Source organism: Notamacropus eugenii, chromosome 6, assembly GCF_028372415.1.
Source record: "Notamacropus eugenii isolate mMacEug1 chromosome 6, mMacEug1.pri_v2, whole genome shotgun sequence".
NCBI classification, from domain to species: domain Eukaryota; kingdom Metazoa; phylum Chordata; class Mammalia; order Diprotodontia; family Macropodidae; genus Notamacropus; species Notamacropus eugenii.
In genome coordinates this window covers 361,907,287-361,979,375 of record NC_092877.1, presented here as the reverse complement: position 1 = coordinate 361,979,375, position 72,089 = coordinate 361,907,287, and the positions used below count along the sequence as shown (strand labels likewise).

Here is a 72,089-nt window from a genome sequence, read left to right as displayed (position 1 = left end):
TTTGGGAGTAGACTTTGGAAGAATAAATCTATTATTTAGCATTTTAGCACATGGATCAGAACTCAGATTTTATATAAGCTGATTGGGAGCCAAGATTACCAAGGTAATATTCTCACTAAAGTATTTGGGAACCAACAAGGATCAGATAATCAAACCTTAAGGGAATTAAGAAAAAAAAAAAAAGTACCTTCTTCCTCTAAAGAAGTGGAAGACAAAAGGTATGTGAAGAAAATCCCAATGGCTTCGTTAGGATGGAAGTAGAACACTGGACAAAAATAGAAGAATAAGAAAAGGTAAAAATAGACCCAAAGTCCAGTTAATATGTCATATTGAAGTTTAAGCAAAGAGGCTGCTGACCACTTGGGGTATATCATACTGGGGATTCCTTTCATATATGGGCTGGACTAGATAGCACTTGAGTTTCCTTCTAACAAAGTTCTGTGAATTCAAAATAGCTTCTTGATGAAAGTTGGTGCTCCTTATTAGTTAGAGTAATAGGAGATATACACCCTAGTTTGTAATGTATTCTCACACCTCTAAGCTTGAAGTCTCATTTAAAAAACTGTGGGACAAATTATAGACTGACTGATTGGATCATATTCCCCCCACCCCTTATTACATTTACTTGAATATGGTTTCTATTATCTCCAGCTTGGCTTACAAACTGGCTTGCATCCCAGGGTGAGACCTTTTTGTTTCTTTTTTTTCGCTTTTTTCTCCCCCTCCATTCTTAATCAGCTAACAGCCCTCCAGGCTGGCTCTATTTGTTGCTTAATAGAGGAAAAAAAATAAAATCTCAGTTCTCTACTTTTTTTTTCCCAATTGTCATTTAGTACTTACTCTCTCTGAAGATTTTCTGGAGTCTGAATTTTAATTTTTATACGAAGTATGCCTTTCTCCTATAAATTTCCCTCCCAAAAGTGAAATCAAGATACGCTGCTATTTATACTCAATATCACATCAAGTCAAATCAAGTTGACAAACATTTATTAAGCACCTGCTATGTGCTAGGCAGTGTGCTGAGCACTGAGGATACCGGAAAAAAAAAAAAGAAAGACAAAATCAATTCCTGCCCTCATCATAATTTACTGCCAGAATTAGCTGGTAGAAGTTCCCATTCTAATTGAATCAATGTACATTTACAGTGAAACAGCTTATAAAAGCCATAATATCCTACTTATTCTTGAAACTGAAACTAAAATATTTAACCTTAATATCATTCCTTATGATTAAGCAAGAAGTCATACACTCGAGAAAGTTTCTCCCAGCCAACCATACCAACAGAAGCAATCTACTCTTCTGTTTTCAAAGTTCTGAGTCATTTTTCTTCATTTTTCTTCCCTGAAAATACAGGACTTTAATTATAAATCTTTAACAGATTTTAGCATTACTTCTTTGCTTTCCTGGTTGTTCCATGAAAATAGTCATTCTCTTCCACCAGCTGGAGCCATACTAACAAGTATTGCACACCTATGATTTGCCCCTCATCTGCCTTGAGACAACCCTTGTAAAAAAGCAGATAAGGGCACTGAGAGTCATCATTTGCCCAGGATCATATAGCAGTGTTTTTATAAGGTAGGATTTGAAACCAAAGCACAACTAGTATTAGTAGTGAGAATACATGTCAGCATGCTAATCCATTTACTGCCACCCAGATATCAATCTTAACTCTCTGAGAAATGGAGAAACTTATTTAATTTGTCCCAGGAAGTCAGACCTACTAGGAACTGTAAGTTTATTGTTAGTGGCCCCAAATAATCGCGATTATATCTAGAAGGCAAAGGGAGCTGGTTATACCAATCCAGAATGAGCAGGTACCTTTGGATACACTAATAATGAGTTAAGCTAAATACTAGGGGTCTGAAGCATGCCCATGTACAGAGTGCCTCTGCTGTCTGTTTTCTAAGCAGAGAGATTGTTTCCAGGAGAAGTGTGATGGTATAATATATAAGAGCGCTGGAGGGACTATGGAGGATGTGTAGTCATTCTGTAACTGGTCCTCATGAGCTAACCACAAGCCAAATAGGAGGCTAGTTGATTGCCTGCAGAAGTGTAAAAAAGACTTTTGTTTCCATATATCTTTTGTCTTATTTTGGCTGTTGAGCAGCCATGTCGTCCCTGAGGGGAGATGGCTCCAACAAAATGAGAAACACTCCGTTATCTCTCACCAGATTCTGTAAGCAAGGACACCGCAAGAATTGAGGCAAGAGTCCTGGTTGAAAGCAATAAAGGCCGATGAAAGGGCTACCCATTCCCCATTTGTTTAGCCTACTAGAACCAGGTACAGGATGTCTAGACATGTTTAACCTTCTCTACAAGTCATTTTCCTTTCGTGTCATCCCAGCTTCTTCATCTGAAGAGGCCACTTTGAGGCACTTGTGTGTGGGCCAGATCTCCATTGGATGTGAACATCAGGTTGGTAAAATGCCTATTACCTGACAATCATTCTTGCTGTTTCTGAATATTCAGTCCTCTTACTGTTGAGATTCAGGGTGCTGGGGACCCCAAAATACTGACACGCCAGGCCATGCTTGAATGAATTCAACCCAAGCCTTCTTTCAGCCAAGTAAAACAAAATTTATTAAAGATTCACCATATTGGGTTGACTCTTAAGGAGCCTAAGCATTTGTAACGCTTGTATTAACTAGCTGGATTGAATCTGAGTGCCTTCATGGAGGTGAGATGGAATTTATATACAGAAACAGGGTGGGAAAGACCCAGAGGTGGTCTAATAGTCTGGGAGGAGGGTCTAAGGAGGATGTTGATGGGACTGGGGTAACTAGTGATGTGATCCAGGGTGGAAAAGAGCTGGAGGCAATTGGGAAGTATCAGACAATGGAAGGCTTGGGTGGAAAGCAGGTGGGGCCATCCAGAGGCAACAGACAGTGTTGCCTCTCTGGTAACACTGAGGGTCAGGCTAGGTTAAGGGTAACAGATTTGAGTATGAAAGGGCAGATTAAGTTGGAAGGTTCAGGGGGAGTTCAAGGAAGTTCCGACAGTCTGTACCCCATCATTACCTCCACCTCATTCATTATTCTGAGGAATTCTGATGAGAATGCATTGATGATAACTGATACTATTTGGGATTTATATAGAACTTTTGGGTTCACTGAATGTTTTACCTAAGTTATCTCTTTTGAGCCTCACAACAACGTCATGGGATAGCTTGTTGCCTTAAAAGGAAGTAAATGCCAGGGTCTTTATTCTAAGCCCCTTATTACAGAGCAAGAAAATCTCATTCCAGAAGCTCTGATTTTGATGACAACCGAAGAAATTATATTAGAAGAAACTGAAGCAAAGCTTATTTGACACCAGGATCACATCTTGAGACTACTACTTAGTTTGCTAATTCTTGGTTCATTAGCTGAAATGGGCCCCATTCAGGTTATGGGATCTACGACAGGAGTATAAAGCAGTCTGACTTCTGACTGTACAATTTGTTTGTACCACATTTAATGGGATGGGTTTTTTTAGGAGTTTATTCGCAAGGAGAATTTTCAGGAGTATTACAGCGCAGATAAGTATTTTAATAAAGCTAAGCTCTTAGTTGAGAACTACTCACAACTGCTGACCAACCCATTCTCCTAAGCAGCATAATTTAAATAGTTATTGGTAATGCCATTGTACACATGGGAAAATGGCAGTAGAAGCAAAGACTTTAATACAATCCAGAAATCACAGATACAGTAACAAATATACTTTACTCTCCTCCACAAGTACAATTTTGGACAATTGACATTTTTAACATCAAAAGAAAAAAATGTATTTTAAAGAAATCTTATGGGGAATCTCTTTGATATTATCAAGTCCTAAGTGATATTAATATCCTAGGAATTCCTTGGGCTTTTCATACATTTCATAAATTTTTTGGCCTTAAAGGCAGAACAAACATAAACTTGATAACAAATAATTCATCAATAAGAGTTTGTTAAAAGCCCTACACTTGGCAAACATCATGGTAAGTGTTGTGGATTCAGATTCAAGAACTCAGAAGACCTTGCCCCTAGGAGCTTACATTCTACCAGCAAGACTGAGTGGGGCTGGGAAAATCAGAAGAGCCTGGTTTTTACTTTTGGAAAGATCAGACTGATTCAATATAGACAAAAGGAGGATTTAACTTCATGAGATGAAGGGATCATAGATTTAGAGCTGGATTGTCAGCAATAAATTACTGTAATTGACCAATGATAAACATTTGTTAAGCACCTACTATTTAGAAGAAACTGAGCTAGGTACTGGGGTGCCTCCAAGGAATTTACAATCTAATGAGGGAGACAGCAAGAAGCTTGAAGAAGTAATAAGTATAGGGAAGGCACTAGAATAACAAGTGATTGGGAAAGCAAAACACAGAATTTTAGTTGAGATTTTTAAGTTGAACAGGTCAATAATTGCACTTCCTATTTGGAAAGGTTTGAGGTAAAGCTCAGTTTAAACCATTTACTTTAAACAGAAAGATTGTAATTGACTTGGGTGGCATTACCATTTCTTCATTCCAGAAAGGAAATTAGAAGAAATGGATGGGATTTGTAAAGATTTAATTATTAAATTAAAATTAATTGATTTTTAAATTAAAATTAAAATTTTTCCAATGTATTTATTTATGTTTAGTTTTCAACGTTCATTTCCACAAGATTTTGAGTTCCAAATTTTCTCCCCATCTCTCCCCTCCCCCTACCCCATAACACCTTACATTCTGATTACCCCTTCCCCCAGTTTGCTTTCTCTTCTATCACACCCCTCCCTTACCTTATCCCCATCTTCTCTCTTTTCTTGTACAGCAAGACAGATTTCTACACCCCATTACCTATATTTCTTATTTCCCAGTTGCATGCAAAACAATTCTCAACATTCGTTTCTAAATCTTTGAGTTCCAGCTTCTCTCCCTTCCTCCCTCTCCACACATCCCCACTGTGAAGACAAGCAATTCACTATACAATATACAGGTGTAGTTATGCAAAAGACTTCCATAATAGTCATGTTGTGAAAGACTAACTATATTTCCCTCTGTCCTATCCTACCGCCCCATTTATTCTCTCTTTTGGTCTTGTCCCTCCCCAAAAGTGTTTACTTCTAATTACTCTCTCCTCTCATTTGCCCTTTCTTCTATCATCCTCCTCACAGCACACTTATACACTTCTCTCCTACCTTCCTGTAGTGTAAGATAGATCCCTCCTTAAGCCAAATGTAATGAGAGTAAACTTCACTTTTTCCCTCTCACCTCCCCCCTTTTCCCCTCCATTGAAAAAGCTGTTTCTTGCCTCTTTTATGAGAGATAATTTGCCCTATTCCATTTCTCCCTCTTTCCTCCCAATATATTCCTCTGTTACCTCTTAATTTTATTTTTTAGATATCATCCCTTCCTATTTAACTCACGCTGTGCCCTCTGTCTATATGTATATAATCCCTCCAACTACTGAAATACTGAGAAAAGTCTTAAGAGTTACAAGTTGTTTTAAAAAATTAAGAAAATAAAACAATTTAGCCTTAAAGGAAAGGGTGAGGAAAAGAAGCTTCCCAGTAATTAGAACCATCCCAAAATGAGTGGGACTGGATGTTGAAGGATTTTCCTCATTTGAAGATTCTAAGTGACCCAGAATGAGCACTGTTCTGATATGATGTAGAGTGGATGCTTTTGCTCATGTGATGGTTGAAAAGGGTACTCTTCATAATACTTTCAAATCTGAGATTCTGTGATGCTTTTAATTGTGAACCGCTTCCCAAACCATTTTTAATCCCCAAGACCTGAAAAAGACCTAAAACTTGGATAAGTCAATCAGGAGAGGCATTTTGACCCACTCTGAGCTTAACCTACCATAATGCCTTGTGTGCTCTGGCATAACAGACATGATTTTCTTTTCTTTCTGAGTGAACTCACAATCCTCCTTCCTGGGTCAGCAAGTACAAGGCCAGATGAAGCTGACCAGGAGCATTCTTCTATTTATGACTACCAAGGACAAGGAGCTTCAGACTGGTTGCTATCATGAGTAATGGAACTTTTTCTTATCTTGTGATTTTATGGACATATGTTATGCTACATATATAGTCATTTTAATCATATAAAAATACAGATATCCCAGATCTATAATTTCAATTGACAACTTGACATTCTCTTACCTTATTGTATTTATAATCTATCCAATTAAGAAATTCCTTTCTCATATTATGGTTAACACCTTTAGAGACTAAATTTGGCTGACCCAAGCATCTTGAGCTAGGAAGGGAGGCAGGGCTGAGAGGGAATTACTCTGAAGATTTAAGATTCCCTTTATCTATTTGTCCTTGAGCTCATTTTCCACAATGATATGTGTCTCTATATATATGTTCCACAAACTTTGAGAGAGAGAGAGAGAAACATGCACATGCAACCTAATTTTGTTTGTTTTTCTTAGAATGAACTTAGTAATGGTTGACATAATCAATAAGTTCTCTTGAAGGTCATTCATAACGACAGCAAATACTGTTGGCCATCAAATTCTATTTAAAATGGACTTAGTAAGGGGGTCAGGGCCACCTGGTGATGATTATTCTTTCTTGTCATTCAAGTGTGTATGTAAAATTAACTGGTCCCATTTCATACTCCTTTTCTCTGCCCCTCCAAAATTCTCATTTGCTAGCTTTAAAATTGAGACTGAAACTCAGTTTCAGTTTTGCATGCACGTACATATTCAAAATGTGTTTATATGTTTGTGTGTATAATAATATATAACTATTTTCATTAAATTATACATTATACATTACAAATAGAAATACAGTATAAATATATACACAAATTTTACTATTTACCCTTACATAATTGTACACACACATATAACTACTTTTATGTAATCCTCTACATATGTGTGTATGTGTGTATGTGTATATATATATATATATATATATATATATATATATATATATATACATATAAAATTATAGACATACCATCTAACCCTTGATAGATGGTTTATAGATAGATAACATATATCTTATATATAGCTATATATTGTCAATGAAAAATATTAACACTGGCATTATATTTTATGTTTAAGCATCAATATGCCAAAACAATTTTATTTAATTAAACATTAATCTAGATACCATTTTTAGCTTAGAGAGACAGATGTCTAAACTGTCTAATTGGACAGATGTTCAAATAGTCCCTCATGGCCTGTAACATAACTTTCTATCACAAGGTGATTTGAGGTAACATTTATAGGAATTTTTAGCAAGGAAAAAATATATGTTAAAATACAGTCTGGGTTGACATTCTGAAATCTCATTCTTTCCCATCTCTTCAGGTTAAAAAAATTCCATTAAACTTCTTTTCTTTTAATATTTTCTCAATGTAGGTCCCAGGGCTAGTAGTCATTTTAGGTGAATGGGGAGACAAAGAATCTGAACAAGACAGGGATAAATTTGGTTATCAGGTATTTTTTTATTTCAAAAAAGCCAGTTTTCCCTGGACTTATCATTCACCTTGAAAGGAACTTTAGACAAAAATATTGTCTATAATAATTTTAGTTTTGTTAGAAAAGAAATTTCAAAATATTCTTTTCCTATAAATGTGATCTGCATATGTGTATTTACATTTAAATATGCATATACGGGGGCACTTCTAGCATTTTTGTTTATATATGTACCGCAAGATGGGATGCTGAAATTTGCATCAGGAGACCTAACTTTAGATCCTGTCCCAGAGCGTTACTGGCTGTGTGATCCTGTCTGCAAACCATGTAACTCTTAAAATCTCATTTTTTTCACCTATAAAATGGGGCCAAAAATATTTAGACTTAAGTGCCATGCAAACATGAGCTTATGCTTATTATATTACTTGAACCAAATCTTCAAATATAAGGTGCCATAACTTCCTCAACAAGACAAAATTTTTATACAAAGTTTTTGATCGTAGGCAAAAACTGCTCATGAAGCCCTCACTTCCCTTTGCCAGGGCAGATGTCTGGCTTGGGATTAAATTAATTACCAGATGCCTTTGCTGCCTGACAGTTGGGAATTTGAAGCTTCAGAAGCAAATAGATTTTGAAGCAATACAGTAATAGGCTTAGAGAAGCATGAGGGGCAACGGAGCTGAAAAGGGAAAAATCAACAGTCTGGGTTGTTAATGTCATCCAGAAAAGTAAATAAATCAATACCTGCCAACACAAAAAAAAGAGAGTCATATGTTGTAGGAATGTGCCTCATAGTCCATTAGGATCTTATTGACTTGAACACAGTCTTAATAAATGAATGGCCTTTAAGGATCCCCCTTTTGGGGACTGACAGCAACAGAGACAGGGAGCGTTTTTATTGTACATGTTAGCATTTGTCCTGAAACTCACAGTCTTTCCTGGGGCCACTGAGGGGCTGTGTGTGACTTACCCAGGATCACGCTGCTAGCATATGTCCCAAGGAGAATCTAAGCCCAGATTTTCCTCCAGGAGAGCTAACTAGTCACTCTGTGTTGTTCATATCCAATTGCAGATCTTGAAGATCATGATAATCACACATTTTAGGGAGTTTTATACAGTTTTAGTATTAACTTTAGCAGTTAAGAATTCACCCTTTGTAGTAGAGGGAAAGAGAGAAGGAAGAAGAAAACAAGAAATGGAGGTCAAAGAATGGAGGAATGGAAGAGATTTCAAAAAGGTCTTCTGAAACTAATTTTTCATCTTACTCAAGTAGGATAATGCATGTAAAGCACCTTATAAATTTTAAATGACCATAAATGCTGATTATTTTTCCATTATTACATAAACAAAATAGCTATTGATTGATGTTAATAAAATGATTGGCCTCAGAGGACAGAACTCATTGGAAAGAGGTAAATTTAGCCTTGATTTAAAGGAAAAGAATGTAATTATCAAAGCTCTGCAAAAATTGATAAGGTCGCCTTTGGGTGAAAAGATATGAAGCCTCTATTGTAGAGAGGATTCTTGTCCCGACCTGAGTGAGACCACACGGCTCCTGAAATTGATCAATCAGCAAGCATTTATAGAGCTTATGTTTTATGACTTTCACTATGTGAGGTACTGAGGATACAAGTATAAAAAATGAAACAATCTTTACTTGCCAGGTCCCTGCCAGTTCTTGAGAATTGCTTGATTCATCATTGTTCTACTTGGAACATCCACCCTACAAAAACAATGAGATAGAATAGGATGGCCCCTCTTCCATGTCTGTATCTCCAATCTGTTAAAAGAAGCAGTGGCCTTTGGTAGGTGGCTTCTTGTTAGGAGGAGTTATGGAATGTTTCATTCAAGAATAATAGACACTGAAAATGGAGGTGAAGATTAAGATCTTCTTTTGTAAAAAGAAAGCCTCCATACCAAGGATATCAGAGTATCCGAATGTTTTGTTGATAAACTCAAAAATCAGTTTACGTCAGTGATTTTAGTATAATTCAATGCTTGCAGGAGAAACCAGTGGATCAAATCATCATAAAAATAGTTTATATCTTTAAACACAGCCTTTTTATTGAGTGAATAAAATTCTAAAAATAAATTTAATCTGTTATTACTATAAATTTATACATAAAACAACTTTCATTTAAATATTTTTTTGTTCTAGAGATGTATGTTTTCTGAGCTAGTGTAAATTACCATGGATCACTGGAAAATCAGAGGGGGAAAAAATGCATAAAACTGGATTATGACTTTTGTCTCTCCAAAGACATTAACAGATGTTCAATAGATTTATTAGATGAAGGAAAAAAGGAAGAAATATACCAAAGTAATATTTTAATCTTTAACTGGATTGATGATTTGTAAGTGACAAATACATATTAATATGCTAAGTATTGATTATATTTGTCTTCATAGTCCTATATTTGTTAGAAAATTATATTGATAATCCAAGAAAATAGAAAATGAATTAAAATCCCTTAACTCTCTACATTTAGCTCTGGGAATTTTGTCACAGATGATAATGAATAATCCTCCTTAAAAAGGCAGGCATTTGGTTCATTTTTAGGGCATTACTCACAATTGATAATGAGTAACTTTATTAGATATATAAACAGGTCAGTAAGACAAGTGACTTTGATAATCCCAAAATTTGTGGCCTAAATAACTGATGTCATTACTTTATGCAGTATTTACAAATCAAGGTTATTTATACAATCTCTCTCTTCAAATCACTTATAATAAAGATTAACAATTTGACTTAAATCTTTTATTTTCTATCTGATATTATTTCACCAGATTTTAGATACTGTCATAGGACCCTTTACCTTTTAGATTCACCATCTTTTTAAAAAATAAGCAGTGAGAGATCTTATTGCTACCTATATCTACCTATCATGAATGTATCCATATATACATACACATATGTGTGTATGTACATTTACATATATATTTTGTATATCTGTAGGTACATACATGATATGTATGCATGCACACATATATATGTAGTGAGAGCTAATTACTCATTTTTTTCTCATTTTTCTCATATTGTTCCTAAGTCTTTCATTTAGTATCATTTCTGTTAGCACATACTTCTTCTTTTTTTTTTTTTTTTTTACCAATTTATTTATTTGTTTTTAATTTTCAACATTCACTTACAGCTAGGTAGTACAGTGGATAGAGCACCAGTACAGGAGTCAGGAGGACCTGAGTTCAAATCTCACCTCAGACATTTGACACTCACTAGCTGTGTGACCTTGGGCAAGTCACTTAACCCCAATTACCTCATCCTGGGTCATCTCTAGTCATCCTGATGAATATCTGGTCACTGGATTCAGATGACTGTGGAAAAGAATTGAGACTGGTGACCTGCACAGCCCTCCCTCACTCAAAACAAAGTCAAGTGCAAAGCATGTCATTATTTCTCTGATGGTATGGTTTTCTTCAGCAACAATGGATGAACACATGCACATATCACTACATAAGTTTTAAAATTTCTCCTTCTCCCTCCCCAAGACAGTATGCAATTGAATTTGGACTCTACACATATATTCCTGTTAAACACATTTTCACATTAGTCATGTTGCATAGAAGAATTAGAATGAATGGGAGAAACCATGAGAAACCAAATAAAAAAGAAAATAATCTGCTTCATTCTGTATTCCTACTCCATAGTGCTTTCTCTGGGTGTGGATGGCATTTTCGGTTATGAGTCTTTTGGAGTTATTTTAGGCCCTTGCATTGATGAGAAGGGCTAAGTCTATCACACACTATGGCAGTTACTGTGCACAATGTTTTCCTGGTTCTGCTCACTATCAGTTCATATGTCTTTCTGGGTTTTTCTGAAGTCTGCCTGTTTGTCATTTCTTATAGTACAAGAGTATTCCATTACATTCATATACCACAACTTGTTCAGCCATTCCCCAATTGATGGCCATCCCCTCAATTTCCACTTCTTGGCCACCACAAAGCTGCTATTAATATTTTTTTGTACATGTGGATCCTTTTCCCAATTTTATGATCTCTTTGTGATACAGCCCTAGAAGCAATATTGCTGGGTCAAAGGGTATACGCATTTTTATAGCCCTTTGGCCATAGTTCCAAATTGCTCTCCAGAATGGTTGGATCAGCTCCCAGCTCCATCAGCAATGAATTAGTGTTCCAACTCTCCCACATCTCCAAAATTTATTATTTTCCTGTTTTATCATGTTAACCAGTCTGAGTTGTTTTGATTTGCATCTCCCTAATCAATAATAATTTAGAGCATTTTTATATGAATATATTTAATTTTAATGTCTTGCTCTGAAAACTGCCTATTCATATCCTTTGAACACTGCCTGTTCACATCCTTTGACCACTGCATGTTCACATCCTTTGACCACCAACACATATTTCTTAAGCATCTAGTGTGTGCAAGGCATTGTGCTCCCCACCTCCTCCCTCCTCTTAGTTTGCCTTGCTTCTATCAAGTCCCAGATAAAATCCCAGGATTTTATATATAGAGGAGCCTTTCTTATACAGGAGTCTTTCCCAGGCCCTCCCAATTCTAGTGACTTCCTTCTGTTGATTATTTCCTGTTTTTCCTGCAAAAAGCTTGTTTCTAGACAGTTGTTTTCATGTTATCTCCACATTTAGTAAGATCCCCAAGTGTCAGGACCGTCTTTTGCTTTTTTTTTGTATCACCAGAGCTTAGAACAGTGACTGGCACATATTAGGCACTTAAGAAATGCCTATTGACTAATTGTCTCAAGGAGTTTGCCATCTAACACACAGATGCCAAAAGTACATAGATATACATGACCATAAGGGCACACATAAACTTTAATCCTTTTCTATTCTACTCCACCTTAGTTTAGGTTCTTATCATCTCTCCCATGTTTCAGGACCTCCAGTTTCATTTTTTTCCAATTCATTCATTGAGAACTAAATTGCACAGTGGGTGGAGCATTGAACCTGGAATAAGGAAGACCTGAGTTCAAATCCAGCCACAGACATTTATTATCTTTGCATGAAATGGATATAATTACAGCATTTACTTAACAAAGTTTTTGTGATTTTAGCACAATGCCTGAAACATTGTAAATGCTTAAATACTAATTCCCTTCCCCTATCTGCTATACTGAAAATAAATATCCTGACAAACCAATTTGATTCAATCTCTAGCTCAAACAGTTTTCTTGGAACCCTTTTAAATTTAGAATATAACATAAGGTCATATTGATCCAAACTATCACAATGAGAATAGGGAAAGCAGTTAGGTTCTTCCAGCCTTATTAGCAACACTTAAAATCACTGGAAAGAAGAAAGGCTAAAAAAAAACCACAAAGATAATAATCAACCAAATGCAATCAAGAACAAATCATAAAAATATACCAATAAAATTAATATGTTAAAGATACTGAGCCTGCTCACATACAGGTAATAGAAATGGAAAAAGAAAATTATAAGAAATTGACAAATGGATATGTGAAATATTTTAAAGAAATTAAAAGAGTTGACAAAGCTAAAAGAAGTCACAGAATTTCTTCATATGGATGAAGAACTTAAAAATGCAAAAAAAAAATCCTTAAGAAGAGGAAAAGGGAAATTAAAAGAGATGAAAAAATGGAAACTGATCATCATTAATAATAATAAAAATAATAAACTTCAGACGCCCACAGAAGAACGAACTATGAACAAATTCTGGTGGAGGAGAATTGCCTTCATAGACAGCACAACCACCTGGACATCCAGGGTAAAACAACAACAAATATTGTTATAAAAATTCTTGGAAAGTATTCAAGCCCAACAGTAAAAGAAATATCATAGCCCAACAATCTTGGGCTTATTGACATCTCAGAAAATTTAGAGAAAACAAAGTAATCTGGGCATTATATTTTTAAAAATGTTTAGAGAAATTTCCCCTTATTTGGTGAAAATAGTCAGTGAAACATAAATAAAATCCACAGCAACCTGCCAAGAAAAGAGGAAAATATTTAACTTATCCAGACAAAAGGCTTAGTTAAATCCCAATGATATGGTGACATGGGAAAAGCAAATAGTGATAAGTATCATCAGAGTTGATGTTAAAGAGTACAAAGAAAGATGTTTCAGATTGGGATTTCAGAGTTGCAGAATTAAAAAGCACAATCTATTAAGCCCGGCTTATGATTTCTATAATCAACAACCAAACCAAACAAAAAAGCAGCATGAAGGCAGGAGATGACTATTTAGGAAGTCTGCTTTATAGTGGGACAAATATGTTTCAAGAAAATTTTCCTATGGCACATATACCTTCCTTCCAAAAAGACGTGTTTAAGTCTAGCCAACCAGTGGATAAGCCTTTAGTAAGCATTTGTTATGTTGCAGACCCTTTACTAAATACCAGTACACAAGGCAAAAACTCCTTGTTCTCAAGGAGCTTATAGTCTAATGGAGGAGAGAATATGCAAGCAACTATATAAAAGCAAGAAATATACAAGATGTATTTGGGATAACCTCGGAGGGAAGGCACTGACATTGTACAGTCAGTAAGTCAATAAGCATTTATGAAGCACCTACTATGTGTCAGGCACTGTGCTGAGTGCTGTGGATACCAAAAGAAAGAAAGGAAAAAAAGAAAGAGAGAGAGATAGAGACAGAGACAGAGACAGGGAGAGAGGGGAGGAGGAAAGGAGGAAGGAAGGAAGAAAGGGAAGGGAAGGGAGAAAGAAAAGAAAGTCTTTGCTCTCAAGGTGCTCACGTTCTAATGGGGAATACAACATGCAAAAATATGTGCCAATCCTATGTAGCATAAAGAAGAAATAATAACAGGGAAGGCACTCAAATTAGAAAGGATTAGAAAAGGCTTCCTGTAGAAGGTGAGATTTTTATCTGAAACGAGAAGGAAACCAAGGAAGTCAGGAGGTAGAGATGAGAAAAGAGAGAGAATTCCAGGAATGGGAGATACCCAGAGAAAATGGCTGGGAGCCAAGAGATGGAGTGGATACAGTATGCATACAAATAAGTATAGCTCAAGGAACATTGAGAAGAGTGACAGTACTAAAAATTGAGGAACTCTGGGAATATTTCCCAGAGAAAAGAGTAACTGAGTTTTTCCATGAAAGAAAGCAAATTTTCTTGGCCACAAACATGTTGGGCTAGTGTATTCCAGCCTTAGGGGATAGCTTAATCCATAGAGGTAGCAAATAGTTATCCTGGTCAGGAAATAGCTATCAATCAGATGTGGTTAGAACATAGAGTGTGTGCAATCGATAGTGTGAAATAAAGTTAGAAAGACGTATTGGAGCCACACAGTGGAAGGACTTGACTATTTATTTGCCTAAGCAAACATTCTTGGCAAGGTAATCAGGAGCAATGTTTTTGTCCCAATGGGTTATGTTCCAGCCTTTCCTTAGGAAGATTATTTTGGCAGCCATGTGGAGGCTGTTAGCATTTCTTCCTTTATAAATAGTACATTGCTGTCTTTTGACTCATTATTCCCTTAGAGAGTAAGTCTATCCATCCATACATCTACCTATCTATCTATCTATACATCTATCTATTTATCTATCCTACTTATTTACCTATCTACCTGTCTAAATATATCCACACACGTAGACATACATACAGAGTCTGAATACATGTGTTTTTATATCTTTATCTAAATATATCCATACACATACACGTAGAGTCTGAATACATGTGTGTATAGTATATGTGTAGCTTTATTTGTTCATCTAGCTATCGTTACTAAAGCTATTTTTACACAAATCTGTTTCTTTTCATTTATAATACCCTGTTGGACTGTGAAAGATAGCCCTGTGCTATATGCTGGCTGTGTAGAGTGAGATGTGACTCTGTCGACTGAGCGAATGATGATGGTGTGAATGATTAAGTGCCTTGCCTTAGGCACTTACTTAAATTGATTGTAGAATCAAAGAATCTCGAGGGAGATAAGAGAGGAAGAGGAAGAAAGATAGTGAGACTGAGAAGCAAAGACACAGTCACAGAAGCATAGAAGGACTAAGACACTGTACCACCTTATATGTGTTAGGTACTTATTAAGCATTTATGGAATGTAATTAAATTTTTAAAATGCTCAAATTCCTAAATAAACAGAAATTAGTGTTGAGATAGCTTCAAAGTATGATGTTCACTAGAGTAATAAAAGTAGCATATACTTTTATGTATGCATATTATGTGTACAAAATTCATTGTTGATGGGGTCATGGAGAAAAAGACATTGTAATACAATATTTTTAGACCTGTAGACACCTGCAAATATTTTCAAGATCAAAATGACAGTGGGCTGTAAATCAGAAAACTCATGCCTTTTGGCCCAGCCATTGCTATGACTCACTAAAAGAATAAAAAGGAGGAAAATGACTTATGTGTATAAGTTTATTAATAGTTATTTTATTTATAACTGTGAAAGATGGAAGTAATTCAGATGCACAGTACTTGGAGAATAATTGAATAAATATGATGTGTTGTATTGGTGCCATAAAAATGATAAATATGAAACATACAAAGAAATACCAAGAGATTTGAGAGATGTGATACAGAGTGAAATCAAAAGATCAAAAGCATAGGAAAAAGCAAAAAAAAAAAGTGAAGAATAAGTTTCAGGAGAAAACAAAGAAAACTAGGAAAGGGAGAAGGAAACAACAAAAAGAGGATGAAAAAGAACACCCAAGTTTGAGGAGCCTTGGGTATCTCCACAAGGGAAAATAGGACAAAAATTTTTTTCTTTAATTGTTTGGTCATTTATTTCTTTCTGTCTTGTTAAAGGCTAAACTTTTTGTTTGTTTGTTTGTTAGGATAAGTCTCTCAGGTTTATATTATTTTTTTTTTTGTTTAATGACTAGTTGCAGGCAACAAATAATTATTGAATACTTACTATTTACCAGGCACTTCAGGCTCTGGAGATTTAAATAAATGAGGGGGGGGTGGGAAGAGAGAGAAAGGAGGAAGGAAGGAAGGAAGGAAGGAAGGAAGGAAGGAAGGAAGGAAGGAAGGAAGGAAGGAAGGAAGGAAGGAAGGAAAGAAGGAAGAAAGAAAGCCTCTACTCACAAGGAAATTAAATTTTAATGGAGGAGGAAAATGCGCAAAAGAGATGTAAAGGGGTTAAGGTTTGAGTACTTGTTTGAAGTCACTTGTTGCAATCCAAGAAGTACAGAGGTGGGGAATGAAATTTGGAAGTCCTGTGTCCCTCTTCAAAATGAAGGCTCAAGAGGAACTCACCAATGAGAAAGGTTGGGCCACATAGCTAATGAATATTAAGAGTAAGGAGGACACAGTCCATGAATGAGTTTCCAGAGGGAGAATGCATTTGTAGTCATGGTGTAAACTATTGCTGTAGAGTGTGTTTTTATATAAATATACAAACAAATAAATAAAAATGTGTGTGCATATATACATATACATATGCATATGTATAGTTTGTTATATTTTAGTTTATAGATAAAAATATTAACTCCTCTGCCTGACATTTAAATTCCTCAAAAATGTAACCTTAACCTACCTTTTCAGACTTATTTTCCATCACTGCCCTTCATACATTCTGTGTTCCAGGCAAATTTACCTATTAAAGTCAGATGATAGTATTTGGTAGAAAGGAAGGGCGGATGTGCAAGGAAAGAAGGGAGCACTGATTAAGCACATACTAAATGCCAACAGCTATGCTAAGTGCTGAGGATGTAAACACAAATGCAAAAGCAATCATTGTGCTCAAGGAACTTCTATCCTTCTAATAAGTAGAAACAACACGCATGAGGGCAATAGTGGCCACGAGCGGTATTGTGTTTTGGATGTTAGAGATATAATGAATGGAGTCATAGGAGACTACAAGGCTTCAGAGCGCAATGGGAGAGTTGATTAGTTTTTGAGAAGATAGCCAGGGAATTGGGAACGGAGTAAAATATAACTAGAACTTACCTAAAAGAATGGATCAGGTCAAACAGTCAACAATCAGGAGAGTGGAACGCCAGAACCAAAGTTCTAGAGTATAAGGGGTTAAAATCACCAGTCAGTTGATACTATCATTGCTCAATATTGGTTTTTCATCTTCCTTATCAGTGCATTGACTAAGATTGTCTCCCTTGGCCTGAATTTATTCCTTCCACAACTCTGCCCCTTATAGTAATATGTCAGGCTCCTTGGCTCATATAAGTATTTTTGGTTTTTTTGTATTTGTATCCCTGGCACTTAATTTTGTGCCTGATGTAGTGTACAGGGTGTTATGTGAAGACTGATGTAGGGATTAAAATTGTCTAACCTACAATGAAAGAGACTGAGGCAAAGCTCTGAGCCAATAGCACTTTATTAATGGGTTCATGGTCCCCTCTAATAAAATGAACCTCAGATCTTCCTCATGATCTAAGATGCCCCCTTCTTTTAGGATCTTGTATTTATAGAATTTGATACCCAAATATGCAAAAGAGGCATGGTAAGAAACAGAAACCCATTGGTTGACATATAACACAAGCTAAAATAAGCAAAAATGGTCTGTCAGGAGGGTCATAAATGAAGTAAGGAATATCTCCACTAAGTAGATGGTCATGAGATAGATGGCCTCCTCCTTAGGTTAGGCAGGAGGAGATGATACAAGCTATACATATGCTCCAAGGATATATGGAGGGCGGGAGAGGAAGTATCAGTACCATGCCACCACCCGTGGTTTGGTTTGGGCATGGAATGTGAGCAAAGCAGGAAGGAGATATCTTTGTCAGTATTTTTGTGGTTGTGCAAGTATGCTCCATAGTTGGCATTAACATTTGAGGCTTAGCATAGGCCTCTTCTATTAGAATCTATATTCCTATGTGAGTTATACTAAGTATGTATTCATGGTTTATTCTTATGCCTATTAGTAGGTGATTGACTAGACATGTATTCCTAGGTGAGTATATTAAAATAGTTACTGACAATCATTACTCCTTATAGAATCACAATGAACTGATTAATACTGATTAGAGTTTAAGTAGGGGTCCTCAGTGAATCAGCTTTCTCGCTGGTACCTCTGATGTGAGGGCTGCCAGCCTTTTTCAGGATTGCTTTTCACCTTTGGTGTCTACCTGCCACTCAACACACATCTGTAGTAAAAACTGTCTTACAGGATGGGCTAAACAAGTTTGAGGGTAACCAATGTGCCTCACACCTATTAGTGAGTTGGGCAGGGGCGTAGGGAGAGTGTCTACCTCAAGCATCTGAAGACTTCCTTGGAATAAGTGGATGGGAACAATTTGTAGCAATGACCACAAAGGACATGGAAGCAGGCACCAGAGAGTCCTTAGAGCCTGGTTAGACATTGAAGAGCCAAGGTCATCCACTTCATCCTGAACCATCACCAGTTGTCTTTAGTTTTGCCTTACCACTGCATTCTGAACATGACAGGTGCTAAATTATTTAATTTGAAAAGACTCCAAGCCAAGACTAAATTGGAGGGAGAGTTGGTATGCAACTTTTTCTTCACAGATGACTCTGTACTCAGTGTACCCAGCTTCTGAGATGCAAGAGTATGGATCAATTTTCTACCACTTGTGCTAATTTTGGCCTGACCACACCAAGAAATCAGGGGACCTCCATTAGCCAGCACCACAGAATCTATACATGGAACCATTGATTACAGCAAAGGAAGAAATTTTGAATGTTTTGGATAAGTTTACTTGCCTTGGTAGTGTACTTTCCAGGGGTGTATACATAAGGGATGAGTTATAGGATCCATGAGTTATCTCAGTGCTGGGAGGCTCCAAAGGAAAGTGTGAGAGAGATGAGCTATTAGGCTACCTAACAAACTGAAAGTCTATAGAGCCAATGTGCTGCCTTTATTGCTGTTTGCGTGGTACCCTAGATAGTATACCAGCACCATGCCAGGAAATGGAATGAGTTTCATTTGAATTGTCTTAGGAAGATTCTCAAAACCACCTGACAAGATAAGGTACCAGACACCAAGGTACTTTCTTGAGCTGAACCACCAAGCAGTTAAACCCTACTGCAGGGAGCACAGCTCTGTTCAAATGTCAAACATATGTTTGCCTAAAAGAATGTATTAAAGAGAACTCACATAAGGCAAGCACTCACGTGGAGTTCAGAAGAAGCAATACAAGGATATTCTCAGGTTCTCTCCGAAGAAACTTGGAATAGATCATGAGACATGGGAGACACTGGCACGGGAATGACCGACATGGTGTGCCTGCATCAAAGAAGGAACTGTGTCCTATAAGCAAAGTAGAATTGTAGTAGCTCAAAAGAAGTGTGAGATGCATAAATTTAGAGACATCTCCATTTGAAATGTTCATGTGAATTATTTGTTCCCGACTTGTGGTAGAGCCTTCTGAGCTCATATTGGTCTGATCAGTCAAAGTTTGACGTACATATACGTCCAACACAATGACACCATTTTGGTCCTCTTTGATTATGAAGAACAACCACCAAATATACCTGGTACGTAGTAGGCTCTTCATAAATACTTGCTTGTTGACTATCACCATCCAGTGTTCAACTTGGGTTCCATTTTATCCTGGAAACCTTTTCTGAACCCCATGGTTGTTAGTACTTTGTGCTTCCTTGAATTATTTTACATTTGCTTATCTGTCTATGTGCTATATCCTGACATTTGGTAGAATATAGGTTCCTTGAAGACAAGGACTTTGCTTTTTGTCTTTGTATCCAGCAGGCTACCTCAGTGCCTTGAACAAAGTAGGTGGATAATAAAATGAATATGAAATTAAATTTGTTTGTTTCTTAATAGCACAATAAATAGAATTTTAAAAAGCAGAATTCTAATAAACAGGAAACCTTCCTATAGGCTTGGCAAAATATTTGCAAACATGACAAAGAATATGACCTGCTGGGAAAACATCAGAACAATCAAACTGTTGAATTGAATTTATTTTAGTAAATGTCCTTGAATTTACAAGGTTCAGTAATCTTTAAGTGAGCTTGAGATGTAAAATTTTCAGGCTATTTGGGAGAAATATGGAACTGAGAAAGAATAATTTATAGTTTAGGACTTTATAAAGTGCTCCAGTTAAGAATATAAATTATTCCCTTAGGCTGAGGATTACAACTAACGCTAACATAGCCTTTTCTGGCAAATCCTCTCTATGATGCCGTTCTTTTGGTCACAATGCAACATCATTAGTGTGCTTACTGCTTTATCACTCTGTCTTAGTTGGGGCCATCTCTATGTACAGGTAGGTGGACTAGAAAATGAAGTATTGAATCTGCAGTCAGAAAGATCTGCATTCAAATTCCAGCTCCATCAGTCACTTGACCATCCTAAGCCTGTTTCCTCATCTGCAGAACACAGATAACGATAGCACCAACTTCGGAAGGTTGTTGCAAGGACCAAATTAGATTATATATAGAAAGTACCTTGTAAACCATCAAGTACTATAAAAATACCAGGTAGCTATTATTGGAATGATCACTATTTTCAAGCTGAACATCCAGAAATTGACTAGAATGCCAAAACATCAAATCAGTTCAGACTTCTTAATGACCATGTTGGTGGCTTTTGGATCACATTATTTTATTGGATTGATCATTGATTTATTGGACATTCTGAGCTCATGTCCCATAGGCTGTTCAAACTTAATATGTCCAAAACAGAACTCATTCTCACGTCCCTCCAAACTTATTCTTGTTCTGAATTTCATCATCATGCTTTAGTTACCGAGATCTGAAACCTAAGAGCCATCTTGGACTCCTACCATTCCCTTACACTATATATCCAATCATTTGTAAACTCTTATTTAGTCAGCCCATCTCTTTTCTCAAAGAACTATCACCTTCAGGCCCTTGTCACCTTTTACCTGGACTTTTTCAACAGCTCTGGAGTCTTTCTCTTCTCTAATTCATCCTCCACATAGCTGCCAAAGTGAATGTCTACCTATTATTTCTAGCATCAAGTACAAACTCTTCTATCATTTAATACTTTCACAGTCCACTTCAGCCTGCATTCCTAGTACACACTCCATGGTCTAGGCAAAACTAGCCTCCTTGTGTCCCCCACGACCTTCCATCTTCCATCTCTGTACCTTTGCACGGGCTGTATCTCCCTGGAATGCTTCCCCTTTTCGTCTACTCACTAATGTCCTGGAAAGGTCAAGTCACATTTTACGGGATTCCTCCATCAACTACTGTCTCACTATTCCCAAAGCACTATGTATTTATTTTATGTGTATCTTGCATATATTGCCATGTAATAAATGCAGAAATGTATGAGAGAAAGATAAGATTTCCTGGTCACTTGCCAAGGGAAAGTCGTCATGTAGACAACTAAAGTATTCTGCTAGTATTCTTACCTGTCTAGAGAGAATAAAGAAAGGTTCTAGATCAATGAGTGTACCCCTCACGCTGACCTTGATGGCAGATAAATTGACTAAGGATAGATTGGTCATGATCTTCATCATTGGAAGTAATGTTTAAATTGATGATATCATTTGAGTAGATAAAATACAAGCATATTGTGGATAGGTACTATTTTTTTTTTATCCTTATATAAATGTGGTAGGACCTTAATAAATCTGCTTATATGCTCATTGGAGCTAGAAGGGACCTTATAGGTCATTTGGTCCAAACTGCATCATTTTATAATCAGAAGAAACATAGAAATGCAATGACTTCCCCAAGGTCACATAACACAAAACTAGAAGACCTGGGAATCGAGCTAAAGTTCTCAATACCTCATGCCTGAATCACATGAGCAACATCAAGTTGCTTCTTCACCAGTTCAAGGATCTGTTATTTTGTGGGTCAGGGACAGCTTCACCAGTTCAGATAAGTAGCCCCTCCATGATGTGGAAAATGATCTGAGAGAGATCCTGCAGCTGGAAACGTCATCACGCTGTGTCCAGCCTAGCGATGGTCCTCTCCACTCAGGCAAGCTGGTTGTTAGTCCCTAGATTCACTTCTCTGGGATCCTGCTGGAAGCCTTTTTACCTTGGGAGGATCTCTTTGTTCCACTACAGCTTTGGAGAATAAGGCTGTGACTGCTACAATGAGGTTCTAGAGAAGGATATGACAGTATGGACTTTAGTAACCAATAATCCATGCCTTCAATTATTATGAGAAAATACAGCAAACAACAAGTACAACAATGTACTTATTCTTATTTATATTCTTTATGAGCATCATTGGATTCCTATGAGGATGTGTCAGTCAGATTAATAAATATTTAAGTAGCCCCTATGTGTCAGGTTCTGTGGTGTGTGCTGGGAATACAAGGAAAGCAAAGGACAGTCTCTGCTCTCAAAGAGTTCACAGTGTAATGGGGCATTAATGGCAGGACTGACTCAATTCTGGGAATTCCACATTGCTACTCTCATAGGAGTCTGATTCCTAGCCCAAGAAGGGAAAGAAGTTTCTCTGAACTTAGGCATCAGAAAATAAGAAACAATTGCTGAGTCTAAGATGGGAGCATAAAAATCTAAGTATACTTGGTAATACATAATGAAAGGAGTACTAGATTTGGAATTTGGAAAATTTCACCTGCAGCATCAACTTGCTTTGAGGAAATGGCTGAGTCCCTTATCTCTCTGAGTCACAATTTTTTCTTCTGTAAAATACGGAATATCATACCTGTCCTGCCTACCTCCTAGGATTGCTGTGGGACTCAAATGAAATCATACATAGAAAATGCTTTTCCAAGTTTAAAGCACTAAACCTCATTTAAGGTTTGCAAGTTAGAGCTCAATTGGGAGAACAGCTAATTAAACTCAATGTTCTGAGGTTCCTTCCAAATCAGAGCCTATACTTTTTCCATGTCCAGCAAACTTTGAGAATGCCTGACTAAGGGATGTCCTTTAGTCAAGAGCACATAAAGAGAAAATATAGCTCAAAGAACTTGAAAATGTGAATTTTGATGAAATGAGTAAGCCAGGGCATTTTCATGGGTGATATTGATTCAAACTGCAATAATTCTACTTAAAAAATGTTGGTGTCCTTTCACCCACTTTAATTTTAAAAGCACATATCCCTTCCTTCATCCATTCATTTACTCATTTACTCATTCATTCATTCATTCACTCATTCATTCATTCATTCCTTCATTCAGGCTGTCCTCTGGATACTGTAGGCAGCTAGGTGGCACTGCAGTGGATAGAGTGAAAGTCCTGAAGTGCGGAAGACTCATCTTCCTGAGTTTAAATCTGACCTCAGATTCTTATTAACTGTATGATCTTGGGGAAGTCACTAAACCTGGTTTGCCTTAGTTCATCTGTAAAATGAGTTGGAGAAGGAAATAGCAAAGGGTTTCAGTGTCTTTGCCAAGAAAATCCCAAATGAGGTCACAGAAAGTTGGAAATGACTGAGCAACAAGGGGGTACTGAACACTCAGGCATATGAAGAAAATATAGAATTCCATTTACAAGTCTGTTTCTTTTAGTAAAAAGTCTGAGTAAAATAAATTATTGAAATGTTTTAAGGAGCCTTGAGGCTTCCTGAGTAACATCAATTTTCTTAGGATTGTTTTATTTATTCAAAACTATTAGATATCATTGTGGCTAAATCAGTGAAAGCAAAATGACCAGAGGGACTGTGAGTGATATTAGGATTCTGTCCATACTAATGATTTGGGTGTCTAAAGTCTATTCCAAAGAACTTGCTCTTTACCTGCGATTCCTACCAATAGGTGTTAAGTGACCAGAAACCCTCTCTGATACTTCTCTGCAGGACCACCATTTCAGGGGAACCTCAGATGTATTCATTTTACATTTATATCTACATCTGTATGTATGTGTGTATATACATATGTACATGTAATATGTGTGTGTATATATGTATATAGACATACATACACATATGTAAAACTTTGGACCTTGGAAAGTGCTTTGATATATTTGTTCTCTTATTTGATTCTTACATCAAATTTGTTGAATAGGTACCATTACTATTCTCATTTGACAGATTAAGAAATGGTAGCTGAGAAAGGCTAAGAGACTTGCCCACGGTCACAGAAACCAGTACGAGTCCAAGGTAGAGTCTGAGTTTAGTTCTTCCTGTCTCTAAGGGTAGATCTCTATCCATTGAGTCATCTGGCAGCCAGGCACAGAACTCAGCCACTTAACTGGAGATATCCTTCAATCCATTAATTGATTGGCATTAACTAGGCACCTCTTATGTACTAAGCATTGGGTATACAAAAATAGGAAAAAATAATAATAATCACCAATTTTCTATTCTTGGGGAATTCACAGCCTAATGTAGGAGATGACATGTACAACTACGTAAAAAAGATATGCAGGATAAATTTGGGGTATTTTACTAGGAAGTCAACTTGGTATTGAAGCACTAATGACCTGGAGTGGGGAATCTGTAGCCTCAAGGCCTCTGTCTGAGACCCTTGGGACAGCAAAGGACCCTGAGCGTAAGAGGCCCCGAAAGTGTAATAACCCTCCATAGGAGGGGCCTTGTTTCTAGCTTGATCCAAGCAGCTGCAGACCAAAAAAGCAACCGTTTTGGAGATAAGATGTGGCATTGAACCTGTGCCCTTAGAGGTCATAGGCATTGAAGACCCAAATGATAAAATTCTCACCACCAAAGTCTCTGATTCTGGCAAATGATTCCACATCAGAAGATGATATTGCTTTGTAAGGGGAAATGACATTCAAGAAGCTACCCTACTATCTGTTTTGTCAATGCATTCTAGGGACCACTGGGACTTTCCATCTGACTTGCAGCTGAAACACCCATGTGTATACTCCTCCTCTATTAGATTGTGAGCTCCCTGAGTGTAGAAATTCTCTTCTTTTTCTATATATGTTCCCAGTTCTTAGCAAAATACTTTGCGTATAGTAAGTACTTAATATATGTTTTTCCCATTCATTTATTATTTTCTTTTTTTAAAATATCATTTAATACTTTATTTTTCCCAATTGCATGTAAAAGCAATTTTAACATTCTTTATTTTTTTTCAAATTTTATGTTCCAAATTCTCTCCCTCCCTTCCTTCTTTCCCTCCATGGATATGGCAAGCAATTTGACAGGCTATATGTGTATAATTATGGAAAACCCATTGCCATGTAAGTCGTTCTGTGAAAGAAAATGGACAAAAATAACAAGAAAAATAAAGCAGAGTAAAAGTATCTTTCATTTGCATTCAGGTTCTGCCAGTTCTTTCTATGGAGATGGACAGCACCTTTCATCACAAGTCCTACAAAAATGTCTTGGATCATTGCATTGTTGCAAATAGCCAAGTTCTTGTAGATCACCATATAATATTACTGTTACTGTGTACAGTGTTCTCCTGATTCTGCTCATTTCACTTTACTTCAGTTCATGTAAGTTTTTCCAGTTTTTTTTCTGAGAACATCCTGCTCATATTTTCTTAAAACACAATAGTATTCCATCACAATCATATGTAATGACTTGTTTAGTCATTTCCTAATTGATGGACATCCCCTCAGTGTCCAATTCTTTGCCACCACTAAAAGAGTTGCTATGAATATTTTTGTACACATAGAATGTAATATCCTTTTCCTTTTTAAAAATTTCTTTGGGTTACAAACCTAGTAGTACTATTGCTTAGCTAAAGGCTATGCATGGTTTTATAGCCCTTTGGTCAAAGCTCCAAATTGCTCTCCAGAATGGTTGAATCAGTATACAACCTCACGAATAGTACATCAGTGATTTAATTTTCCTATGTCTCCTCCAATATGTCATTTTCCTTTTATTTCATATTAATCAATATGACAGGTGTGAGGTAGTAGTTCAGAGTTGTCTTAGTTTGCATTTCTCTAATCAATAATGATTTAGAACTTTTTTTCCTCATAGCTATAGATAGTTTTAATTACTATGTCTGAAAACTGCCTCTTCTTATCCTTTGACCATTTATGAACTGAGAAATGACTCATTTTTATAAATTTGACTCAGTTTTCTTTATGTTTGAGAAATGAAGTCTTTATCAGAGAAACTCACTGTAAATGTTTTCACAGAAATGATTATCAGTTTTGTATTTCTCTCCATCATATTTCTCCCTGCTTATCATTCTCTCTGTCTCTCTGTCTCTGTTTCTCTGTCTCTGTTCTCTCTGTCTCTATCTCTCCATCTGTATCTCTCTGCCTCTGTCTCTCTCTCTGTCTCTGTTTTTCTGTCTCTCTCTGTCTCTATCTCTGTCTATCTGTATGTCTCTCCTTTTACCATATCCATTCTGAAAAGTGTTTTGCTTCTGACTTTTTCTTCCTCCAAACTGCCCTCCCTTCTATCATACCCCCCTTCTCTAATCCATTTCCCTTCCTACTTTCCTGTATCATAAGATAGATTTCTACTCTCAACTGAGGGTGTATATTATTCTCTCTTTGAGCCAGTTCTGAAGACAGTAAGGTTCATGCATTCCTCCTTCCATTTTCCATTTCCCCTCCACTGTAAAATCTCTTTCAGGCTTCTTTGCATCAGATAGTTTATCCCATTCTGCCTCTCATTTTCCCCTTCTCGTAGGGCATTCTTCTTTCTCATCTCTTCATTTTGTTTTTTAGATAATCCAACCATCACATTCAACTCACACCTCTGCTTTCTGTCCATGTAAAGTCCTTCTAACTGTCCTAATAATGAGAAAGTTACTAAGAGTTGTGAATATAATTTTCCCATGTAGAAATATAAACAGTTTAACTTTATAAATCCTTTATAATTTATCTTTCTGGCTTCCCTTTTTATGCCTCTTTTACATTTTCTGTTTCAGAGTCAAATTTTCTATCCAGCTCTGACCTTTTCATCAGGAATGCTGGAAAGTCCTCTATTTCATATCCCCTTTTTCCCCCTGACGGATTACACTTAGTTTTGCTAGATAGGGTAATTTTTTATTTTAATCCTATTTCTTTTGGACTCTGTAATATCATACTCCAAGCCCTCTGGTCCTTTAATGTACAAGCTGCTGCATGTGTGTTATACTGACTGTTATCCTATGATATTTGAATTGCTTCTTTTTGACTGCTTGAAGTATTTTCTCCTTGATGTGGAAAGTCTGGAACTTGGCTATAATATTCATGGGAATTTTCATTTAGGGATCTTTTCCAGGAGGTGATTGTACCACCATGGTTTTGGTGGGTTCTCCCACTATACATGTTGTTTAGAGTTATTATTTAAAAGTATTTGGAGGGGTTTGGGGGAAAACTCAAGCGAATCCCTGCCTTTACTCTTCCATCTATGCTCTGCCTCCTCCATTCATTCATTCTTTCAAAAGTAGTGGGAGAAGCTTTGCCAATTGTAGTATTAAAATGTATTATTAAAAATATATAAACTATGTATGAAGCATTACCAAATTCCTCTAATATACGATACTTACCAAAAGAGGAAATAAAGACTGTATGACCTAACCTGTTTTTGATAAAGCTATGATGCCTCTTTGGGATAGGTTTCCTTTCCTCTCCCCTCCCCTCCTTTCCCTTCCCCTCCTCTCCCCTCCTCTCCTCTCTTCTCCTCTCCTCTTCTCTCCTTCTCAGTTCATTGATCATCTCTAATTATATATTCTAGATTTTCTTTTCTTGGAATCAAAATCAAGTTCCCCATCATCTATGTATAGTTTCTCCTCTTACCTTTTATTTTTGAAAATTAGAGCAGGTTTTACTCATCTCCAAGCCCAGAGTCCCTTTCCCATTCCCCATGGTCTTCCAAAGACTATCAGTTCAGCAATCACATCAACCTGCCCTTTCAGTTCTATGGGATACAGTTTACTTGGGCTTGGTGACATATATAGTTGACCCCTCCTTGCAGTAGGGTGCAGACCTAGACACTGTTTCTTCCTTCCTGCTCCCTCCCTTTCCTAGAGAAAGAGGTTCCTTGTTTGTGTTAAGTCCATATAGAGTGGTTTCTTTCCCTTCCAGCCAAGGAAAAAGAGATTTCCTCACCTCTGCCTGGAATTGCTTTGCTTGGAGCTCTATTCAGTGAAACAGGAAAGAAAATAGTTTCCTCTGTGTTTGTTTGTTTGTTTGTTCTATCTTAACAGTGGATGTTGAAGGATGTTCTTGTTCTCCCTTCAGTGAAATGACCAGTAAAGCAGAGAAATAATAGATTTTTCAATGAGGTTCATTCCTGTGCAGAAATGAGATATTTTGGCTATAGAAGGGCAAAGAAATAGCCTCAGCCAGCAAGACTCACATAAAATAAACCAGGACCCACAAGGAATAGTACAATCAGGAACCATATAGAAAGACATGGGCTATAGATTCTGCATAAGGCAGATGAGTAGAGGAAGGAGCCAAATGTATGTAAACATTTGAACTGTCACTAAAGTCCATGTTGCCTTCAGCTCTGGATATCAACTGGGCCTATGCTTTCTTTTGAATTAGTGAGTCTATTGGAGAAAACCACTTCACAAGCTACTAGGAAAGGGGAAAGAGCAGGAAGGAGGCAGAGTGGACAAGTATTTATTAAATGCTTGCTATGTGCCAGGCATGGGTTAAGTGCTTTACAAAAATTATCTTACTTGATCTTCAGAACCTTCCCATTTTGAACATCATTCTGAGAGAGACAGTGGGTTTTGTGACTTGCTCAGGGTCACAAGCTACTAAGTGTCTGAGGCTAGATTTGAACTCAGGTCTCCCTACCTCCACAGTGCTCTATCCACTGTACCTCCTACCTAATGAGAAGTAGTGCAGGGAATGGAACAAAATGGCCATACTTTGGTAAAACCTGGGTATATTGCTTTCTTTTTGCTTAAGTGAAAGTATTTCTAATTAAATGTTTTCCAGTTTATATGCTATTCCTTGTCTAGGTGTGTTAGTAAGAGAAGCCATTGAATTCTAAGACCTGAGTTAACCTGAGATGCTTTTAGGTATTTTTTAAAACTGGGTGGAGTCTAAGTTACCATTAAAAGCAGAACACCTGGTACATAACTGATGCTTTATAAATATTATTGATTGATTAATTAATTTGAATAGACTCTGAGAAGTTTCACAATGGTGGGACGTACTGGGCTGTGCTTGAACTCATCAATATAATTTTTTTTCAAACCCCATCTCCATGAAAAATGTTTTCATCAGACAAAAATCTTTTAAGAATTTTTTGTGATCAATTACAAGATGATCGTAGAAATATCACAAGGTTTTCTATGTACTAATATGCCTATGCATAGATACACTCTTATAAGAGTACATTTATATCTTCCATTTTAGAATCTTTTCTTAAAATCTCCTTTAGATTCCTATTAGCTAGCACTCTGTATATCTCCATTGATTATTTTTTGAATATTTTCTACTCATCTTAGTCAAGAGTGTATAGGTTTTCCAGTAATGAAAATTCACAGCTTCAGGAGCAAACTACTGTTCTTAATGCAGTCAGGTCAATTTTTTGTTTTATACATGAGGGAGTAAAAACCAGATGAAAAATGATTTATTCTATTCCAGTTTATGGAAATTGTCGCAGTTACAGTCAGAGTTTCATTGTGTCTCATTTTTCAGTTATGAATCAGATTTGTGAGCAGATTCCACTGTTTATGGACACCCAGTTCTAATGTTTCTGACATTCATCTCCAACAGCTTTCACAAACAGTTTTTAGAGGTTCTGCTTCAAACAATTGACTCAACACTTCTTTACAGCAGAGTGGCCTTCAAGGAGAGAAAAAATAATCCAACAGTTGTGTTGTCTGAGGTGTAAGTGAGCAGTATTGTATATGCTACAAAATGTCCTATGCCATTGATTTAGCATTTAAATTTAACATGAAATATTAAATTAATATTCCTCATAAATTAACTTCAGGTTTAAAAATTAGAAATATCAATGTTGACCAATAAATTAAAAAAATAGTAATGTGTAGGGAATATAATGAATCTACAAACTTGGAAATATGGTTTTCCATTCAGTTGTGTCTGACCCAATTTGGGGTTTTCTTGGCAAAGATGCTAGAATCCCTCATTATTTCCTTCTCTAACTCATTTTATAGATGAGGAATCTCAGACCAACAGGGTCAAGTGACTTGCCCAGTGTCACATAGCTAGTAAATGTCTGTGATCAGATTTGGACACAGCACCTAGAGGCTTCCTAACTGCAGCCCTGGCACTCTACCCACTGTACAACCTGGCTGCCTTGGGAATATGGTTGAAATCCTCTTAATTGTCTTCACTCGAGTACTGGCTATTGATTGAGTATATGGAGCGGTCAGATGGATCAGAAATGAAAATTCTATTTCAATAGGATCAACTTTTCTCTTGCGTACAGAGTAGTATGTGTTAGTATTTCCAATGACCCATAAGTTATGTTAACTAAATTTCCAAGTAGTAGTAAAAAACCATTAATACATGTTGGAAATATAATTTTAAAATTCTATTAGAACTGACTTATGAAGATAAAACCTTAAGTTATTCACTATGAAACATATGCAGAATAGGTTCTGCCTCTTTGGCCATGGTTGCTCATTTCTTCCTGTGACCATTTTCCCTGTGAAATGGTTGAGTAGGTAATCTCATTTCAGTTCAGATCACTGCAACCATTATTTATTAAGCAACTTTGTGAGAGGCACCATGGATACTAGCTAGAGGGGTGAGTGTGCTGGTCAGTGTCTGACAATTAGTTCTCTGAGAAAGTGTGATATCCTTTTACATTTCGGTTGCCTTGTTAATAAAATTCCTCTTCGCTTTCTTAAGTCTGTGCAATTCAGAAATAATGAACTGAGCCTTGGTTTAGCCTTTGCTGATTTCCAAGATGTAAATATTCATAATGGAAATTTAACAACTGGCTCTCCAGAATTGGTATCAGTTGGCTTTCAGCTTGTCCTGGAGGGAGCACCACGGAGTCAGGATGCCTCCTGTCTTCTCTTGTAACCAATGACTGAGAGACCTAAGGCCATTTACCATGTCATTGCTTCCAGCAAAAATGGCTATGAATTGCCTAGTAGCAAAATTGGTAGAGGGAGTTTCCTCATTGGAAGTTGTCTACATAGATGAAATCGTAGTTCTAGACCAAAAACAAAGAAAGCACTGGGGAGGCAAGACAAAAGTAAAACCCTCTTCTTTCTTCAAAAAGCTTATTTTCTATTGTGGGATAGGACACTGAAGAAACAGCATGTGCATAGGTAAGTGAATACAAAATAGTAAAATCCATACTTTATTTTAATTCTTTTCTTAAAGATTTGGCACTTGGCATCAGTTTGAGTCTTAAAACATAGTATTACATGTATTGGTAAATTATTGGTTAATTGTTAATTCCTCATATTTTTTAATATTTCATATAATATATCTAATGCAAAGCCCCTTTAAAGTTAAATTTGGCTTTCACATTCAGATTATTTCTGAGAGAATGACATCAAGAAAGGATATGCACACATACTTCATACACCATGTGTCAAAAAATTCATATGAGCTTCACTAGGACAAACCTTATTTCTTACCCCCTCCTTTTTTTTCTTGCTGATAAAATTTGACAGCAATGAGATATTTTATTTATCAGCATTCAGAGCTTCTTTGCCCTGTGCCTTAAATAACCTTCCTGAGAATATCTAACAGAACAGCTTATTGGTTAGAAAATGACAAGGGAATAGCTTTGTAGATAAAGTGGTCATAGTAATTTTCAAATGAAAATATTCCTACTGACAAATGGAGTGAAATTCTCCCTCTGAAATTGGTCTGTGTGTCTCTTCTTAAGCTCTAAAACAAAACGAACAGTGAGATTCATCAGTGTCATATCTATGCATTGGAAATAGAGACATTTCCAAAAGTGGAATGGTCATTTGAACTTTATGAGTAATGTCTTCCATCTACAAAATGTTAAAGACTCTCAGGAACCCATAAAGAGATGTAGAAAATGTATGAAGTATAAAAGTGCTCCACTTGTAGGAAAGCCAGAGTTAGGATTAGCACTGGGTTAGTAAGTCAACATTCCAATGAATCTCTCCCATAGGGTCTATAAAGTCACAGAGCTGTAGTGCCTCCTTGTGGTTTAAAGTCTTTCCCTTTTATTCCTCCAAAAGCAAACCACACTTTGGGCCTCTTTACCAGAAACAATGTACATACGTTGTCCAAATAAACTAATCTTATCATGTCAGGGGTCTTTATCTTCCTCCCCCCCAAATCCCCATCCTTTTGTCATTCCTTATCATTCCTGTGCAGAAGCCACAAGGATGATCATCTTCTTTCTCCAAGAGGTACACTGCTCAGAAAATCCACTCCTCTGCAAAAGGTCTTTTCAAACAAACACTTGAACTTGAAATAAGAAATCTCTTTTCTTTTTATAGGAACCTATATTCTGGATTCATGCTGCCTAGAAAGTCACCCTTCACCTCACATATACACAACACACGTACATAGGAACACACACGCACATGAAGTTGTGGTTCAGAAATCTTGTTCACTAATTCTCTCCTTGAGTTATATAAGCAAACCCTCACAGTAACTCTTTTTTTTCCTTCCCCAAGTTGCTGCTATTCTTACTGTAAGGAAGTCCACTGCCATGTCACTGACCTGTGTTCAGAATGTAGCACAGTAAGGCAGAAGTCTTTAGGAACTTGAGGCCCAAGAACTTTCTTCTCAGAACACCAGGGTGAGCCAATGTAGTTTACCATGTATTTTTTGTTCCATGTCATCATTAACTACTTCCAGGGGCCAGAGAGAGAGAGAAAACTCTCTGTACTCTTCTCTACTGTTACCCCTCACCCCCACCCCCCCTTCCCAACTTACCTCGCGTTGGACAAAAGGGGGGACAAAAACAGAAACAAAAAAACTCAGAAGTGTGTAAAGAGTTTTGTTGTTGTTGAGAAGTTTTCAGTTGAGTCTTTCTCTTTGTGAGCCCATTTGGGATTTTCATGGTAAAGATAGTAGAATGGTTTGCCATTACCGTCTCCAGCTCATTTTATAGATTAGGAGACTGAGGCAAACAAGGCTGAGTGACTTGCCCAGAGTCATACATTTAGTAAATGTCCCAGGCCAGATTTGAACTTATGAAGGTGACTCCAGACTTGGTTCTTTATCCACTATGCCACTTAGCTATCCCTGTGTGAGGGTTAAGGCGGGAAAGGAACAATGACCTTTGTACCAGTGGGGTCTGGCAGGATCTAGTTAAGAGGGAAAATTTTTCCAACAAGAGCCTCTTTTCCCGAGACTCTAACCAAAGAAATCTTTTTGGCAGCAGCCCTAGTCATCGGAATCCAATCAGGAGCAGTTTTTGTAATCTTAAAAATGTATTGTGTGCATGACCACACTCTACAGAGGGAAAGGTATGATCATCAAAGTGATTGTGGCAAATTTCTTTGGAAAACCTACCTTGAACTCCCAGTAGGATACATTAAAGGCTCTTAAGGCCCAAGACTATTTAATTCATTCAATGATTCACTCACCCAGTTGATTAAATTCAATATTCCAATGAATCACACTATACACACATATACATACATATGCACACATATGCGCATACATATATATACACATACACAGACACACACATTTGCAAATATTGCTCATATAATCTTTGCCTAGTTGAATGTGCTGCTCATAATTCTTTGTTGAATCAAACTGAATAAGATTTAAGACCAGTATTCCTCTCTAATTATCCTTTTTGACTCTGACCTTGCTCTGCATATAACTACTGCTTAGCTGAAATCTAACCTTAAAAAGTCTAATTCTTCCTCTCATAACATTTAATTTTATACTTTGATATACCCTTTGCAGTTTACATCCTTGTCAGAGGAAGCTATGGACCTAGAGAAATAACTGAAATCTTCTTTTAGGTTGCTTTATTTAGTCTTTCCTATTATAATGGAGGGAAAAAAAAAAAACACAAACATCCAACTGAAAAGCAACAAAGATATTTAAAGACACTGATTAATTTTAAATAAATGTGCTTCACTATTTTAGATGCATTGGTCCTGCATCAGGTCTGTGCCTTGTTCTCACCAGTTACTGTGTCATGGCATGTGTTTTTTCTCTTCATGGCAGTCTATTTTCATGGGAAACAGCAGTCACCAAAAGTAACAACTCATGCCAACTTACAAGAACATGAAAATGTGCATTGTAACACATGTCACTCATTGCTAATGCCAATGGGAATATGATTTTCAAACCAAACTTTTCTCTGCCTCAATGCGTCTAATGCATTTCCCTTATCCTAGTTGGACTCAGGTGCTCGGGTACTAAGCAGTAGCTTTATTCTGTATCTGATCTAATTAGAGGAATCCAGAAGTCCAGATTCTTTTTGGAACTGAAGCAAAAATACAAATTCTTTCCCTATTCCAGTTTTACTCTTACAATAAATCCCCACTGCATGCATAATCCTCATTTTTACAGTGAGATTTTCAAATTGTATTTACAGTGTGATCCGCATAACTTGAATATGCCAGATGTCCACTATTTTCAAAGATGTACAAAATATCATTTGGATAATGAGCAATTCACTTGATTTTCTTTACATTTAGCCTCAAGAATTCAAAACAAACAAAAATTACTGAAAGATTTTTTGTCAGATATATGTCCTTTTGTTGATATTCCACGATTTTTTAAAAACATTTCATGCTTCTTTCTTTTCTTGAAATATGCTATTTTACAATTTAAATAGTCATTGATTAATTAACCTGACTAACTCCTGTCAATGAAGAATGAAGTTGTGAAACTCTAAAATTGAGGGATCTTCATGTGGAAATCCTCCGTAAAGGTAATAAATGGAAACTGATTTCTTAACAACTATCCATCTTCATCTACATACTTATTTATTTAAAACGAAAGACAAGAAGGGGAAATGAGCAGTTTTTCACCAAAGAAATCTTATAGAATTACATATATAGATTTAGAGAGGACTTCAAACTTCTATAGAAAGTTGAGCAATATTAGCCTAAGCAATAAACTTATACACTTTATAACACTGATACAGGAGGACAGAAATAAAATGTATACTTTGTAAGACTAGTGTTGGAGAAAAGGAATAAAACCTAACTAGGGTACCATGAAAGTTTCCTAGGAAGAGATAAGCTTAAAGTCTGATGTAAATAGGTTTTATATTGATGGAGTTTAAGGTTTTGAAAACAATTTAAATCTTGGGATATATGTATGGAGAAAATTCAAATATAATATATATTTCATATAAATGTATTTGTCTCATATATTATATATGCAATATTATATTTGTATGACATCAGAGTTAAAATTGGGCCTTAAGCATATTTAGACTTTGATATAGGTTTTTTATATCTTTTTTTAATACCGTAAGTCTTTTCAATGTATGGGTATGTATTAAACTATTTAATTGCATTTATTATGTCAAGGTAAATTCAAATGTTCAAATGTAAAGTAAATATGGCAACCTAATGATAGTTTTAGTTAGGTCTTGAAAGTTCATATTCTGTTCCTACCTATGCATAAGTGTCGAATTAAACCAAATAAGAGTGAAATGACCACTTCTATGTTTTTGAGAACTTGAAAAATTAGGGCATGTCGTGTAATTTAAATAGGGATAAGGCTAGGGATAGACTTGTGATTTCATTGGAATAGACATCTCCATGGTCAGGAAACTCTCTTTATCTTTATTTTATATTGGGTAGGACCCAATTTTAACCCTGATTTCATATATAATATTATATATATAATACAGGAATTACATATTATATAGGATCAAAAGTTGACTAATGTCAGAGGCAGAATTTGAACCTAGATCTTACTGGCTTCAAGTTTGTTTCTCCATCTAGCACACCATACTGAATCTCTATATTTCAATAAGAATTTACATTGTATAATAGTTGTTTAAGAAAATCTGGACACTAATATTGCTGTATACAAGTCCAGAGGAAGGCAAACCCTTGGAACCAAGTATACCAAGTAAGCCAAAGTCTCACCTATCCAGGTATTCCCTGTATCAGAATTTCAAACAGAAAAATATAATCTCATTGAGGATAGGAACTACTTTACTTTTGTCTTTGTATGTCCAGAATCTAGCACTGTGCCAGGCACATAGTAGGCACTTAAATGTTTGTTGAATTGAATTCTTCTATTTAAAAAGACCAGGAGAATCTTCCCTAACTCCCAATTCACTTTGCAGCAGTATGTCACATTTTGTCATTTTGGCATATGTTGTTGTTGTTACATTGTATTTTGTTTTGTTATGGTCTCATGGTCCCTTGCAAAGATCCCTTTTCTCAGAATAATTGCTTTGGATTTATCCCCGGTAGACTTCCCTAACCCTGCAACCAGTATACAACCTACTTATGTTAGACCCTGTTTTAAAACAAGGAATAAATCAATGTGAGATATTATTTTCATCAGGTCAATGACAACATGAGTCAACTATTTTGAGTATGTGTTGCTATCTACAAAACCATTTTATTAAATCTAAAAAAAAAACATTTTTATAGCTATTTTGTCCCTTGCATGGAGGAAACAATTACTGAATTGTTATCTCAACAAACAAATGCTTCACCTGATGAAAGAAATATTTACTTCTAACACTGTTTAGCTCAAGAAGTAGTACTGAAGAAAGTTCTCTGATTAGAAAGCACTCTATAAATGAGTTATCATTATCATTTATCATCATTGATTCATGGATAATGCTGCCATGTTGGAATGAGATCAACTCAAGGGTTACAGAGATTCTGGGAAACACAGTGGCAGATTTGGGCTTAATTTCCAGAGAGAGAGAAAAAAATAAAACTTCCTAACAATTACAGTAATCCAAAAGTAGAATGGATTGCATCAGGAACCATTGGACTCCTTTTCATTTGACATCTTTATAAGTAGTTGGATTAGCACTTGTTACAGATGTAGAGGGATATTTCCTATAGAAATACCAATTGGATTGCATGGCTTCTGAAACTCTTTCTAACTGAAATTCTGTTGGCTTCTGATGGAAACTTTGACACCCCAATAAATCTCATTAATTTGAGAACTCCAACCAACTGTAGAAATTGAATCTTACCCTTTCCTACCCACTGGGGATACCCTTGTTGGCATTTCCTTGTGAAATTACCATAGAGGTCGAGTCATATGAAATTCTAGTTATAATTGAGTCATCTTTGATTTGAAATTATATACATGAAAGGTAGCAATTGTTAGATAATTGGAGTAGTGCAAAATATATTTCATGTTATATCGAACATTATTAATTATTTCTTTGATGATTTACTCATCATCTCAATATCTTTTTGAGTCTAAGAATTATTGTTTGAACATTAATTTCTGTTAACACTGTAGATGTTTTGAAGTTAATTGAGTTCTGATTAATGGAATTCTGGATAACATAATGCTTCCTCTATTCTGCTTGCACGGTTATTGCCTTGGACTGTAAAGAGCTGTCTTGTTGGAATAATTTGAATGTTGGGTCAGCTCCAGCTAAGAGCCAATTATATATCATAAAAAAGAGCTTGGAGAAGAAGATAAAACCATCAAGGATGAAATTGATAATTTTGAATAAATTTGAATTTAAGTGACAGGTTACCAATCCTCCCCTACTCACATCTTTCAAATTATTTGAAACCCAGAATATAATTATGGTGTAGGCCATTTTCTCACCATCTGCTTTGTTTCCTGGACCAAAACCATGCTGCAGAGGACTTAACTCTTTCATCTTTAGACATGTCTAACCTGAGTTTCTGTTATCCTGACTGGTTGATTACCTTAGTCGCTTACTCTAAGCCTGGCCCCCAGGAGTGCATCACTTCAATCTCTGATCATTTTATTGCCACTTGCCTTAATGCATTGTGCAAACCTTTTATCTCTCCTGATACCTTTCTAATTCTTGGATCATAATCAAATTAGTTCTACCATTGCTCCTGGAAAAGTGTACCAATCTAATATCCTCTCACATCACTTAATCCTGACAACTTCCCAAATTCAAATACCCCTCCCTGGTCACTACTATCTAATATGTATTGTCTACCCCAGTTAGAATATAAGCACCTTGCCAACAAGTACTCTTTTTTACTCCTGAATTTGTATCCCCAACACTTAACACATTGCTTGGCACATAGAAAGTGCTTAATAAATACTTCGCTCATTCATTCCTTTAGGAATTAATAATTAGAAACTAGTTTGACTTGATATATATAATACAAGAGAATCCTCATGGATGTTTGTTCAAATGAAGAATCCATCTGCTTTTGTATTTTTTGAATCAGGAATTTTCCCCCCTTTGGCATGAAATTCACAAATCTGATTTGTGGGATCCTAATATCTTTGCCAGAAAAATGCAAAGAATAATCCCAAAGAATTTTGATAAAAGCTTTGGCCCACATGGAAAGCTTTCCAGCATTTTGGCTCAGTTTTTCATTCCCTAGGGGGAAAATTCTTAAGATTATATCTCATTTTTCAGCTAATAAGTAGAGATGAAAAGCTCTTGGGATTTACATTTTAAGGTGATGTTGGCAGAATGTTCTCTTTAATGAAAAAAAGTTAGAGCTAAATTGAAACTGGCTTAGGGAGGGGAAGCAGGAAACTTTAAACCACTTGGAAAGTCCTCTCTCCTCCCAAACCAGGAGCCCCAGATTTGACTCCAAATCCTGTTTGTTTGAAATTAAAATGAGTCCAACAATTATTGGAGTATAGAAAATTATCCGTAACACAAACTTAAATTTTATTTTAATAATAAATTTATTAATTTGAATTAATATTTTGGTATTCTGGAATCTTATTTCTACAAGTTCCCTCACAATCCCATCTGTCAAAATAATTGGATTTAAGTGAGGCAGAGTTAAACCAAATCCTCAGTCTCACTCTCTCTTCCAGAGCCATCAAAGTCCAATGGCAGGATAAAATGTCAGGACTACTTATGATGACCCAGGATGCTCTGGCCCATCAGTTACCCTCAACCTAGTTTAGCCCATCTGCCAAGCAGGTTTGCCTAGGTGTGGCCACTGTGCATGCTACAGGCTTCTTGGAGCCAAAAATGAGAGTTGAATGCCAATTGGACACCAAAGGTAAATGAACATCCCTGAAAATAGAGGTGCCAGTCCTCTTTGTAAACCCCATCCACCCAAATTCAACTTTAAGTTATAAGTACCTTCCATTGATAAGAAACAGTGATGGTCTTTGGGGACACGAAGACAGAAAGAAACAGTCCTTGCATGCTGAGTGATTCTGTCCTGTTGAGAGATTTCAACAGTTCCAATAGATAAATAGGTGTAAAGCATACATAGCTTAAATACAAAGTAGTTTGAGGTGACACATGAACAACTGGGGTAATCAAGGATAAAGCTTCCTGTAGGAAGTGACGCATGAGGACAACTGTGAAGAAAGTGAGAGATTCCGAGAGCTGGAGATGAAGAAGGAGACCATATGGGGCAGGGACACCAATTTATGAAAAGGCTGGGGTCAGGTGATTGAGCACTCTGTGCCCAACAAGAAATATACTGTCCAGCCAGACTAGACAAAAAGAACAAGATGGAGAGAGTGATGTGAAATATATCGATAAAGGTTGCTTGCATCCAGATTTTATACTACTTTGAATTCAGACAAAGGAGTTTGCATTGCATTCTTGAGGCAACAGGAACTCTCTGTAGATTTGTAAAATGGAGAATAATGAGTTCAGACATAGGCTCTAGGGAGATTTGGTAGCTATGTAGAGGACAGAGCCTGGAAGCAAGGAGACCAATTGGGAGGCATTATAGCAAGTCATGTGAGAAGTGTTGAGGGTTTTGCACAAGGGATTTGACTTTCTGCATACAGAGAAGGGGGACATGCAAGAGGAATTGTGGAGATAGAATCGATATGTCTCTGCAACAGATTGGGAATAAAATCTGAGGGAGAGCGAACAGTCAAGGATTACTAGAAATAGGGCAGTATCCTCTACAGGCACAGAGTAGCTAAGAATAGATGTCTGGCAGGAAGGAAAAAAGATGATATATTCTGTTTGGTTACATGTTTGAGGTTCCCCTGGGATATCCAAGTGGAGAAGGCCTTTGACTCCAAAGCCCAGGATTCTTACTATTACATTACACTGCCTGTCTAGCACCCCTTATAGCTAAAAGAACTTCTAGTTTTGTCAGTTAATTATTTAATTTATTTAGATATCAATTATGGAAGGCCTACTACGATCCAGATATGGTCGTAAATACTGAGGGAGCTGCGAAAGTATGATTGTTTTAGTGTCTACTCTTCTGGCTTGTAGCTACATGGGGGCTCATCCCTTATCCAGATACTTTATACATTACAGTATTCATTTTTACTAATCCATAGTTTTAAAGAAACCCAAGGCTATCTTTGGATATTTATTGATTACAAACATTTCAACCTTCTTAATTAATTAATTAGCTCTTGGCTCCCACCTCATGTTATAAAATGTTTATTTAACAACCTGGAGCAACATCTTTACCTATAAACAATCTCTCTCTCTCTCTCTCTCTCTCTCTGTCTGTCTGTCTCTCTGTCTATCCGTGTCTCTGTCTCAGTTTCTCCTTATTTCAACATGTATCTCAGCTCCCTAATCTCCTAGACTTTAAAAAATATCAGAGACTATGCATTTTATTAAGGAACAATAGATACTCGTGCAGAGATGTAAATCATTTATAATGGCTGACCTTGAGAAAGATCACAGCCAAAGTGACCCCTAATCATCCATTCTACTCCTCACTGAGGGAGAGTGAAACATTCAAGGATTACTAGAAATATGGCAGTACCCTCTACAGGAGTAAAGTAGCTGAAAAGATGTCTGGCGGGAAGGACAATCACTCAGCTTACCATTTGATCTCTTAAAAATTTTCTTACTAATGAAATGAGCAGAATCACGAAAATATCGTTCATACTAACGACATTGTGCTATGATCAACTATGATTGATTTCGTTCTTCTAAGCAATACAGTGATCCAAGGTAATACCAAAAATCTGATTTTGGAAAATACTCTCCATATCCAGAGAAAGGACTGATGGAGTCTGAATGCAATTGAAGCATACTATTTTTTCTTTTTTATGTTTTTTTTCCTTATGTTCTATTTTTTTCACATGACTAATATTGAAATGTGTTTTACGTGATTGTACATATAAACTATCTCATACACATGTACATATGAACTATCTCAAATTGTTTACTGTCTTAGGGGTGGGTAAGGGGAGGGAGAGAGAAAATTTGGAAATCAAAATTTTATTTAAAAGAACATAAAAAGTTGTCTTTACATTTCATAGGAAAAATTAAATACTTTAAAAAAAGGAAAAAAGGAATTATTTTACTCCTCTTTGAAAACCAAGGGTTAGAAGAGTTCTCTTAAGAAAAAATAACAATTTTTAGTCATCATTTTTCTGTATATATTCCCAGTTTCTCTTGATCTATCATTTTTAACAGTCCTTACAGACTGACAGTTAAGTTGTCAGTGCCTTAAGATACTATTCTTTTAAAGATATGATAGCAGTGTCTATAGCAAGGTTTTGTGTGTGTGTGTATGTGTGTGTGTATGTGTGTGTGTGTGTGTGTATGTATGATGGACCTTTCCGCAGTCTGCAAAGCTTGTGGACATGTTCTCAAAATATTGTGCTTATGTTTTATCTTGTATGTATGTATGTGTGTGTGTATACATGAGCACATATGTTTGAGACTAGATTTCCCTGTCTACAACAGTGGCAGTATAAAGGCTTCTTGGAGACCTTAACCTACTGCTGATCACCTTGGAAACTGACTTGTTCTTTCTGACTTGAGGCAGTTCACCACTCCATAGGAAACTTCATATGTCTGTGTATATGACAATTATCCATATATGGATATGTAATTTTAGAGACAGTAGGACATGGTAGGTACAGTGATGAACTTAGAGTTGGGAAGGTTTGATTTGAAACCCTTCCTTTGACACTTGCTAGTTGACTGATCCTAGTAAGTCATTCAATTTTTTTCAAATTCAGTTTTCTCATCTATCAATTATAGGTAATTATAACAATATTCCAAAAGGATGGAATGAATACAATATTATACATTTATATTAAGTTATAATTAATATATCATTATAATATAATATTATTATAATTATCCATCTCCCTATAGCCACCAGGGGTGCTAGACAAACAGTGTGATGACAGCTGGCCTTTGGAGTCAAAGTTCTTCTCAACTTGAATATCCCTTGGGAATCTCAAACATGTAACCAAACAGAACACATCATTTTCCTTCCAGTCACCCATCTTCTTAGCTGCTTTATTCCTGTAGAGGGTAGTGCTGTCTTTCTAGTAATTCTTGGCCGTTTACTCTTCCTCAACCTTCATACCCAATCAGTTACAAAGATATATCAATTCTAGCTCCACAGTTCCTCTTGTATGATCTTCCTTCTCTATATTCACACAGCCAAAACCTTTGTGCCACCCTCAACATCTCTCACATGAATTACTGTAATGCCTGCTAATGGGGCTCTTTTCTTCCAGACTCTGGTCTCCACACAACTACCCAAATAATCTTGGAGCCCAAGCTATTCACATCCACCCACATGTATATACATGCATATATGTATATGTATATATACACATATATGTATCTCTATATACAATACACATGTACACAAGTATACATGCATATATTTGTAAACCTTCTAGTCTTATGTCATGTTAACTATAATTATTAAGAGATGATATTCATAGTTCCTTTAGGCAGCTTTCTAAGACTGACTGTATGTTAGAAGTCATAAACAGTTGCTGTCTGGGGTGCTTCATGGCATTCCCTCTTGAGGAAATAACAGGCTGACTGCCTGAGACAGGTTTCAAATCTAAGTCTTCCTGAGTCGAAGTCCTGCACTCTACCTAGTAAGCCACAGAGCCTCTCAGGACCTCTACTTTTTCAAGTATGTGCTAATAGGTATCCAACATGTATAGGGAATAGATTGGTGGACAAAAAGTTAAGAGGATCTGGGTTTAAGTCTCTCCCCAGATACTCACTAGCTGCGTGACCCTGAGCAAGTCACTTAATAAATATCTGCCTCAGTTTCCTCATCTGTAAAATGGTGTAAAATGGGAATAAAAATGGTATTTTGAGCACCAAATTAAATAATATATGCAAAGTAGTTTGCAAACTTCAATGTGTTGTATAGCAATTAGCTGTAGTTATTAATAGATGAATTATATAGATAATACATGATCTGTCATAATACTTACATAGACTATAATTATAAGTGATCAGGCAGAATTAATACAAGATTGTCTACTTAGAAAAAGTAACTGGTTCAGATTTTCTTCAAGAAAAAATATATTCTATAAGAAAAGTGATTATGAATAAAAAATCATAACAATTTGAGAAAACAGAGAGAAGTCAAAACTAGCCAGTCACTTACACATTTTGGAAGTTCTTGCCTTCCCTTAAATACCCTTAAATACGTTTGTTTTCCACCTTTGTTACTTTAACCATCCCCTAGTGTCTTTTCTGGCTTAGTTTTGTGTGTGTGTGTGTGTGTGTGTGTGTGTGTGTGTGTGTGTGTGTGTGTGTGTTTCTCCCATCCACATCATTTCCTTTCCGATCTCTAACTTCTGTAACTGTTCATGTTCCTCTCAGTTCCCCATGGATGCTCTCCTGCCACAGCCTGGGGACCCCTCCAGTCTGCCAGGTAGCATGTCTGTGTTTACCTGGAGACGTGACAGTTACCTTGTGTCTGTGAGCTCTTCACTAGGAGTGCTGACAAGGCGCAGACTTTCTCCCTATAGCCTCTCTTGCCTACTACCATTGAAACTGAACCTGAAGTCAAAGATAAAGACAAAGTAATCCTTCTCCTCACTCTTTCCCTGACTATTTTGTTTCAAAATCAGGGAGAGCTTGGCAGCCGTAGGAGGATGGGCAGTCCTCTACCTATATTGCCTCAAATTCTGCTGATTTAATCCTTAAAGAGAAACCCTTAGGATCATGGTGTAGTCAAACCAAGTCAAGCAACACTTATTAAGTGCCTACCATGTGCCAGATGCTGAGCTCAGCACTGGGAATACAAAGAAGAACAAAACAAACAAACAAAAAACAGTCCATGCCTTCAAAGAGCTCATAATCTAATGAAGGAAACAACATGAAAGTTATGTACAAATAAGACATAGATCAGAGAGAAAGCATAGAGGATGAGCTTTGGAGTCAGAAAGATGTGGGTTCAATTTCAAGCCTTCCTTCTAACATATGGTAGATATGTGACCATAAACAGCTTTGTCTCCCAAAGCTCAGGCAACTTTCTATGACTAGCCTTTACAGGGAATTCCTAGATCTGTATTGGGGGAAGTTAGTTTCCACTAAAAAGTCTGCTCACCATCAAAATCACTATTTGAAACAAACACAAAAGGAGTAAGGGATCCCCTAGGTAACAGAACAATTTTAAAGATAGAAATTTACTCCCTTTAGCATCTGCTAAGGAATGTTGATAGTCATTAATGGTGGCTGATGGGGAATGCTTTAAAAGCAACAGCAATCATCTTGGGTGATTTCTAACCTATTTTGAACATGCAAATGGTCCTCCTAACATCCTGGCTGGCTTCCCACTTTCTTGAGAGGTAGCTCTTTCCTACTTCAGCTGACCACAAGGTCAGCTTTACAGCTCACCATTGTGTCCAACTCTTTCACCTCTAGTATTTTACCATAACACTGTTCCTTTTCCCTCTCTGTTCTTCCACCTCTGATGACTTCCAACTTGTACTTGTTTCTATTATCATGCAGTCTCTGATCCTTTGCTCTTTCCCTATTGTCTCAGTTTGTCAGCTTTATGACAGTTCTAGGTTACTCCCTCCTCAGACCAGGGTGAGCTATTTAAATGATGAACTAGCTTGCATTTAGGGCAATTTCAATTCTCTTTACATTCAACCATTCCTAACCTGCTAATCCTCAATGTAGGCGAACCCTCATGATTCACCTTTGTCAATATTGATATTGATTTTATATCACTTTGATTTCTAAATATACCCCCCCCCCCCCAACTCTTTCTTCCTTGCTCTTTCTGACAGATTGCACTTTCTCCTTGCTGCTCTGGTTGCTCTGTTCATCTCAGGGAACTTGATCTCTCTCTCTCTCTCTCTCTCTCTCTCTGTCTCTCAAAAAAGCAGTTTAACAAAATGAATACATCCACCAGGTCTGACAATATATGCAGCGTTCCACATCCATATTCGCCTACCTCTGGAAAAAAGCAAAAATGATTCTTTTCCTTAATTTTTTTTCTGGCTAAACTGAATTATTTAAATTATACAGTAAAACTTCCTAGCAACTGGAGCTTTCAAAAAAAAATCAAATAAAATGGGCTGTCTTAGGAAGTAGTAATTTCTTCCTTACTGCAGATTTTCAGAATGACTGTATGACCAATTGTCAGATATGTCATGGCAGAAATTTTATTTGTCAGGCGTGGGTTGGTCTGGACAGTCACTGAGATCCTTTCCAATTCTATGACACTGTGAACACATATAAATGGCTTGTTTATGTATTTTATAAGCTCTAAGTTTGTATCATTTCCCCTTCGTATCTCATCATAGAGTCAGAGGATATTAGATCTGGCAAGAGACCTTATAGATCAGCTAAGCTATATCCTCCATTTTATGGATGAGATAATGAAGGTCCAAAAAGCATATACTGCTAGTCAAAAGCTCCTTAATGACCCACCAAGGTCAGAGATGAATTTCTAAATTAATTTTATGGGGCAAAATTAAAATCAAGATAACAATAGAAGATCATATGCACAAATAACTATTATGAGATGAATAAGGGGTCTCATTGCTGTTCTGTGATTCAATGAACATCATCCCATGGTAAAAAAAAAAAAACAAAACACTGGCTGTGGTTTCAGGTCTTTGGGGTAGAGGATGGGGGAAAAAGATGAGAAGGATGGGTCCATTAGATAAGATGTTTGTCCAAATTCAGAGAGAGAATGATCCCATGAAGGAAAGGTATGGTCCAGGACAAGAGACAAGTAGATAACAGAAAGCAGGACTGGGTCAAATCCAGTTTTCTTCAGAGGCGAAACCATCCAGAGAATTAGGCAAGGTTATCCCAAGTCTGAAAAGCAAAAAGTCCAAAGCCTGAGTGGATCTGCATGGGGCAGGGACAGGAAAATGCCAGGCAAAGAGGAATAGAAACCTACAAAATGTTCTTACCTCTTCAACCCAACCTCCAGTCATCTGCCAAATTCGTGTTCCTATAGCACAGGATTGACCATGCCACCCACACTCTGCTGAAAAAAACGTCAGTAGCTCCTTATTGTATTAAGAATGGAATGCAGGCTCACCTGCTTGGAATCAAATATCCTTCCCAGTCCAGCCCCATCTCTTCTTTTTTGAGACTCACACTCACATGACCCTCCTTCATCCACCCCATATTCTACTAAAGTGGCCCACAAGCTACTTCTCTTCTAGGACATTCTGTCTCTCACCGTGATTCATTTGTGCAGGTACTCTGTCTTTCTGTTATTCTTCAAATCTTTATTTCCCTTCAAGGTTGAGCTTAAGGGTCACCTCACTCAATTGATAAGCACTTATTAAGGACCTATTGGAGTAGCTAGGTGCTACTGTAGTACACAGAGTGCTGGGCCTGGAGTAAGATAGACTCATCTTTCTGAGTTCAAATCTGACTACAGACACTTACTAGCTGTGAGACCTTGGGCAAGTCACTTAACCCCGTTTGCCTCAATTTCCTCATCTATAAAATGAGCTAGAGAAGAGAATAGCAAACTATTCCATTATCTTTGCCAAGAAAATCCCAAATTGGGTCCTCAAGAGTCTGACACAACCAAAACAAAGAGCAAACATCAAAAGCAGCAAGGATCTATATGTAACAGGCATTGTGTTAGGAGCACGAGATGCAAATACAATAAGCATTACTATCCCTACTCGCTCTGATGGGGGAGACAAGAATATATGTAAGTATACAGAGAATGTACTGATTCCTCCTGTCATCAGAATCCTTTTTCCAAAATGACTTCGAACTCATTTTGTATTTGTCTGTATAAATATAGTGCTCCCTCCTAGGACCATAAGAACTACTTCAAGGCAGGAAGGGATAATTCCTTTTCTTTTTTTTTGTCTTTGTATTCCCAGGGTTTGCCAAAGTGTTGGTCATAGAATAAACACCAGACAGTTTTGGTCTTGAGTTGCATTGAATTAAATGAGACCAAGATGATATGAACTTCTTGTTGAGTAAGTGCTAAGAATTCTGTTTCCTTTTTCAGCTGTGGGCTTGGACACTGAACATGGGACCGACCACTAGAGAGACAGGGTCCTAGGCCAGGAGACATTTGTTATTAGCCTTGTGACCTTGAGCAAATTCGCTTAACCATACTGAAGTTTGCATTGTTTCGTTTAAAGTTATCCTTTTAAATGGAATGGCCTTGAATGGCTTTGAATAAAATACAAGTCTTCACTGCTTTTAGTACTTGATACATTGTTCCGCTTCCCCCCCAAACCCCCCCCACCAAAAAAAAATAAAGAGCTGGGTAAGAATTTCTTAGTATTTAAATCTTTTTTTTTTAATTTAAAAATCAATTTAAAATATCAGACTTTTCCAACTAGCTATAAGTTAGCTCTGCATGGGGTTCCATTCTCTTTCCTTATCAAGACGACTCCATTGTCTGTCTGAGGCTATGGTAATCACTAATTGGGGCTGGCTTTTTTTTTTTTTCACTTTATTTTGTGCTGCCATTTGCTATTGAACTGATGGTGGGAGCTCCCCTATTAAAGTAGATCTCCGTGGTAATGTGTATTTGCAGGGAGTTACCTGGGAGCCCTGAAAGGTACACTATATATTAAAAGAAGAAATTATACTCTGGTCTTCTTGATACTCAACCTGCTGGGCCACACTGTCTCCTTGTGGCTAATATTAAAAGAGTAAATGTAGTGGATGTCATTGAATCCTTAAACACAATGGCAAATCAATGGGCGTATTGAGTATTAAATTTTCATTTCAGGTAAGTGTGCCAATGTTCACTAAATGGACAGGGTGGGTCAAACTCTCTCAGAAATTAGCATCTTCTCAAATTCTTCCGTGATTTTCCCACATTCTGTTTTTTAACCATTTTAACCCTTCATCTCTCTTCTGAGACTCCAAAGACAAACATCATTCCCTCTCATTTAGTTTCTATCTAATAGTCAAACCTAGGCATTTCCCAGTGATAAAATAAAGCAAAAAAGTAAAATTACAAGTTCAAGAATTAATTAAATGTTGTCTAGAAACTGAGGGGGAGGGGAAGGGAAAGAACTCCAAGATAAATGGACTTTCACACCAAAATTTAACAAGGTATTCAATATTTTAAAAAAATACTGGAACTCTTTGGGTCATTAGACATTCATAAGACAGTTGTGCTATCTGGCAGTATATTTTAAAATCTGTATTTCTTTTTACCCGCAGAAGCATTTTTCCTTACACTGTAAAAATTCACTATCATGCACATTTAATGAATTCTATTGAGAATTTATGTACAGTTCAGTAATTGAGAATCTGAATTATCTTATGTTTAAAAAGATTTCAACTCATTTATTTTCAACTTCTACTTAAACTGAGGGAAGTATAATTCACTTGTTCCTGCAAAATTGTAGTCCACTTGGTCATTAGTTGAAGCCTGGATAAACATGCGTGTTGCCCTATCTTGAATCTTTGAATCTTGAATCATAATATTTTTGACTTGGTTGTTTCAGTGATATATGTTAGTAGAGAGTGAAGTTTTAAATTTTAGCTATAAAAATATGGAAACATTTTCAGAGTGCAACTTTATCCATAAATTTAAATGACATTTAATATGGGAAATGATTTGATATATTCCATGTAATTCTTGTGTATCTTTCTTGGAATGTCAACAAATATACAAAATAATTAATTTTTAAGAATTCCAAGTATTTTCCCCAATTGATAAATGGTCAAAGGATATGAACAGGCAATTTTCAGAGGAAGAAATTAAAGATATCTATAATCATATGAAAAAATGCTCTAAATCACTATTGATTAGAGAGATGCAAATCAAAACAACTCTGAGGTACCACATCACACCATAAGATTGGCAAACATGACAGAACAAGAAAATGATAAATGCTGGAGAGGATGTGGGAGAGTTGGAACACTAATTCATTGTTGGTGGAGCTGCGAGCGCATCCAACCATTCTGGAGAGCAATTTGGAACTATGCCCAAAGGGCTACAAAAATGTGCATACCCTTTGACCCAGCAATATCGCTACTAGGACTATATCCCCAAGAGATCATAAAAATGGGAAAGGGTCCCACATGTACAAAAATATTTATAGCAGCACTCTATGTAGTTGCCAAAAACTGGAAGTCAAGGGCATGTCCATCAATTGGGGAATGGCTGAATAAATTATGGTATATGAATGTAATGGAGTACTATTGTGCCATAAGAAATGATGAACAAGAAGACTTCAGAGAGGCCTGGAAGGACTTATATGACCTGATGCTGAGTGAAAGGAGCAGAACCAGGAGAAGTCTGTGCACAGCAACGACCACAGTGTGCGAGAGTTTTTTCTGGTAGACTTGGAATTTTGTAATAACGCAAGAACTTCTTATATAAAAAAAAAAATCCCAAAGGTGGTTCTCAAGGCAAAATGCCTTCCACACTCAGAGAAAGAAATATGGAAGTCATTCACAAAATGTAGCAGATCATGTTTGTGTATGTGTATGTGTTTGCGTATCATGTTTTGATTTGTTATATGATTTCTTTCATTTATTTTAGTCTGACTACATAGCATGACTATAGTGAAAATACACTCAATAGGAAAGTATATGTAGAACCTATACAGAATTGTATGCAGTCGTGGGGAGGGAGGGGGGTAGTGGGGAGTAGGTGTGGGGGGGATAAAATCTCAATTGTATGGCAGTGATTGTTAAACATTAAAAAATAATAATAATAAAAAAAAGAATTCCAAGTATTAAGTGGATTTGCAGTGATCCTCGACATGCATTTCTTTGTATCAAGTTTTCTCTTGTAAAATAATCAAAGATAATTCAGTCAAATGAAAGAAGGTTAGAAAAATTGGAGAAGTGCATACATTTAGGTGATGTCTGTTCCAGGCAGAACAGTTCCAAGAAACACTTAAACTGTAACTTTTGGTCCAACTGATTAGCATAGAGTATCTACACTAGGAATGATTGCTAAAGACCCAGGAGGATCAGCTGTCCACATTCACACCACCATTCATGCTAATAGGTTGAACTAAGATGAATGAATGAAGATGGTCTTTTCAATAATGTTCTGTTGCCTTGTGTGCAAACATAGTCCAAGATGGCCTAGATAGTGCTGCTTTTGAAGGGTATACTCAGGTCTAGCTATTATTTATCGACTGCTATTGATCTGGACAAGTGGAATATAAAGAATTTAATTTCTGTAGTTCTCTCTATGCCTTAAGTTACACTTGCCACTGACTTCCCTCTAACTTCTCATGAGCTAATTTTTTAGTGATTCATTTTCTGAATTCAAATCTAAAATCCTCAGGTGATAGATTCCTGTCTTCCAATGGATACAGGCCTGATTTTCCAGGGGTTGGGCTACTGTGTTTGTATATTGGGGTGAAGATGACTGTTCATAGTGTGCTCTGCTTCTCCTCCCTTGTCTTCTGGTGTCTTGCTTCCGACCCTAGGAGCTTAGATTTCCGATTCTAGATCTCTGCTGCCTTCTGTCAAAGTCAGTGATAAAAATCTACCTCTTCATGTAGATGTTTTTGATAGATTTACTGCCATTGATCTATTTCTCTCAATACCCCCTCCTCCCATGCCACAACCTGAAATGATTCCTTCTCCCAATTACTCACTGTCACAAAAGCTTACCTTTTTTTATACAGATATTCTCACTAGGATGACTTGTGGCTTTTGAATCACAAAACATTACCATCTCACAATAATAAAAATTCTTTCTTATTTGCAATTGTCCTCCTCTCAAATATTTTGTATATGAACCTATACTTCAAATCAGTACTTTGAATATCCTACATTGCAGAAGAAACACTTTGTATGGGATTATGAGGCTAGAGGAGGTTCATTGTAGGGAAAATATATTTGACTTAGGGGAAGCTTTCAAAGTCAACAAGAATCTTTGTAGTGGCATTCTTTAAAGAGATTGACTTCATCTTCTGTCTGGGAACAACGACTATGTTTTAACTCATAATGCATCTAGTCCGTCTCACTAAATTAAATAAAAGCAATGTAGTATGTATATAGTCTCTCATAAAACATCAGGGATACCCAGTCTCTTTTGGAACAAAATAATGATAAACGGTGCAGGAAAAAAAAAATCTACCACATAAATCATTGAGATAGACTTTCCACGGTAAGAGTGAGTTCTTAGCGTGTGATCACAGAAGATCAGTATTGTGACTATAATAATCATGGAGGGCACCTCATCAAGAGAAGATAGCTTATTAATTAGCTCCTTGCATTTACCGCAGGTTTTCCTGCATCGCACCATGTCCTTTATAGCCAAGGAAGTACTCACACAATTTTCAGTAAAGATTGTCATGATTGTTACCTGTATTGAGGACTTTGCATCTCAAATAAAACAACCGTATATTCTCTTAACTATCTACTTTTAAATTTATGGATGAGTGATTTTATATGCTCATAGCATACAAATATGACTTATTATCTGACTTCATAAGCATATTTAACTTTATTAAGCAAATAAGCTAAACATAATTTTGAATCAATTTGATTTTATGTAAAATCCTCAAATTTATAATGAGTGAAATATATGCTCAGTGCCATGTGCATTCTCCGACGTCAATGATAATCATGCTTGCAGACAGATGAAAGGGTCCATCCAAACCAGAGCGATAGATCCTTCTCTTTAATTTGACAAAAGGGCTGTTACAGAGATTGCAAAAGTCATCACAGATTAAAATATAATACATTTGTCTTCATGCTAATTGTCTACAGTTAAGACCAACATATACAAGCACAGGAAGAACTAGTGATTTCATCAGCATAGGCAACTTTCCATGTAAGAAATTCTTGTATTAGGGTGGATCATCTGAGGCACAGATAGATCACAGGGAGAGTATCAGAAGCAGAATTTCAACCAAGACCTTTCTGAGTCCACATATCATATTCTGCGCACTTTGCCACACTACATAAATTATATTAAATTTGTAGTCTTTTACATCAGTGAATGCTGAAACATTTGTATTACCAAATTATTGTTTTTAAGAGAAAATGTAAACTCTGACTTCAATTTGTGTGTAGGGGACCTCTCCCCACCTCAAACATGTTCTCAGGTAATTAAGTAACTATTAAATTGAGGCAATTTAATGAAACAACGGATAGAGTGCCTGAGTTCAAATCTAGCCTCCGTCACTTAGTACCTGAGTGAACCTGGGCAAGTCACTTAGCCTCTGTAGGCCTCAGTTACATCTTCTGTAAAAGGAGGGTATTAATATCCTTTACCTCTGAGGGTTGTTGTGAGACTAAAATATCATCATATTTGTAAACTTTGCAAACCTTAATGTACAACACAAATATCAGCTACCATTGTGATTCTTCTTATTATTACACATAAGTAACTGATCACATGGCCAAAACAATAATAATTGTAGGTACACACACACACCCACGTAGAGTTGTTGTTCAGCTATTCAGAGATGTCCAACTCTTTGGGACTCTATAAACTATATGTACTATGTACATACATGCATGTATGTATTCATGTGTGTTTATATGTGCACATATGTTCAGGCGTATACTGTATGGCACCAAGTAATTGAAAAGGGGACCTTATAACCTCTTCTTCTTTTTCCTTTGTTTTCCTGAAATCATTCTGTTTTCAAATAGCATAAAAGGTTTTTCTGATGAGCTAAGAATAAGTTCAGTGCACAAAGTCTGTGCTACTAAAGAACACTGAAATGCTGAAATTAGAACCTTTCTTTTAGCTACTGTCCTTTTTAGCCTCACAGGTCGGTTCCTAACTTCAATCTGTATGAGAGATAGTCCTATTCAGGAAAATACATTAAAGTCTAAATTATTCAGTCTACCCTCTTTGTAATGTTCTGAAATCAAATTCCAGTGTGACTAATAGATTTATGACTTCCCACTACACCCTCATAATTGAAATAAATGTTCATATTCTGAATGCTGACACTGAAATTAGCTTGATATCAAGGATATCCTTTCCATTTGCTTTCTTCTTTTTTCCTCTTTTTTCTCTCTAGGGGTCAGAAACAGACTGTGGTGATCTGGCCATTTATAGCTTAATTTGACTGCTTCTTTGGACTTACTGTATTCCATTCAATCCACAATTACAGGCACATTTATATGACAGAACTTTATTCTTTTTTTCCTCCATCCTGACTAATGGAGGACAAGCATGTGTTGGTGACTGGTCAGAGCCCCGTGCAGGGGTATCCTCAGGTGTCTGGTAGATAATAAGCCAGTCATAAATGCTCGTTGATTAGTCTATGAGGGGAAAAAAGCTATTTCTAGCTGGAGTTCTGGAAGCAGCATCATTGTATGAGGTCAGGGATAGGGTTAGTCAGTTAGTCAGAATCATTTATGAAGCACTTACTGTATGCCAGGCACTGTGCTGGGGATCAAAAACAAACAAAAAAAAAGGAAAAGAAATCTCTTGTCCTCAAGGATCTCACAGGCTGATGGAGGAGACAACTGACACAGGGTGAACTGGAGGTACTCTTAGAGAGATCCAGACTTCTGATTTCACTATAGTATAAAGAGAACCCTCTAAAGTATCTCCAGCCCCTTCTCTGCAATTTATAGTTTTAGAAATGTGAAGAACACTACCAGGTTAAATAACTTTCCCAAGCTCCCATAGACACTATGAGTCACAGGCAGAACTCATATCCACTTCTTCTTTGTTCTGGGGATGGGGGGGATCCTCAATCCCCAGAGATGGGGAACCTGCAGCCTCGAGGTCACACGTGGCTCTCTAGGTCCTTAAGTTTGGCCCTTTGAATGAATCCAAACTTTGGAGTCAAAGAGCCCCACTTGAGTACCTAGAGGGTCACATGTGGCCTTGAGGCTGCAGGTTACCCACCCCTGTGACCACACTATTTCCATAAGAAGGAAAACACAAATTAAAAAAAAAAAAAGATAAACTAGATTTTTATTTACAACTTTTATCATTCTTGGTTTCCTCTAAGGCTCAACTCAAATATCAACTTCTGTAGGAAACCATCCTGATCCCTCCCAGCTTGTATTGACTTCTGTGCGTGATAACTTGCATCTGTTCTGGACATCACTATAGGTACATGCTGTACTCTTCACCTGGTTTACAAATTTATGGAGGGCAGGGACCATTTTAGTTTTGTCTTGGTATTCCCAGGAGCCAGCAGAGTTCCTTGTGCATAATAGTCAGTTAATAAATGCTTGGTTATCGAATTGTAGACATTAGAATTTCTGCAGAGAGCTAAGAATCAAGGCTTGAAAGAAGTGGGAAGCTATCTTCTTGGTCTGAGATTTCAGGCTCCTCAATCAGGGTAAATTAAATCATGGATGGGACCCCACAAACCTCCTTAAAAATACCTGATTGTGGAAAATCTTGACATTAACTTTCAAAGCAAACAATGAAATTTCCTTAGTGACTATTTGAATTTAATTTAATGGCAACATGAAAACATTATACATACTAGATATAAGTATATATACGAAGACTCCCCACACTTTTCCCACAGTCAGAGTATCAAGGTTCCAATTCTGCCACTGAGGTTTATTACCTGTGCCACCCTGGGCCAATCGCTTCACAATCTTGAGACTTAGTCTCCTCATCTATAAAACAATGAAGTTACATGGGGTACCTTTTACCTCTAGAGTTGGGATAGTAATAACAATATTAGCTGGTCATTATATACTGCCTACTATGTGCCACACATTGTGCTAAATACTTTATAAATATCTCATTTGGTTCTGACAACAACACGGGGAAGTCAGTGCATTTATCACTGTTTTACAAATGAAGAAACCAAGGCAAATTGAAATTAAATGAGTTATCTAAGGTCACACTGCCAGTAGGTGTCTGAGGCCCATTTGAACTCAGTTCTCTTGATTCCAGGACTGGCCCTCTCTTCACTGTACCACCTAGCTGCCCAATTGACCTTCATAAGTATTGAATCAACTTTGCTGTCCTCATAAATTCCTTGAGACTGACCATTTGCATCAGCATTGCTAGTGGTTTTTTCCTTTTTCTAATCCAATTTGTGTATTATGTGAAGTGATGTGCAAAAATAGGCACAATCTCTACTTTGGTCATTCATTGCATTCTAGGATAATCTTGTCACTTGAAAGTGGCACGACATAATATTTTAGGATTAGTTTTAATTGTTTACTGATCATAGGCTATAGAAGTACCTTGGATTCTCATACAGATACAATTGGTCATAACTCCAAGTCTCCTTAAAATGGTACAGACATGAATTCCTAAGCTGAAATGTATACAAGAAAAGTAAATCTGCATTGATTAAACTTCTGTTTTCATAGTTACATGATACTGTGTATTTTTGACCTTTCTTACGTGTAGATCAAGTCATGCCATTTTTACACATCTTTAGATGTATGCACATACATAGGCAGATATAAACCTATACATGTGGATATACACATATATATGCATGTGTACACATACATATATATATATTCCATCAATATCAATGTCTGTGAATATAGGCATATTTGGTGGTTCCTTAATGCCTATTGAATAACGTTCAAGTTCCTTTGATTGTCACTCAAGGCTCTACACAGTCTACTGCCACTGTACCTCTCTAGCCTTTTCTTATGTTACTCTTTTTTAGCTGCCCTGTGCTCAATCATATGGATCTACTCTCTTATCCTCAAATATACCCTATCATGTTGAAACATTCCACTTTGGCTCTCTCCAACCCTTAGGCCTAGGTGCCCTCTATATCTGTCCTTGCCTATTAAAAGTCTGAATCAAATACCACCTCCTCTGCTGAGCTTTTGGGTCTTGTCAATCCCTTGCCCAGTCTAGATTTCACATAACAATTTGTTTTCAATCCTTCTAATGCACTTATTGTATAATGTTTGCTATAGTCATCTGACTTTGTGTTTTATTTTACTACTATAGTGATGGTTATTGAATAGTAGGGATTATGTGTTATGCAAAATCTATATGTCCCTGTGTCCAACACATTTGTTTTCTGTATAACGTAAGTACTTAGTAAATATTTATTGAATGAGTGAATGGAATTTGATATCATTGAAAAACTTATAGGAAATTATGAATAGAATGATTCAATTCAGAATCATTGTGAGCACTTAACGTAAGGTACTAGGGATACAAAAACATAGTTTCTGACTCTCAAAGAGCTTACAATTTACTTGTGGTAATAAAATGAGGACATAACTGTAATAAGTAGTTAGAGATTACCAGTAGTTGTTAGGATTTGTTGTTCAATGGAGTCCAACTCTTCATGACTCCCATTTGGGGTTTTCTTGGCAAATACAGTGGAATAGTTTGCCATTACCTTCTCCCAGCTCATTTTATAGATGAGGAAACTGAGGCAAATAGGGTTAAGTGACTTGCCCAACATCATTTAGCTAGTAAGTGCCTGAGGCCATATTTAAGTTAATGAAGATGGGTCTTCCTGAATCTAAGCCAGTGTCCTATGCACTGGGACACTCAGCTGCCAAGAATAAAGGGGAGTTTATTAGAGGAAATGGCCCTTGAAGTAGGTCTTGAAGCAAGGGAAGGAAAATGTATTGGAAAAAATAACCTTGAGATCCCTCCAAATTGAATTTCTATAGGTGGTTAGAGTGTGTGCAGCCTGTGCGTATGTGCGTGTGTGTGCATGTGTGTGTGTGTGTGTGTGTGTGTATGTGTGTAGCAATGGAATGGTCAAAGACATGGACAAGAGAAAGACTGGAATGAATCATTAAGTTGGTTACAGGAATGAGAGAGAATGAGGGATTTATTTTTCAAATTTATTCATTTGTTTTCAGTTTTCAACATTCATTTCTATAAGTTGTAAATTTTCTCCCCCTCTCTCTTCTTTTCTTCCCCAAGATGACATGCAATCTTATATGGGCTCTACACATACATTCTTATTAAACACATTTTCACATTAGTCAGGTTACATAGAAGAATTACAATGAATGGGAGAAACCATGAGAAAAAACAAAACAAAACATAACAAAAGAGAGAATAGCCTGCTTCTTTCTGCGTTCTGACTCCATAGTTCTTTCTCTGGATGTGGATGGCATTTTCCAGCAGGAGCCCTTTGGAAATATTTTAGGTCCTTACATTACTGAGAAGGGACTAAATCAGTCCTCACACACTGTGGTTGTTACTGTGTGTAATTTTCTTTGGATTCTGCTTGCTTCACTCAGCCTCAGTTCAAATAAGTCTTTCCAGGTTTTTTCTGAAGGCCACTTGTTCATCATTTCTTATAGCACAATTGTATTCCATTACATTCATATATGACAACTTGTTCAGCCATTCCCCAATTGATGAGTATCCCCTCAATTTCCAGTTCATGAGCACCACAAAAAGAGTTGCTATAACAATTTTTGGACATGTGGGTCCTTTTCCCATTTTTGTGATCTCTTGGGATATAACCCTAGAAGTGATATTGCTGGATTAAAGGGTATGCACATTTTTCTAACCCCTTTAGGCATAGTTGCAAACTGCTCTCCAGAAGTGTTGGATCAGCTCACAGCTCCACCAACAATGAATTAGTGTCCCAACTCCCAGCTTTTTTCCAACATTTATCATCTTTCTGTTTTGTCATATTAGCCAATCTGATAGGTGTGATGTAATACCTCTGAGGTGTTTTGATTTCCATCTCTCTAATCAATATTGATTAGAGCATTTTTTTTTTACTATAGATAGTTTTAATTTCTTCCTCTGAAAACTGCCTGTTCATATCCTGTGGCCATTTATCAGTTGGGGAATGACTTGTATTCTTGTATATTTGACTCAGTTATCTATATTTAAAGAAAATGAGAACTTTATCACAGACACTAGTTGTAAAATTTCTTTCCCAGTTTTCTGCTTCCCTCCTAATCTTTGTTTCATTGGCTTTGTTTGTACAAATAACCTTTTCAGCTTAATATAATAAAATTTATCCATTTTGCATTTGGTAATGTTCTCTATCTCTTGTTTGGTCATAAATTCCTCCATTCTTCATAAGTCTGACAAATAAACTATTCCTTGTTCCCCTAATTTATTTATAGTATCAGCCTTTATACCTAGATAAAGTACCCATTTGGACTTTATTCTGGTATATGGTGTCAGGCAGTGCTCTATGCCCAGTTCGTACCACACTATTTTCTAGTTTTCCCAACAGTTTTTGGCAGAGAGTGAGTTCTTATCTCAGAAGCTGGGGTCCTTGGTTTTATCAAACAGTAGACTGCTATAATCATTGACTGCTGTGTCTTATGTACCTAACCTGTTCTACTCATCTACCCCTCTATTTCTTAGCCAATACTTTTTTTTCAGAAAAACTTATTTTAATTTTTTTCACAGTAATGATTTACTATATATTTCCCTTCATCTTATTTTACCTCTGTCCTTCCACCTGTCCATTCTTAAGCGTTTTGCTTCAGACTTTTAACTCCCCCAATCCTCTCTCCCTTCTACCAGACCTCTCTTCTCTTAACCCCCTTTTCCTACTACTTTCTGTATGGTGAGAGAGATTTCTACACCCAATTGAGCATGTATGTTATTCAGTTTTTGAGCTAATTTTGATGAGAATAAGGTTCAGGTGCTCTACCCACTCTTCCTCTATATTCCCCTTCCTGTAAAATGTTCTTCTATGCCTCTTTTATGTCACATAATTTATCCTAGTATATCTCTTTCTTTCCTATTCTACCAGTTCATTCTTCTTTCTCACCCCTTAATTTTGTTTTCTTAAATAATCATGCCATCATATTCAACTCACACCCATCCCTTTTGTCTACATACAGTCCTTTTAACTGCCATAATAATGAAAAAAGTTTTATTTTTATCAGTATCATTTTCTCTTACAGAAATGTAAATAATTTCATCTTATTGAATCCCTTATGCTTTCTTTTTCTTGTTTGTCTTTTTATGCTTCTCTTGAGTCTTGTATTTAAAAGTCAAATCTTCTGTTGAGCTCTGGTCTTTTCATCAAAAATGCTTGGAAGTCCTCTATTTTGTTGGATATCAAAGGATTCTTGAAAGATTATGCTCAGTTTTGCTGGGTAGGTTATTCTTAGCCAGTACTAAGTGGTTTTTATGATTGCTGCTTTAGAAGACAATTGAAGATCTGGTATGACTAGGTCACCTTCCCTAGCATTTCTTTTCAGTAATTCCTTTGATATTCTAGAACTTTTGTTCTTCCGGATGAATTTTGATATTTTTTCTAGCTTTATGAATAATTTTTGGTAGTTTCATTAGTATGGAACTGAATAAGTAAATTAATTTAGGTAGAATTATCATTTTTATTATATTAGCTCAGCCTATACATGAGTAACTGATGGTTTTCCAAATATTTAGATCTGACTTTATTTGTGCAAAAAGTGTTTTGTAATTGAATTCATATAGTCCTTGGGTTTGTTTTGTCAGGTAGACTCTCAAATATTTCATCAAATCTATAGTAACTTTAAATGGGATTTCTCTTTCTATCTCTTGCTGTCGTGCTTTGTTAGTAATATACAGAAACACAGATGATTTATATGGGTCTATTTTATATCCTGCAACTTTGTTAGAACTGTGTATTATTTTTAGTAGTTTTTTTACTTGATTCTTTAGGATTCTCTAAGTATATTATCATACCATCTGCAAAGAGTGATAACTTTGTTTCTTCTTTGCCTATTCTAATTCCTTCAATTTCTTTTTCTTCTTTTGTTGCTAAAGATAACATTTCTAGTGCCATATTGAATAACAGTGATTATAACGGAATCCTTGTTTCACCCATAATCTTACTGGAAATGTATCTAGTTTATCCCCATTACATACAATTCTTGCTGATTGTTTTAGGTAGATGCTACTTATTATTTTAAGGAAGGGTCCTTTTATTCCCGTGCTCTCCAGTGTTTTCAGTAGGAATGGGTAATATATTTTGTCAAAAGCTTTTTCTGCATCTGTTGAGATAATCATGTGGTTTCTGTTAGTTTTGTTGTTGATATCATAATTATGCTAATAGTTTTCCTAATATTGAACCAACTTTGCCTTCCTGGTATAAATTCTACCTGATCAAAGGAGAATGAGGGATTAATATTGGAAATCTGCTGTGTAGATAAGTGGAGTCAGATTGAAGAATGTCATGAATGCCACAGTAAAAAATCGGTAAGCAATGAACAAACCACTGAAGGTCCATCTGTACTAATTATCATCCTATCCTAGGGGCAACTGAGTGGTGCAGTAGATAGAGCTCTGGGCCTTGTGTCAAGAAGACCTGAGTTCAAATTTAGCCTCAGTCACTTACTAGCTGTGTGACCCTGGAAAAGTCACTTAAGCCATTCCGCCTCAGAATCCTTATCTGTAAAATAAGCTGTAGAAGGAAATGACAAACCACTCCAGTATCTTTCCCAAGAGTCAGACACTTGACTGAAATGATTGAACAACAATGAAAACTATCAGTTCATATATTTAAGCAATAGGAACTGGACCTGTAATTTCATTCAGATAGGGAACTGCCCCATGATGAAGCCCCCTTTACTAATGCAGGCTGGTACTCTGTCTGGTACTTATATTCTTAGGGAAAATTAAATGATTTGAAAAGGGTCACACAAGTAGAATGTGGAAAAGGTCAGATTTAAAAACAGGCTTTCTTGGTTCTAACAATGGTCTCTAGTATGCTGTTTTCTTCTCATTGATATTTAAGAATTGTTGTAAATTACCAAGAATTACTCTGTATAGTCATCACAGTGCTACTTACTGAAGATTAAGATTATAAGATTACTGAAGATTAAGAAGATAAAAGTGAATTACAGTCTACGATACACACACATATACACACCCATACACACACATACACCCCCCTCCACACACAGACATACATACACAAAATTTGCCAGCAGTACAGACTAAAAGCTTTTCAACTAATTCTTCTTTCTTACAAGCAACAGTCAAATTGACCAAGAAGTAGCAAAAGTAATCATGAGAGCCATCTTGTATTTTGGGAATACCAGACAAAGCACCAATTTATGATTCAGAATACAAATCTTATAGAAGCATTTCAGAATGTGGAAGTATCCAAACTTTTATATGTATCCATTAGGACTAGGTGGTCACTCACAAACTGAAATAGCTAGGTGGGTCCAGTGAATAGAACACAGGGCTTGGAGTCAGAAAGACCTAAATTCAAATGTAGCTTCTGGCACTTAATAGTTGTGTAACACTGGGAAACATTATTTAACCTCATTGCCTCAGTTTGCTCTACTTCAAAGTGAGGATAATGATTAGTACCTACTTTGCAGGGTTGTTGTGAGGATCAAAGGGATGGTTATAAAAAAATGTTTAGTTTAGTGGCTAGCACAGAGTAGGCAGCATGGAAGTGCTTTTTTCTCTCCCCTCAGTCTTTATAGGTGCTCCATTTTTCTTCTGGAATAAGCTCATCAGGGTAAACTAGAAACCATTTCCAACACTAAACAATAACTTTAATGTACAGCAGTGAGATCCTGGAACACAGTCAAATTTCAAACAATGAAGCAATGTCCATCAATTACCATGTTAAGGAGGAGCTGAATGTGTTTGATGGTTGATGTCTGGATGCCCAAGGAGTGACTGGACCATGAGGAAAAATGGGCATGAACAATCTAGGTAGGTGAAATTATTTCAGGAAACAGTACAACTTCAAACAACATAGAGTGTCAGTGAACAGTAGTTGATGAAGTCTGTTCTCTTTTTTGTTTGTTTGTAATGTTTTTCAGTGAGAAAAGGCTGTTTAAAAGATCTGAGTCCTAAAGGCAGAATTACAACTTGTGCCAGATGTGTGGGAATCAGTTGTAAAACAAGGTGGCTGTTGTGAAAGACAGAGAGAGAGATAGAAAAAGAGAGAAAGAGATAACTAACTATATCTGTACTCAAGTGATTAAATGACTTTCTACTAAATCACACAACTAATATGTATCAGAGCAGGATTTAGTCTTAAGACAACCTGGTTCCAAGACTAGGCTAATTCCATTACAGAATTTTCTAAGCAAAGATCAACTTCTATAACTCTGCCTTAGAGTTCAAAGGGAAATGGTACAGCTTCTGACACATTGTGTAAATCTTGTTTTTTGTGTAACTAGCTCAATACCTTGGAAGCATCAGTTGGAGATGGATCACAAATAAATAGCTTGGGATCATGTAGTGTTAAGGAAACTGAAGCAAAGAGAATTGAAATGATTCCATGTCCTTTGGCTTCACTGTGATGCAACACCAGGGAATATTTTAAAGGATAATTTGCATCATTTTTATTTTTCTTTAATACAAGTCATTACAGACCCCTTTAGATCCACTCTCAGAACCAAACACATTTTATAAATATGTGCTGATTCTGTGATTTAGTCAGCTCAAAGAGATCCCTTTGTGGGCACTTCCTCTGCTAATGCAGATCACACCCTGGCTATTATTTAGGAAGTAAGTCTTATGAGGTGCTTGAGATTCAGGGGGTCATGTGACTTGCTCTATATTACATTGCCAAGTTGGAAGGAGAATTTTCTTGTGTCCTTGTCCATTTACCTTAGAGGTTGTGTTGCGTGTCCTCTACAGCTGGTACGTAGTAATTGCTTAGTACTACTTACTAAATCAAATTGGATTTCTTAGATATGGGTACTAATAAAAAATCTATATTCTATTTTTAAATACATGTTTAAAAATTTAAAATTGTTCTGAGAAAGTCAGTTATAAAACGTTATATTTTTCCTTATTCAATCAAGAAGTATAAATATTCTAGCAGACATTAATGACCCCCAAAAAGCCTGGAGAAAAAGGGAAACTAATTTTATTCTATCTTGAAAAGAAAGTAGAATGAATGAAAATTATGGGGAAAATATCAAGCAAGTCAATTAAACTTAGGATGAGAGTAAAGCTGTTTATTACATGAAAACAAAATGTTAGAGAGGAAAGAACCTTCATTAAAGAATTTGGCTTAAAATTTAGCCTTTAATATTTTAAGATATGACTTTGGAAAAGAGACTTAACCTCTTTGTGACTCACTCTCCTCATCTGTAAAATGATGAGCATGGATTAGATGGCCTCTGCAGTCCCTTCTAGCTTCAGCTGTATGGTCCCATGATGCTAAAAACCATAGAAGAAGTAACATAGAGAAGGAATGGGAGGGAAATATGGAAATGAACTAATACCACAATGGACAGCTATTTCCCAAAAAGGATGATGATACAAGTGGTATCAGGCTTCTATTCAGCTAGAAGTGATAGGCAGGTGGAATGTAGGCCACACTTTATGTAGACAAACATAAAAATATATGTCTGTATGTGTGTGTGTGCGTGTATACATATTTATACACACATATATGTCATCTGTGTACACACATACACATATGTGTGTATATTTATATATACCAAGAAAATAAAAGCAACAAAAATTAGTACTATAAGTACATCAAACTGCCAGACTCATGTACTCCCTCTAACATCCCTATGACTGATGTCCTAACTGCTCTCCTTATATGTGGGTCCTATTGTCTGTCCTTGGACCGTTGGCTGTGTACATAGGTTATCTAGCCATCAAATCTGGCCTTTTGGCTAGACTGATTTTTCTGCATTTTGCCACTGGCAAAAACATGCTAGCTTTGCATGTTCTTGATTATTTGACCCAGGAGACTTCTGCCTGTGCTATAGGAGCTTCTAAGCCCTAGTTCATGTCGGGTCCCACCCTACCCACTAAGTAAGTTGAATGTGGAGAAAGGGATTACACAATATCATTATATGGCATGAAAGAATCATGAGGCTGAAACAACTCCTTTTCTAGAGATATACTGAGGAAAACAAGTTGTTCTGTTTCTGATCAGCATTTTGTATCTGTAGTAATTAATTACTTTAATTTACAATTTTATTTTAGTTTATTTCATCCAATGCGAGTGACCAGGCATGTTATTTCTTCCTTTCCAATTTATCTCATTAGCAGTTAATGCTGACTTCTTTCAAAATCTGCATGAGATACTTCAAAACTAATGGTACAGCCATGCATATTTCATTTGTGGCTTTGAATGCAGTTTTACCACCATTTCTCATTCCCTGTGACTGGCATTGACAATATAGTAGGGGACAACACATTCAGAGTAAGAGAACAGGGAAATGCATGTATGTGTCAGAATGAGATACAAATATTTGTTTTTTTCTTGTATCTTACAGACCTTTGATTTGCAACAATGATGTCACATTTTGTTCCATGGTGTTTTTGCTCTGCTTTGTTTTATTTTTCTCTTTTCAAAGAGAATTGTATAGTCTGCAAATCATCTAAATGAATCAAAGTGGGCAGGCCTAGCAGAAAATTTCTATGACTTTTGACTAGATCTCTAAATGATATTATTCTAACATATCACTTTTATTATCATACAATATGCTTAAATTATGTCATCTTACCTCCAGCAGCAGGTAGGAAAATAACAATAACTACGATTCATATGGTGTTTTGAGGTTTGCCAAGCCCTTTTTATGTTCTCATTCTTTCCTTGCAACCCTGTGAGTCCAATCCTAAATTTTTCTCATTTTATAGGTGTGGAAACTGAGTCTGGGGGAGTTTAAATAATGTATCCATGGTCACACAGCTAAATATGTCTGAGGCAGGATTTAACTCTGTATTATTGACTCTAAATCAATCACCATCCATCCACTAAACCATTTAATTGGATATTTGACTTTGAAGAAATAGACCAGGTAAGCATTCTGTTGTTGTTTTGGAATAATCATTTTATGTAGTAGAATATTATATACTGGCAGATGAAAATACTTCCATCCTGCCCTAGCATTAGGTAGCCCCACCTCTTTTTCAGCTTCTTCTTATATGTTGTTTTTGTCTGTTAAAATGTAAACTCCTTGAGGGTAGCCACTATCATGCTTTTTGACTAGCTAGGAATAGCATGTATCTCTTCAAGGTTTCTGAACCCATCTAACAAAAGAGTGAGCAAAGGAATTATGAGCCATAGCATAGCAGCCACAGTTGACCAACAGCAAGAACATTTACGTTATTTTGATTGGGAAAAAGAGATTTCTTTTTGAGGTGTTGGGTTTATGTCAGGAAGACCTGGGTTCAATCCCCACATCAGACATCTGATTGAGGATCATTAGGTCAGCATTATAGCTGCTTAGGGAATTTTTAATCCATTTAATCTAATAGCTTCCTAATACCAAATAAAGTCAAAAGAAAATAGATGATTTGGCCATCACTGCTAGGCACATAATGGAAGCTTAATAATGCTTGCTGACTTGACTTGCCCAAAATCAAACTGGTAGCAAGCTTCAGAGGTGAGATCTGAATCCAGGCCCTCTGATATAAGTGTAAATGCTCTTCCCAATTCCACAACATTTACAGCCTATGTGATAATGAAGTTCTCAATATTCTAACTGGTGGGGGCAAATGAAATAGATGACTAAATTGTCATTGAAAATCTTCACAATTTGAATTCTAGGTCAGAGGCAAATGACTCCTTCTCCTCCCCACCTCCACCCCACCTTCAGTCTACCCAAGAAAATTCTATAGTTAAACCATGATCCTCACATTTCCTGTGAGTTATAATTATAGTATCACCTATTCTGCATCTTTTCTCATTGCCAGGCCCTTTCAGAGGAGACAAAGGAGTTGAGTATTATGTAAATGGTGTATTTCCTCTAGTATTTAGCAAGTATTTATTGAATATGAAGTGGTAACGAAAGCTGGTTCTACCAAGGTGAAAATGGAAATGTAGAACTTGTGAAAAACATTAAAGAAGTGGTATTGATAACATTTGGTAATTTTTCATTTCCACAATGTGATTCTACCTGTTTTCCAAGAAAGTACAGAAATGAAGGTAAATTAATGTTGGAAAATGTGGTTGTCAGATTCTCCTTTCCCACTAAAAAAAATCAATCTTTATTTCTTCACAAAAGAAATGTTAACTTTTGTAATCGAAATTCGTTAATGATATCACATAGTGGAAATTATATTACATTTTCATTATAACAGTATAATTCCTATTATATTGAATGATATAAAGGTGTTTTATATTTGTGTTTAAAAAGATTTTTTGGAGGGTCAAATGATGTCAAGATGATGTCAAGTTCAATATGTTCTTATTCACATGACCATCTGCCGGTCAATAAATATTTATTTAGTACCCATTATATACTGGGCACTGTGCTAAGCCCTGTGGATACAAAGAAAGACAAAAGAGAGGGCTTGATCTCAAGGAGCTCACATACTGAGAAATAACTCATTTCCAGCCAGGTGAAAAATACGCTGTTCAAATGCTAATTTCTCTAGTTGCTTTTTTCTGCTTAGGAAAATTTGGACTAGTAATAAATGATCTCCAGAAAAAATATATCTTTTAAAATTTATATTCTCATAATTCTCAACATTGTCTAGTGGGTGGAAAATAAAATTACTGTAATTTATATTGAATATTTAACTTCTGATGAGTAGTTGGGCATGTTTCTATTTTGTTCTTTTAAATTTATTTTTCCTTTTCCATTCTTATCTACCAGAACCCATAATTGAAATTTTAATGAACCATTTTTTAATGTCATTTTCTTGCTGAAATAATTGTCTCAATAATATATCTTTTTGGAGAAGGTAGGTGTTGCATTTGTACAATATAGACGACAGTTGCGAGTCTGCATGCAGCCATGCAGGTCATTCACAGAAAGAGTCAAACTGACCATTTGGTCTTCTGTTTAATCAACCAGATGCAACAAAATGTATACATTAAAAAAATCAATGGATTATTGCCGGTACTCAAACCACATAGAAAAGATTTCTAAAAGTTTAGTTATTTTCACATAAAATAGACACAGTTTGAAGCTGGATATTAACCATATGAGCATATTTGAAATGAGATTGTACATTTCAGTCCATCCAACTTTCCTGGGTTTATCATAATGGCATTTAGAAAGGGAGGGCAGGATTCATATTCCTCCATTTATGTCATTCTGCACTGCTATAGAAATGAGTCTTCATCAATCAGCCAGACACAATTTTACAATTCACAATTCAGCTGCCATCACATAGCAGTAACTTAGGTCAGAACAGATATTTTAACTTCTGATCTTAACTCTCTCAAATTTGAACAATAGTTTTTTGGTTTTTTTTTCTAATGAGAGTTTATGTTGCACTTTTATTTAATGGATGGACGGAGCACCATTTAGTTCTTGAATATGTTCAGACGGATAATCTTCATTGTTTTCAAATATATTGGCAATATCTGCTCTATATAAATGCTTCCATCCAATGAATACATACTTCTTGAAGAAAGGAATCTAAGCCATCAATAGCCACATTTTTTAAAAAAATCTGAATTACTAATTAGAAAAATGTAAATTAAAATGACTCTAAAATCCCACCTTACATCAATCAGATTGGCAATTCAATGTTGGCAAAACAAACAGGCCAAAAAAGTAAAATGACAAATGCTGGAGGGGATGTGGAAAAACAGGTACATTAATGCACCAATGATGCAACTTTGAACTAGACTTGCCATTTCTGGGAGCGATTTGGAATTGTGGCCCCCAGCAATTATTAAACAAAATCTTCCCTTTCAACCAGTGATATTATTATTAGATGTATATTCCAAAGAAATAAAAGAAAAGGAAAAGCTCTACAAGCATGAAAATATTATTGCAACTCTTTTTGCAGTGATAAATAATTGGAGAATAAGGGGATGCCCAACAATTGGGAAATAGTATGTGTATGTGATGGCATACTATTATGATGCTATAAAAATGATGAAAAGGACAATTTTAGAGAAATCTAAGACTTGTATGGAAAAATGAAGAGTGAAGTGAACAGAACCAAGAGAATTAATTAAGAAAAAAATTAATATGCTAGTAGAATCCTTGTAAAGACCAAAAAGTTTGAAAGATTAAAAATCAGATAATTTCAATGACCTACCATGATTCAAGAGGGATTGTGATGAAACATACTATCTACCTCCTACAAGAATGATGACAAACTCAGAGTGAAGACTGAGAAATTTTCTTTTTGGATGTGTCCAATGGTGAGCATTTGGTTTGATTGGCTCCCCCAGGAAATTTTTTTCTTTTTTTAATTTCTCAATGGGAGTAAGAGTGGAAGTGGGAGAGAAAAAGGCAGATTTTCTTTGAAGAAAATTAAAAGTATATGTATTTGTACTTTGTGTTTAGTAATTCATTGGTTGTGATCACTATGAACTCTGATGGAGTAAAGGGTCAGAGCTATTAGGTTGGGTCAGAGCATACGTCAATGTTCTATGCTATTTAGGTAATGGTAATCGCAGTGGTTTCACCAATAATAACCTTTTGGGGGCATCTTTATATCAGCAAAGTTTGTATTTTCTTACCCTTTAAAATTATTTTTAGACTTTCATATTGATGCAATGTATATTGTACTTTGCACAGTAGTCAACATCTGAGCAGGCAATTCCTTTGACAACAAACTCTTAAATGACAAGTTTTTGCTCAAGGCGAGATTTGCAAGGTGGGCAATCTGTTTAGTCTGGTGCTTTGCCCTAGTTTGAAAGATGGTTATTCCCAGCCTGGAATGTAAGAAGAATTTAGCAGGGAAGAGAATAAAGAAATTTTTTTTCTCAGATCCCATTTCCAAAGATGGCTTCTTTATTTTTGCTGATGTTTGGTTGACATGAGTCCCCAGAATAGTGGACTCATACATTTTCAAATACCAAACAAAATGTATTACTGAAAGAACTTGGGAGTGGTTTTAATGATTCAAGTGGTCACAGACTTAATATTATGAAAAAGATCATTCTGTTGAAGGCCCTTGTAGGTACCCCTGAAATAAGTGTGTTTTTCTATGCTTTAGTAGGAAGTAAAGTATACAGGATTATAGATTTAGAGCTGGAGGCAATCTTAGAGATCATTTAGGTTAAACTTTCACTTTTACAGATTGGGAAACTGAGGCCAAGAGAAGTGACTTGCCCAAGATCACATGGATAGTAAGTGGCAGGACCAGGACTGGCAACAAACCCATTATTTTTTGTATATGTTTTTTTACACTCTTATAAGAAATTGCATTTTCAAATGGTTAACTGCTAATTAAAACATTTATAAAAGAAAAGTGGGAACTAGGCAGGACTATTTCTTTCCCTCTGTGACCTTGGGGGAAAAGAATAAATTTCCTGGTACATGTTAGAAAATTAAGATCATATTACAGTATTTTGTGAATTTTCCAATATTTCTAAAAACATATCCTATTATCTCTACATGTATGCAAATACATGTAATTTATATCTACTTCCCTTGTTTTTTTTAACTAAAATTTCAGTTTTAAAGTATAATGAATGGTGCTAAAATGAATAAACACTTGATGAGGGTAAAAATGCTACGGGATCCTAAGTGGCCAGGTAACCATGGTAAAAGGTTTTAGAGAGAAAATGAGGAATTATAAAACCCAAATTTATGGCTTCTGTAGCCAAAATAATTGGCAGGTTAAGAAAAAAATACAACTTGAATCTGTGGTGGCAAACCCCACTAATGAAACAAAAGAGAGAAAACTCATTGGTAAGATACGTCTACAGATGCAATGGAGAAACTGAAAAAAAGTAAAAAAAAATTGTAGTATTAAAAGAGAACATCATCTCTATCCAAGCAAAATATAGTCAACTTAAAGACAGTATGTACAGAGAAAATGTAAAGATAATAGGTTTCCTAGAAGAGCACAAGTCAAGACAGCTGAAAACCACAATGTGAATATACCAAAAGTGTCCAATACTTATGAACAGAACAAAACAAAAACAAAAACAAAAACAAAACAAATAATGAAACAGAGTGCCAGTCTAAAGAACCCACAGATCTTTTCTAGCAAAAAAACCACCAAAATAAGCAAATAAAGACAAAATAATAACAAACCTAGGCAGCCAACTCCAAACTAATTTAATCAACATAATGATTAAATTTAACGATGTCAGTGTTGTTTAGTCATGTTTCAGTTATGTCTGATTCTTCATGATCCCATTTAGGATTTTCTTGGCAAAGATACTAGAGGAGTTTGCTGTTTCCTTCTCCAGCTCATTTTATAGATGAGGAAACTGAGGCAAAGAGGATTAAATACTTGACAAGGGTCACACAGCTAGGAAGTGTATGAGGCCAGATTTGAACTCATGGAGGTGAGTCTTCTTAACTCCAGGCACTATGGCACCCCCTTGCTACCTCAACAATGTCAATATCAAATAAAAAAAATCTACAAGGGCCCCCAAGAAAGACTTTGAAAAGTAAATGAAATAAAATTGAAATAGTCCCTAAGACATACCCACTTAATTTTTTTCAACAAGGAGAGAGAGCCTAGAAAAGATCCAGGGAGGTGCTCTTTGCCATGGGGCAATGATGAGGTGGGTCAATGCAGTGGAGATAAAATGGCATTAACCCAGAAGTCACAGGAGGCAGGGGAAAGCCAGGTCGTCATCCAGTCCTACCACTCTCTGTGTGACATTGGACACATTTTTACCTTCATAGGTTTATAGCTTTAGAATGTGAAGTTCCTTCAGGGGCTATTCAGTAAAGTCTATTGTTTTATAGATGAAGAAACTGTTGCCCAAGAAAATTACTCCAAATTCCCAATTAATCAGTGGAGATTCAAGATTTGAACCCAGGTCCTTTGACTTCAGGGCCAATATCCTTTTCACTGTATTACCTTCCCTTCTTGACTTTGGTTTCCATGTTTTCAAACTGAGGAGTTTTAGACTAAATGATGTCTAAGCTTTTTTTCCCCCTCACTCTATCCTACCAATTTCTCTATCATATGGAGGCTGCAAAGGGAGAAATAAAGAAGGGAAAGTAACAAAAAAGAGGGGAAAAAAAGAGAAGAAAGATGAAAAATAGCAGGAGATAAAATGAGTAGGGGAATCTGAGAAGTGTAAAGACAATTCAAACTTTCTAAAATATTGTTTTTGTCCATGGACTTCATCACATTATTGTAATTTAGATTTGAAAAAGCTCCCCCCGGATGACATGAAGTATGCGCTTATTTAATTCTTGTCGATGCAAGATAGGAAAGGAAAATCAAGGAAAGGACAAAGAGTATGAAACTTAAAACTTGAATTCATATTCTTGCTCTGCTACTTAATATCTATGTGACCTTGGGCGAGTCACTTAATATCTCTAGCCCTCAGTTAGTTTATCTGTAAAAGGAGACAGTTGGACTAGATGGCCTGAAGCTCCTTTAAGGTCTAGGGTTATTCATAATACTGTCTATGAATTTGTGGTGGTAGCCAAAAACACCCAAGCAAACAAACTACAAATCTGTCTGTCTGTCTGTCTGTCTGTCTGTCTGTCTGTCTATCTATCTATCTATCTATCTATCTATCTATCTATCTATCTATCTATCTATCTATTTATCTATCTATCTATCTGTCTATCTATCTTTTGCTTTCAGTGGTGAATGTATGTATGCATGTATATATGTATGTATGTTCATTTTATTAAAAATCCAGCTCAAGTGAAGCCACCTAGACTGCCCTTTACTTATTTGAAACCTCACCTCCATTTTCCCACTCTCTCCCTCTTCAAATAAATAAATATTACTTCATACATACTTTATAATTTTATCTGTATGCATTTCCTATCCCCTCCCCCTCAGTAGAATGTAAGCAAGAACTAGCAGGAGATAATGCTTGCTCCATTAAATTGCATTGTTTTCACCTCTAGTAACTTCTATGCTTATATTGTGTTAGTTGACATTTTTTATTGGATTTTGTTGCCTGCAACTAACGTAATGATGAAGTAGGTGGGTGGACGGGGAATAAAGATGCTCATCTATTTGACATCCTTTCTGGTGTCAATACAGCAGGCTGAAAAGAATAAAATCCAGGCAGTTATGGAGTTGTTGGAGGCCTATAGTGGTCAAAACTTGAATTTATCTGATGTTTGGCGTGTTTTTCAATCCACGCTTGGTTG

General features: G+C 36.3%; 1 long non-coding RNA gene across 1 annotated transcript; it reads left to right on the top strand.

Annotated features, from left to right (window-relative positions):
- Positions 1-47,186: 47,186 nt before the first annotated feature.
- On the top strand, positions 47,187-70,297 carry LOC140511783 (uncharacterized). Its single transcript, XR_011969668.1, has 5 exons — positions 47,187-47,281; positions 47,851-48,048; positions 61,673-61,824; positions 64,729-64,889; positions 70,157-70,297. It is a non-coding gene; the product is annotated as an uncharacterized lncRNA (long non-coding RNA).
- Positions 70,298-72,089: the final 1,792 nt, after the last annotated feature.